The following is a 68,365-nucleotide window of genomic DNA, read 5'->3' on the forward strand; positions in this document are numbered from 1 at the left end:
AGCCAAGCATATGCATCTGTAGCCCAGAGCTGGGCAGGAGAGACTCGGAGGTGGGTCTCTGGGGCTCATTGGCCACCCAGCATAGCTGAGTCAGTGAGCTCCGGGTTCACTAGCTCAAAAAAAAAAGGTGTGGGGGCTGGAGAGTTGGCTCAGCAGTTAAGAGTACTTGCTGCTCTTCCAGTGACCTAGGTTCAATTTCCAGCACCAATACTGCATGTAGCTCACAACTGTCCAGTCTCAGGAGATCCAACACCCTCTTCTGGACTCAGCAGATACCAGGCATGCATATGACATGGTGTACAAACACATACATGTAGACAAAAACACACTCACACATAAATACAAATTTCAAAGAAGTAAGGTGGTTCACACCTTTAATCCCAGCACTTAAAAGGCAAAGGCAGGCAGATCTCTGTAACTTTGAAGACAGCCTGCTAATAGAGTGAGTTTCAGTCCAGCCGGGGCTATCTACATCTACATAGTTTCAAAAATAAATAAATAAAAGGAAAAAGCATTAGGTAATGAACATTTAAGGAAGATGCCTGCTGTCAGCATCTGTCCTCCACACACATATGCACATACCACACAAACAGCAGGTATGTGCATGTATACCAATATACATGCAAGTCTTTGTTTTATGTTTTGCTAAGGGAGACATGGGAGCATATACCTGGTCCCACTTCCCAGGAGTCGTAGTTTGGGAGAAATGACAAACCACACCTGGTCCTAATTACCAAAGGTTACAGCGTACGTGTGGGCATAGTGGTGTATACCTTGAATCACAGCACTCAAAGACTGGTGAATCTCCAAGTTTTAGGCCAGTCACAGCTACCTAGGAAAACTCGTATTCAAAAACAAAACAAATGTGACGCTCACAGTCTGCTCAGAGAGTGAGAGAGAGCCCAAGCCTGCTGGAGGTAAGGGTTAGATATTTTAGGCCTAGCAGCAGTAGTCCATTCACCCTCCACCTTCTCCCTCACTCCTTGCTCCCACCTTAGGTAGAAGGCCTAGATCCTGACAATGTACGGGCCATGGTTCGGCTGGCAGTAGGCAACCGCATTGTGACTGTTAGTGAGTATTGCCTGCGACCTGTTTCCCAGCAGGAGTATGATAGCCACACCTCGAAGCCAGGTGAGTCTCTTAGGACTGGAGACTTAGAGAAGCATAGGGACAGGCAGACTCTCCAGATCTGTAAGGAGAAAGGGCACTGTGTGACTTCCAGTCAGAGGTCAGGGATGAGAAGGGACAAGAGTAGTTTATTTACTTTTTGTTTGGTGGTGCTAGGATTAGAACCCAGAGCCTTGACAGTGCTAATTGGGCTCTACCAAGGAGCCATACCCTCAGCCTAGTTTGTTCAGTTTAACACCATGCATCTTCATCCTCTCTGAGCAGTAAGAAATGGATATGGAGTCCAGTTTCTACCCCAAGAGGTCCTCATGGATTTAGAGTGGCGGTCCCCTCTTTTGCTAAATATGAGACTAGGGTTAGGGTGTGAGCAAGGAGAGGCAAACAGAACAGTGATGGATGTGGGAGGGACAGCTCAGCTTGGAGGTGCCTGGGACACTTCCTCTACTCTTGTAAACACTAGGCAGTTGACTCTGCTGTCTTTGTTGTGTGCCAGGTGGTTGAGAGGGGCTTATTGAAGGAGGTGGATAGGGAATGGGGCCTTTGCCAGGAGGACAATGACCCTTGGATGGACATGTCAGTGAGACAGTGAGGTTTTCTTCTTGCTTGTCCCTACACCCCCTTGAACAGGCCATGTGAGCAAAAGTTCCACAGAGCAGCAGAACAGAGCAACTGGAACAGCCTCCTCAGTGAAGGCCCCACAGAATCAGGAAGACTCAAAGAGGAGGCAGAAGGATTCAGAGAAGAAGCGGAAACACTCTCCCCAACGGTAGGATGTGGTCCACTGAGCTCGCATGGTATGGGTTGGCTCAAGCAGTCAGGGAAAATTTGAAGGCAAAGCAGGGCATGGAAGGAACTGGGAATAGCAGTAGGGACAGGTTTTATAGCATGGCTTTTAAAGATAGGCTAGCTGCAACATGAGTGTGACCAAAAGCTAATCTAGGTTCTGGCTTTCTCCACAGACAGGATGGACCTGTGCCCAAGACAGAGAAAGCAGACCCTAGAAACAAGCACTGGTTGCACAGGGACCTACGTGTGCGGTTCATTGACAAACTGCACAAAGGTGGCCGCTATTATAACACCAAGGTATGACTCCCATAGCCAGAGGCCCCTTCCTCACCCAGGACTGGACCCTTTAACTTTCTAACATCTTCTTTTCATCTCTCTAGATGACAATTGAAGATGTCCTGAGCCCAGACACATGTGTGTGTCGGACGGATGAAGGCCGAGTTCTGGAAGGTAAGTCTGAGCTACTATACCTAGGATGTTCCCATCTTAGAGGATGATAAAGAAAGGGTCTATTTGAGGAGCTGGAGCAGTGGCTCAGTGGTTAAGAGTACTGGCTGCTTTTCCAGACAACTCAAGTTCAATTCCAAGCATCCACATTGCAATTCATAACGGTCTGTAACTCCAGTTTCAGAGGATCTGACGCCCTCTTCTGATATCTCTGAACAATAGGCATACACATGATGCTACAGACATAACATGCAAGCAAGACACTCGTGTACATAAAAGAAAGAAATCTAAAAAAAAAAAAAACTTTAAAGAAGAAAGAAAGGATCCATTCCAGTTCCTGAGGCAGAATTCCCACAAGTCCAAGGTCAACCTGGGCTACAATGTAAGATCCTATTTTACAAAGAAAAGAAATGGGGGCTGGAGAGATGGCTCAGCCATTAAGAGCACTGACTGGTCTTCCAGAGGTCCTGAGTTCAAATCCCAGCAACCACACGGTGGCTCACAACCATCTGTAATAGGATCTGGAACTGATGCCCTCTTCTGGTGTGTCTGGATTGCTACAGTAGCGTACTCATATAAATAAACAAATCTTTTTTTTTTTTTTTGGTTTGGTTTTTCGAGACAGGGTTTCTCTGTGTAGCTCTGGCTGTCCTGGAACTCACTCTGTAGACCAGGCTGGCCTCGAACTCAGAAATCTACCTGCCTCTGCCTCCCAAGTGCTGGGATTAAAGGCGTGCGCCACCACCGCCCGGCAAATAAACAAATCTTTAAAAAGAAAAGAAATGGAGAAAGAGAAGGGAGAGGGAAAAGTACAAAAAAGGGAAAAAAAAAGAATCTTGGGCCAAGAGCTGAGAAGTTGGTCAGGATTAAGGTTCTTTGCAAGCCCCAGCATCCTCTTCCAGAGCAGATACTTCCTTGAGAGGGATAACTAAATCCTATGTATTTTCCATGTTAGATTAGCGTGAAAATGAGTTTGTCCCTGTCAGAACTATTGCCTTTACAGGAAGAAGTATTCTGAGCTTGCACTGCAGGGCAGGCTGAGACCGTACTCAGTACATAGTTTCTGTAGGAAAATGCTCCTGTATGGTGGTTCTTTCTGTGAACTACTCCTTGGTTTTCTCACCTGTGAAATGGGTAGAGTGGGACTCCATCTATCAACATAGTGTAAGAGTAGCTCTACTAAATATTAGCAAAGGCCCTCCCAATAGGATCTGGCCAGGCTGGCCCTTGCTGTGGACTTCATTCTCCTCTCCCTCATCTGTAGGTGTGAGAGAAGACATGCTGGAGACCCTGATTCCCAAGGGAGAAGGCCACCGCGTGATGGTGGTGCTGGGACCACATGCTGGAAAGGTAAGTCCCATGTCTGGAAATGAGAGTCTGCAGATCACATCACTGAGGATCTGGGCTGATGTTCCTCACTCTGTCCTGTCTCACCTCAGGTGGGACTTCTTCTGAGTCGGGACAGAGCACAGAGTCACGCTTTGGTCCAGCTTGAGAGAGAGAATCGGGTGGTGGAGCTCCACTATGATGCCATCTGCCAGTACATGGGCCCCGGTGACTCAGATGAAGACTGATATATGGACCTGTCACTCAGGCTGTCACTATCTTTGTTGCAGTCTATAACAGATGCTAGGGAGAAGATGGGAGATAATTGTTCTGTCCTCCTTTGAGATGCAAGGATGGGGGTGTGACTAGATAGACTATTTACCAAAATGTGGAGTGTAATAAAACCCATTTTAAATAGCGGAAGGATGAAGTCAAAGCCAGGGTGTAAACTGTAAGTTTGGGTAGAGGAACTGAGATAACTCAAATGGAAATACTTCATTTCTTAACCTCATTTCCCTGCTGAGGCTTCAGGACAAGTTAAATTACCCATTCAATACATAGCTCACCCTTGGAACATAAAAGCTATGAAGTCTCTCCCCAGACAAACACTATAGAATCTGCAATGCTGCATCTCAAAACAACTTCCTGAGTTTGGATCTTGAATGGCCTTCAAAGGCCTATATTTTTTTTAAAGATTTATTGTATTTTGTTGTTGTTGTTGTTTTATGTGTGTGTGTGTGTGTGAGAGAGAGAAAGAGTATGTGATTGTGAATACAAATGCTTTCAGAGACCATGAGTGTTGAGTTCCCCTGGAGTAAGTTACAGGCAATTTCAAGCTGCCCTGCATGGGTGCTAGGAACCAGACTTGAGTCCTTTGGAAGCACAGTAAGCACTCTTTACCACTGAGCCACCTCTCCAGCTCATATGCCCATATGGTAAAGGATTCTTGCTCAGGATTGTACTACTAGCATATACTTTTGACCTTTGAAAGATAAAGGCCTGGCAGAGATTACTTAGGTCATGACTGAGGGCCTCCAAAAATGAGACCTTTCCTCCTTATAATTTAATTATGACTGGTAGTTTGTCAGAGGAAGGGGAAACTAACTGCTGTTCCCATTGACAACTCTAGTATGGACATCTGTTTCATCCTTGATCCAGGGAATCCCTCCAGGAATGTCCCTGAGCTGATGATGCACTGAAGAGAAAGGAGGACTTCTGCCCATGAATAGGATGGCTTAATCCCAGTTTCCAAAGGAGCTAGTCACTTTTAGTCCCAGAACATTGCTTAGGTTAAAAGGTATTTCTGACTCTGCAGTTTCTCGGCTTGCCCTAGGTGATTATATTCTTTAAAAAAAATAAAAGGGTTATTGTTGAGAATCCTGAACCTTTTTCCTGTATAATGGTTGGAGAAGAAAAGTCAGAGTCTTAGACACAATTGTTTCTAAATCATCCCCAATATATATGGTATTTGACTTAGATCTGATCTGAGCCACAGGTAAAAATACCTAACTTGTCAGCCCGTGGCACACACTAAAAATAATCAAAACACCCAGAACAGAATGATCCTGCCAAATGTGTCTGGAGTGGGGCTCAGAGTTGCTGTATTTGCCTGGCATATATAAAACCCTGGGTTCCACATACCATCGGGAAAAACAGAACCTGCTGTCTCTGTTGAACAAGAGAAACTGAACTCTCTGGTCAAAATGAACAGACAGAAAGACATGAGTCACGCCAAGTGTGGTGCCCATATCTGTAATCTAGCACTTGAGAAGCTGAGACAGGAAAATTCCTATGAGTTCCAGGACAGTCTGAGTTTCACTGAAATACCCTTTCTTCAGAACCTAACAGGAAATGTACTAGGTGTGGTAGTAAGAACCTGTCTCAAAAAGAAGGATAGTGTGGCTTTTTTCCTTCCTATTGTCTCCTTTATGTCTCTCTCTTATCTAAGACATTGATTCTGTGTTGAATAAGATAGGGGAGAATGGACATCTACTTCCTGATTTCAGAGGACATGCTCAGTGTGTCTAATCTTATGTTGGCTATAGATTTATTGTATATAGCCATTATTATTTTGACATATTTCCATGTATTTCTACAGTCTCCAGAGCTTTTATCACAAAAAATATGTTGAACTTTGTCAAATGGGTTTCCAACATTTACTGAAAGAATTTCATGTTTTTCTGTACTTGAGTTTGTTTATATGCTGTATTCCATTTACTGATTTCTGTTATGTTGGAACACCTTTGCCTTTTGGGAGTGAAGCCTCCTTGGTCGTAATATGTAATCTTCTCAATGTGTTCCTAAGATTCAGTTTGTAAGCATTTTGTTAGGAATTTTTTAAAAACAATTTTATTGACTCTCGGAGAATTTCACATCATATACTGTCATAACACTTCCCAGTCCTTCCATGTCTGTCCCCCACCCTACTTTGTGACCCCCCTGCTAAAACAAGTTAAAATAATAATAAATAAAAATTAGAAAACTAAGTCCCATCTGTGTTATCTCTATACTCAGTGGAGCATGGTCAAACTCTCAGTGGTCTGCCTCCTAAATAGAACTGAGTCCTTCCTATCTAGGTTATTACTTTTGGGAGAGTTGGGATAGGGTTTGTCACAGAAGCCTTCCATGGCCTTCTGTCTTAGCTGTGCATCTGCACTCATCAATATCACAGCAAAAGTAACCTCTGCTCTTCACAGCAGAAGCATAGGTCATGGGCATTCACAAACTTTCTGATGACAGGACAGACCATGAACATGGCCCCAAGCTGCAGTAGGACCACAGGCCCAGACAAGGCCCATCCAGCAACAAGAACACCAACATGACCTCAAGTGGCAGGACAGACCACAAATACCCCGTGGTCTTCAGTGGTAACATGGGTCACAAACATCAATACAGACCTTGACTGTAGTAGGACCACAGACATGGCTGTCATTGGCAGTACATGCCAAATGTCACCATAGCCTCAGATGGCAGTACAGGCCACTTCGATCGGTATGATTCCCAGGCTGCAGCACAGACCATGGATATCCTCATGGTCCTCGGTAGTAAAATCGGCCACAGACATCAACGTGGCTAGCCTGCCTAGGAGTTTTTGCATCTATGTTCATCAAAGAAATTGGTCTATAGTTTTCTGTTCTTTATTTTCCCTTTTTTTTTTTGGAGTTTCTTTACCTGGTTTTGGTATCAAGATGATTATGTCCTCTTGATATGATTCTTTACTTAAAAGACCTTATTGAGCCTACTAGAAAATTTGTGGACCTGATGTGCACTAAGAATAAGTTGTAGGATACAAAATAAGCATTGACAATGGTACTTTAGCACTCAGAAGTCAAAGGCAGGCAGGTCCCTGTGAGTTCAAGGCCAGCATAGTCTATATAGAGAGTTCCAGGGCAGTCAGGGCTACATACTGAAACTGTCTCCAAAACAATCCCAAAAAAACCCAAATAGCCTTCATTTATACTAACAGTCTACTTATCCAAGAAAGAAAAAATATTTCATTGAAAGTAACTCTCCCAAAATAAATGTGAATATGTTTAACCAAAGAAGTGAAAGACCAGGAGCTGGAGAGATGGCTCAGTGGTTAAGAGCACTGACTGCTCTTCCAGAGGTCCTGAGTTCAATTCCCAGCACCCACATGGTGGCTCACAACCATCTGTAAAGGGATCTGAGGCCCTCTTCTGGTGTGTCTGAAGAAAGCCACAGTGGACTCATAAATAAAATAAATAAATCTTTTTTTTAAAAAAAGTGAAAGACCTCTACAAAGAAAATTTCAAGATATTTAACAAAGAAATCACAAAAGATACTAGTCAATGGAAAATTATTCCGTACTTCTGGATAGAATTAATATTGTAAAAATATACAATCAAAATTAATTTTCAGAATTAATGTAGAATCACCATGTCATAGTTTACAGGTTTAGAAGAAAAACAATTCATATCAAACAACAAAAGACCATGTATAGTCAAAGCAATTATACTGGATCTCAAATTCTATTATAGACCTGTGGTGATCAGAGAGTGGTATTTGAAAAAAAAAATAGGCAAATGGACCAATAAAATAGAGAACCCAGAAATGAAGTGGCTAAACTATACCCACTTTATTTTTGACAAAGGAAACAAAAACATTCTTTGCAAAAAGAATCTAGGAGCTAGAGAGATGGTTCAGTGGTTAAGAGTATTTGCTGCACCGGGCAGTGGTGGCACACGCCTTTAATCCCATCACTTGGGAGGCAGAGGCAGGAGGATTTCTGAGTTCGAGGCTAGCCTGGTCTACAGAGTGAGTTCCAGGACAGCCAGAGCTACACAGAGAAACCTTGTCTCGAAAAGCCAAAAAAAGGAAAAGAAAAACCAAGTCGCTCCAGCAAGTCTCCCCCCACAAATGCTTGTGGTTTCAGGACTGAATCCACTCTGAGAATTTGGGTTCAGGGAAGTATGCACTCCAAAGCCTGTGAGACTAGCATGGCCCAAACCACTGCGTGTGACCCGGGGGGCGCCGGTCTCCGCCCCTGCAGCCCGGCACATGCGCAGTCATCCGGACTGAACCATAAGGGTGCAGGGCGTGGGGGGGAAATCGGGAGCGGAGCCGCCGCCGGGGCGGCCATCTTAGAACGTTCCACTTGCTGAAGGGGGGAAGTGAGGAAGCGGCGCCTGGCCCCAAACGGCCACCGGTCCGCTAGCCCCAGGACCCCGCCCTGGCCTGCCGTCTGCCTTTTGACTCTGGCGGACGGCAGGATCGAGTCAGCGGAAGGCCTCTGTCCCACACGACATGTTCACCCGCTTTCCCCTGACCCCCTAATCCTTCCGTTTGGAACCTGCTACCAAGGCACTCGCGCAGGCCATTGGTTCGGAAGCTGCCCGGTGAGCTCTGATTGGTCGATGGCCGGGTGGAGGCGGGTCTTTTCCTTTCTGAGGCCCTAGGAATAACTTGGCTCCGCCTCCTCCTTTGCACCAGGTTACTGCGTCTGGTTTGGTGCATGCGCAGTGGTTGTAACCAGTGACTGGGCATCGGCCATGGGTCATGGGTTCAAATATAGCATCAGTCTGTAAAATTGGTTGTGTGTAAAAGGTCAGCGGAGGGTACTTGTTTACTGTCGCAGCTGTCATCATAACTATTTTTTGAGGTAACAGATTAAAAGTTATCAATTCTTTTGTGTGCATGGTTAGGCACATCTTTAATTCCAGCACTACAGTGACAGGCTGATTTTTTAATTCGGGGTCATCCTACTCTACATAGCTCCAAGCCAAACGGGTGCACGGTGTTGGAAACAAGCAATAAATAATCTCGGCCTTGCATAAAGAGCCACTCAAATGGAAAGAAAAGTAGCTAGGCAAAGTAATTCTTGGGAGCTCGCCTGGAGGGAGAGGGGGAGGGCAGCTGTAAAAGACTGCTAGAACTCAAACCTGGGACAAAATGGCTACTTTCATTTGTCCCTGGTTTAAGTGTTGACTGCATTTTTATGCCATTGGTGAGAACTTGACTTCACAGTCTGACACAATTGGCTAACCAAAGCTAAGGGGAATGGGAAAAATCCCGAAATACAAGTCCTTGCCAGACTGACTACTTTTGATTAAAAACAAAACAATTCTCACTATTCCCCCTGTTTCTTATGCTTCTTTTTAAAACTTAGCAAGCATATGTTGACCATTTGATGTCTCTAGTAGGAGTACATTACTGTTCTAAGTGATGACTTAAACGCGCCTTAAAGCAGTGAGTGGTTCTCCACTTTCGTCTTGCTGTGACCCTTTAATGCAACTGCTCATGTGCTGACTCGCAAACATAAAATTATGTCGTTGTTACTTCATACCTGTAATTTTACTACTGTTATGAACTGAACTGTAATGTATATATCTGTTTTCCAGTTGTCTTAGTTGGGGTCCAGTTGTGGGTTGTGACCCGCATGTTCAGAAGTGCCGGCTTAAGGTCAGTACCCAGTACCCAGAGGGTAGTCCTCTGATCAAGCAACTGAGCTGACCCAACCGGAATGTGAGGTTTATACCCTGTCCAGAAATTCTATTACTTGACTAGAAAGAAGTTTATTTTACAAGCCTTTACTGCTATTTACTGTTCTCCCCTCTGGAAGGGTCACTGTAGAACTGTTTAGGAGCCAGATTACAAGTCGGGTTTCCCAAAATACATTGGCATGTCTGACCTTGGGCAAGGAAGAAGCTGCCAAGAGGCACAGATATTTTTGTCTTTTAGCAAAATAAAGGAGGGGGGAAAGAGACAATAAGAGGGGGCACTGTTTACTTTTCCTTGGCCTTTTTACTTTAAAATGTCTAGCCAATTTCTACCTCCCATTCATATCATCCCCCTGCCTCTGAAGAGATACCTCTAATTGCCATTATGGGATTGGAGTGTGGACTATCTAGCTTGGTTTTTCCAACTGAATTTTTAGTGTTGGGTGTGACATTTTGGGGGTATCCTGTCAGAGGGCCTATCCAAAAGACCCCAACTGTCAGAAGCAGATAGGAAAGGAAGTCCTTAACTGGGGTCTGGGAGAAGTAAAGGCAAGAAGTAGGGTAGACAGGGAATCAGGAGAAGCCAGAACATGGGAATATTGCAAATCAAACAAAGTCCATTAGAATTTCTTGATGGGCTCACAAGAACACCCATCTACTGGACTCCTCGTTTGTTACCCAAGGCAGGACTCAACAGTGATATACTCAGGATCTGTGGGTTCTGGAAATCCAATCCAGGTCTGTTGGAAGAAAAGCTAATGTTCTAATGACTGAGCTGTCTCTCCACCACAAAACATATATAGGTTTAAAAATATATATTATTATTTTGTGTATATGGATGTTTTGCCTACATATATGTCATGTACCACATGCATGCAGAGCCCCAACGACCAGCAGAGGACATCAGATGTCCTGAGACTGAAATTACAGTTGTAAGTCACCACATAGGTACTGGGAATAGAACCTGGGTCCTCTGGAGGAGCAGCCAATGCTATTAACCATTAAACCATCTCCCCAGGCCCCAATAAATACTTTTTGTTTGTTTGAGGTTAGGTCCTATGTAGCCTTGGATGCCTCAAAACTCAGAGGCCTGTTTGCCTCTTTTTCCAGAGTGTAAGGCCAGTACCAGCATGCCTGGATCTCCTTTGTTTGAGACAAGGTCTGACATTTGACCTGGAGTTTGCCACTTCCACTAGATGGTGGCCCTCAGAACCCCTGGGATCATCCTATCACTCTCCTGGGAGTATGCATATGACCCTGCCTAGGTTTTACCTGAGTGCTGGGAATCTGAACTCGGGTCCTCATGCCTACTCACCAAACACTTTATCCACAGATGATTCTCTGCAGAGTTTGAGTTTATTATTTAATGTGTATGTCCATCTGTGCACAATTTAGCATGCCTGGTGCCAGAAGTCAGAAGAGATCATTGGATCCCCTGGAACTGGAGTCACAGTCAATTGGGAGATACCTTGGTACTGGGACTGAAACTCAAGCTCTCTAGTAGAGTGGCCAGTGCTCTTAATTGCTGAGCCATTTCTCCAGCCCAACAATACCTTTTTTTTTTTTTGAAACAAGGTCTTATTAAATCCAACTTACCTCGGCCTTGTTATATAACTGAGGTTGGCCTTGAACTCTCAAATCTTTCTGACTCCACCTCTCAGATGCTGAGATTGCAGTTTGAGCCACCATGCTGATACCCTGATAATTTTATTTTTCTGTTGAGCCTGGAACTTGTGACAGTGTACTTTAGCCTCTCTGTCTCCTATGCTGGCAGGATAAAACATCCTAGGCTCAGCCATTCCTGCTATCGTGAGGAGTGTCTCTAGGTCTTTTGACTGTGGAATCACTATTCTCCCTGGGTTGGGGACCACTGTCCTCTTCTTCACAGGTTTAAACTCCCAGAGCTCCAGCCTCTACTGGATGCACGCCCTCTGCTGGCAGGAGGGGAGGCCAACATGTTGGTTTTGGTACATTGTGCCACATTAAAATAAAAACTGTGCCTTACCCTCTTCTGTGCGTCTGAGTTGGCCAAGAACAGGGTTCTCGGGGGATGAGGGCCCAAGACTGTTAGATAGGTTCCTAACTAGGGGCAAGTGTGTGGACTTCAGAACAGAAGGCTTAGGAGGAGGTGGGACTTTAGTTTAGACTAATGTATTCCACATACGCAGTGTTCCCAAGTTTCCTAATGCTGTGACCCTTTTATAGAGTTCCTCACCTATGGTGACCCACACACACAGACCATAAAATTATTTCATTGCTACTTCATACTGTAATTTTTCTACTGCTATGAATCATAATGGAAATATTTTTGGAGATAAGAGTTTCGCCAAGGGCCAGGCAGTGGTGGCGCACGCCTTTAATCCCAGCACTTGGGAGGCAGAGACAGGCGGATTTCTGAGTTTGAGGCTAGCCTGGTCTACAGAGTGAGTTCCAGGACAGCCAGGGGTACACAGAGAAACGCTGTCTCAAAAAACCAAAAAAAAAGAGTTTCGCCAAAGAGTTGTGACCTACAAGTTGAGAACCACTGTTTTATGGTTTCTGGGTTAGAACATTTCTGGGTTCAGGCACTCGAGCCTGTGATTCTAACACTTAGGGAACCGAGGTAGGATGATTGGAGGATTGTCATGATTTTGGGCCAAAAGAAAACTCCACGATTTCTCAATGTTAACAACTACGTAAATTATAGATGAATAAGTACATAGATGATCATAAAAGAAGTGGCACTGGGTAGGAGCCAGACGATGTAGGAGAGCCTTGGATAGTGTTTAAGGCTATAAAATATGTTTTGAGCTGAGGTCTCATTCTGTATGTCTGAGTATTCATGTAGACCAGGCTTGCCTGGAACTCAGAGATTCACCCTCCCCGGTCCCTGGAATGCTGAAGTTAAAGGCATGGGTCATCATGCCCAGGTATCTGTTTTGCCTTAAAAGATTCTTACAAAAAGATGCGACACTCCAATTTAAGTGAAGTTCCTACGATCAGACTTTCTGTACAGTAAGCCATGAATTCATAGGGAACGAGCTCCACCAGCTCCCACTCCTTCTCAGCTTAATTACTTAACAGATGTTAGTTGGTTTTGGTTGTTTGAAACCAGGTGTCATTATGTATCCCTGGCTGGCTCACTGTTAGGCGAAGTGGCCTGGAACTCCCAGAGTTCTGACACCCTCCTCAAATGTCACCTGCATGTGGTGCACAGACATCCATGCAAACAAAACAGATATGCCTAAAATAAATAGATGTCAAAATGTATTCTGAGGATCTGTACCACACATGGTTATAAAAGCAGGAAGGTACTGGCACTGGGGTGGACCAAGGACACAGAGGGAAGTCAGCACAAGACCCCTGCAAGGACAGTCACCAGGTACAGGAGAGGGCATGAAAACAAAACCTAGTTTCCTATATACTCCGTGCCAAGGCCCACTTCACATAAAATGAAGACTTAAGGATCTATGGATGGAAGGAAACCGCATGATAACTCATACCAGTAATCCTAGCACTCAGGAGGCTGAGGCAGGAGGAATGTTAGAAAATCAAGCCCACCCTGGACTAAATAGTGAATATCAGACTATCCAAGATTACACAGTACAATCGTATCCACCCCCCTCCTCAAAAAAAACCTAAAATTTTACACTTATTTTCTGTGTGTTTGAGGAGGGCGTATGTGTTCCCTGGTGTGCATGACAAGGTCAGAGGACAACTTTCTAGAGTAAGTTCTCTCCTTCTGGCAACAAACTCAAGTAGTCAGCCTTGGTGGCAAGTACCCACAGATGCTGATCTGTCTCACTGGCCCCAAAGAAATCATTCCCAGAAGAGATGATGCCACCTTTTTTTTTCATATTTATTTTATGTGTATGCATGAATGTTTTGTGTGTGTGTGTGTGTGTGTGTGTGTATATATATATATATATATATATATATATATATATATATATTCACCCTATGCATGTCTGGTGCAGTCAGAGGTAAGAAGGGGTGGGATCTCCTTGAACTGGGGTCACAGATGGCCACCATGTGGGTACTGGGAGGAGAACCCAGGTCCTATGAAAGAATAAGTGCTCTTCACTGCTGAGCCACCTCTCAGCCCCAAATTGTGTTTAAGACTTCCTTTTTTTTTTCTTTTCTTTTAATTTTTTTCCCCAAGGCCAGGATTCTCTGTGTGGCCCTGGCTGTCCTGGAACTCTCTTTGTAGACCAGGCTGGCCTTAAACTCAGCGAGATCCACCTGCCTCTGCCTCCTGAGTGCTGGGATTAAAGGTGTGTGCTCTCACCACACTGCTTGAGAATATTTATTTCTTTTTCTTTTTTTTTTTTGGTTTGGTTTGGTTTTTCGAGACAGGGTTTCTCTGTGTAGCCCTGGCTGTCCTGGAACTCACTCTGTAGACCAGGCTGGCCTCAAACTCAGAAATTCGCCAGTCTCTGCCTCCCAAGTGCTGGGATTAAAGGCATGCGCCACCACCGCCTGGCTTGAGAATATTTCTATTTAAAAGAAGCACTGTGTCTGTGGTGACCAACTTTATCACACACTTGGGCCTCTGCTAGAATCCTTGATTTTCAGCTGGCAAGCAGCTTCAACCACTCTCCATAAGGATAGCTAATTATTTAGATTGATTTGCTTCTTATCTATGTGTATATATTAAGTATATGCCCTGTTAGTGCGGATGCCCTCCGAGGCCAGAAAAGGGGACAAGAAACCCTGGAGCTGAGTTACAGGTGGTTATAAGCCACCTGATGCGTATGTTGGGAGCCCAACTCAGGTCCTCTGGAGAAGCAGCAAGTGCTCTTAACCACTGAGCAATCTCTCCGACCCCTAAAAGGGCTCTTTTTCTTTCCCAAGTCCTCATACTTTTTCCTCCTGCTTCAGTGCCATGAGGATCAGGAGTTTAAGGTCTCAAAGGAAAACTAAACCTGCCCGTACTGCAGCCATCTGAGGTTAGTACTGTTCCCAGCTCTCATCAGATCGGCTTCTGACTACAGACGACAGTGGTTAATGCAGAAATCTGTAACTGGTCCAAAGTAAGGGAGGGCTTGGACCAAAACAGCACCACTATATTGCCCCCTCCAAGACTCATGGGACATCAGACATCTAGGAAAAGGGAGGAGAGAGCATGTGAGAGCCAGAGAACGGGGAGATGTGTATCAAAAAGAAGTCTCCTGAAGCTGATATCCTGAAGCTGTGGTTATCTGCACAGGACTGACACAAGATTAAGCTCATTGTCACCACTTCTTCATGAGTGGGAGAAGTGGGTCCCGTCCCTCCTTTCAGGCAATTAACTGGAGAGGATGTAGTTTTCTTCCGTGGTACAGGCACTGATAAGTTAGCCTCGATAGAGCGAATCGTCTCCTGCCCATGGAAATCTCCTGCGGCACCCACCAACAGAAGCCTAAGTGTAGAATGGGCACTAGTTGGGAGAAAAGGGTTCCAGCAGGAGAGGGAGGGGCATAAGAGAAGGAGGCTGAGGAGATTAAGCAACTAAACTCCATTATATAAATGAAACTGCCAACGATGTCAAAGGGATTTTAGAAGAGGAAGACTGATGACTTCAAAGTAAGTTTCATTATAAGGAAAGTGTTGCCCTCAAGCCCATCTCTCCCCTCAAAAGTGAGAGAAACAGACACAGAGTTGATCACACAGGACCATAAAGAACTTACTGGCCAGCCACGTGGTGGTGGCACACGCCTTTAATCCCAGCACTTGGGAGGCAGAGACAGGAGGATTTCTGAGTTCGAGGCCAGCCTGGTCTACAGAGTGAGTTCCAGGACAGCCAGGGCTACACAGAGAAACCCTGTCTTAAAAAAACAAAAACAAAACAAAAAACAAAAAAATAACTTACTGGCCATTGATAACTGAATGGCTGAACAATGCTATGTTTACATTACAAGGTATCACGAGTAGGTTTAAAAGAATGAGGTAAAACAGAAGACTTTATATGTCAATTGGAGGGAGTCTGATCAGCTTGAGCATGGTGAACATGGCTCTGGCAGGCGTTGCTCTTCTTCTTGATTCCTTCTGCCTTCCTAAAAACCATTAGATCACATTCCAGAAGCTGGCCCCCAAGGTCAGTTCCCTTATTCATCCACTTCCTCCTCCTAAAGCTGACTAATAAGGTCCAGTTACCAAAGTGTTGAAATCCAGCAATCAAAAGAGGCCCTTTGGCTCACCTAATTAACATGCCCAGTTACAATTAAACACCTTATCCTAACATGGGGTTTCCCCCTTCACCTTTATAGACCTCTATTTTCCAATGTGCCACATCTGTCTGGTTTTATCCAGAGGCAGTCCTTTGTCCATTTCCCCTGCTCCCTCCTCCTCTATCTCCTGTCATCTTTGTCTCTTATGCCCTGCCTTCTGTCCGTCTGGGGCAAATAAATCTCCTTTGTGCTGAGAACTTGCTCTTGGGGTCCTGAGCTGGTACTTCTCCTTTTATTAATAAAGCCTTAGGCTTATCTTGGTAGCCTTCAACAAAATGAACAAAATACACGAGTGACGCCGGGCGGTGGTGGCGCACGCCTTTAATCCCAGCACTTGGGAGGCAGAGGCAGGCGGATTTCTGAGTTCGAGAGTTCGAGGCTAGCCTGGTCTACAGAGTGAGTTCCAGGACAGCCAGGACTACACAGAGAAACCCTGTCTCGAAAAACCAAACCAAAAAAAAAAAAAAAAAATACACGAGTGACTGAGAATGGTTCCCAATGTCAACATCAGGCCCCCGTATATATACATACTCATGCATGTGTGCCTACACACACATGCAAAATGATACATACACACAAGTGCACCACATGTATACACACACACACACACACACACACACAGAGTGGAAAATGGAAAAGGTCAAAAAAAGGGAGTGTTGGCTTCGATTGTTGTTCAACACATTTGATAGATAAGGAAGCCAGGGCTCAGAGGGATTCAGCACCTTGCCTGTGGATGCACAGCTAAAGAATGGTACAGCTGCCGGGCGGTGGTGGCGCACGCCTTTAATCCCAGCACTTGGGAGGCAGAGGCAGGCGGATTTCTGAGTTCGAGGCCAGCCTGGTCTACAGAGTGAGTTCCAGGACAGCCAGGGCTACACAGAGAAGCCCTGTCTCGAAAAATAAATAAATAAAAAATAAAAATAAACAGACAAAACCAGAGTCTTAACTATATAACCCTGTGGTAATGCAAGGTAGTCCTCATGCTTCTCCCTTTATTGACTTTTTTTTTGTAACTCAGGATGGCACAAACCCTCCGTTCCTGTTTCAGCAACCAGTACCAACTCGTTTATTATTTCTCACAACTGTCGTGCATATTGCACTTACCTCAAAACTCTAAATTCCCAGTGTGTAAATTGGGGGCTCTCGTGTTTCCATGTAATATTCTCCGTTTGCACCATTTCTTTTTTTGTTTTGTTTTGTTTTGTTTTTGTTTTTCGAGACAGGGTTTCTCTGTGTAGTCCTCGCTGTCCTGGAACTCACTCTGTAGACCAGGCTGGCCTCGAACTCAGAAATCCGCCTGTCTCTGCCTCCCAAGTGCTGGGATTAAAGGCGTGCGCCACCACCGCCCGGCGTTTGTACCATTTCTTAAAAGACAGGATCTCACATAGCCCAAGATAACCCTGATAACTATTCCTCTTATCTCTTCTTAGTCAAGTATTATGACTACAGGTGTGTGAGTAATCACACCTGGAGTACTCATACATTTTACCATAAAAAAAATATCATTTTGTAAAGAGCTAGGAATAGGGTGGGGGAAAGAAAGTAAAATTCCACTCCCATCTCTGCCCCGGCCAAGACGATCTCAACTTTTAAGATCTTTTCTCTTCCAGCCTAGAGTTTCCAGAGCCACAAGGTAAACAAACATTGGAGAGCCACTCTAGCCCACCTCAGAGGACTCGCTAGCCTGGGAGGTTTACCCTTCTATCTCTCTGTGGGTTAACGAGTTCAATGTTTGGCCCGCTTCCGTTTAGGGAGGGGCAAGCCCTTTCCCAGATTCCTTCAGCTAGTCCTGCCTTTGGGCCGTCTCTTGTGCCTCCAGTTCCCTAATCTGCCCCCATTCTCGTTCCATAACTTCCCTCGGAAGACTACTACTGTTCGGATGCTTCACAGGTCCGCCAAATGGGTGAGAAGAGTCGTGGCTGGATTTTCTGCCCAGAATGAGTCACTTCCGGTTACAGACTCCCTCCTCCGGAAGTAAGACCTGATGTAAACAGCAAAGCCGGGCACCAAAGCCCGGGAGGTCAGAAATTTGTGCCGCAGGCGGCACCAACGGCTGGGGCAGGGGTCGGGGAGGGGTGATCAAGTCGGCAGAGGCGACGTGCATCTGGAGCAAGATCCAAGGGTTGGTCACGGTCGTGGGTTGGGTGTTTCTACTAGGGGTCTTGACAGGTGATGGATGGCTGGGGATATGGGGTCTTGAGTCGGTGCTGTCATGGAAAGGAACAAGACTTTTGGGAGAGGGTGAGGCGTATCAATTAGAGTTCTTGGATAGTGTGGGCATTTGGAGCAGAAATTTTAAAAGGGCTCTTGAAAGTCAGTGCTATCCAAAGTGTGGCTCATGTAGAATCAAGACCTAGGTTTTACACCAGAAAAAGTAGATTTGAGATCTTAGATGATAGGTAGGAGGTGTGCCTGAAAAGATGTCTTGGAAGTGATGGGGTTTGAAAAAAGGCTGAGGTTTCTAGGGTAGGAATATTTAGGGCAGGAGACAGAGCACCGGCATTGGTAGGTTGAGATTTTCCTAGGCAGGATTTTTTTGGGGAGGGGCTGTTTACTGGGTGAAGGTCTTCAAAGGGTTGCTGTGCCCTAGGGCAGAACCTTCAGGATATAACATGGAGATAAAAGGGACAAATTTTAGGGGCAGGGGGTTCATGAGTAACTTTGGTTTAGCTGGGGGGGGGGCATGGGTAGAGAGTATAAGGAATGGAAGTGTGTCAAATGTGAAGAATTTAGAATATCAAGGGAATGCCTCGGGGTTAGGGTGGGTGGGGATTGGTCTTTAGCACTTGAGTTGAGGGAATGGAGAGGGTTTTCAGGCTTGCTTTACTGATCAGTTAGCAAAGTGAGAAAAGGGTTTGGGGAAAGTAAGTTGCACGGGAGGATTAAATGAGATGCCCTGGAGGCAAATAAACCTCCAGCTGAAGTTAGTTAGAATGGCTTGAGGAACGGAGTTGTGTGGGTGATGGGCCATTCACAGCTGTCTCCTGAAGATGCAGGAAACCTTAGCTCTTGTTCCACTATTTACTGACAGGTGGAGTTGGGTGCCGGTGTGAAGATGAAAAGCTTGTAGAAAGAGGTTTGAGGTCCTATCAGACGTTAGAGCCAAGAATGGCTGGGAGGGAGGAGGTATCATGGGCTATCCCCTACCCCGTTACTTCCTCATGGGTTCAGTACGGGTTGGTGTTTGTGGCCGTTGTAAGTCTATGTCAATGTAGGCCGGGATACATTCTGCCTGTGGTCTTGGTTTAAACAGATACTCTGAGGTATCCTCCACTTGTTTTTGTTTTTTACAGTCTGGCAAAGAAAAGTATCAAAATGGGGAGGAAGCCAGGCGTGGTGGGACACGCCTATACTCCCATCACTCAGGAAGTGGAGGCTGGAGGACTGCTGGGAATTGAAGGCCAGCCTGTGCTACATAGGGAGTACCAGGACAGCCAGGGCTACATAGCAAGACCCTATCTCAAAACAAACTAGACCAAGTGGTGAGGAAGAAGAAATCATTTGGGGGACAGAAGTTGTAGGACTTAAGAGAGGACGCTGGAGAACTCTTCCCAATGCTGTCTTTTTTGTGCCTAGGAAGGCAGGCCTGAACCATGACTCAGCAGCCACTTCGAGGTGTGACCAGCCTACATTTCAACCAAGACCAAAGTAAGCTTATGATCTCTGTGGAAAAGAGAGAAAAGAAGGGTCAGGGATGACTGGGAGCCCCAGCATATGGAGTCAGACTGGTTCCTTCTATCCCCAGGCTGCTTTTGCTGTGCCATGGAAACAGGCGTACGGATCTACAATGTGGAGCCACTGATGGAGAAGGGGCATCTTGGTGAGTGGCTATAGCACTGGGGCAGTGGGCAGAAGGGCTGATGGTGGGCATTGGGATCTATGTGTGCTGACACCCTGCTCCCTGTCCAGACCACGAGCAGGTAGGCAGCGTGGGCCTGGTAGAGATGCTGCACCGATCCAACCTGCTGGCCCTGGTGGGCGGTGGTAGCAGCCCCAAGTTCTCCGAGATCTCAGGTAAGCCCTTTCATCCTGTGCTTGACCCAGATTCCTCAGATTCCTCACTTCCCACGTCCACCCTGAGGCACTGGCAGACAGAGTCACCCAGCACCTCAGAGTCCCACAGTAAGGCACAGTTTGGAAGTCATGGATATTACAGCTTAAAAAGTTTGGTCTTGGCCGGGCTGTGGTGGCGCACTTGGGAGGCAGAGGCCGGTGGATTTCTGAGTTCAAGGCCAGCCTGGTCTACAGAGTGAGTTCCAGGACAGCCAGGGCTACACAGAGAAACCCTGTCTCGGAAAACCAAAAAAAAAAAAAAAAAAAAAAAATTGGTCTCTTAGTATTTTTTCAGACAGGGTCTCACTATCTAGTTCCTTTTAGACCAGGCTGGTCTCAAACTCACGAAGTGTATTGGGGCTGGAAGTGTAGCTCAGTGGTAGAATGCTTGCTTGGTACTATCAAAACAGCAAAACCACTTATTGCCTGTCTCCTAATTGCCATGTTCTCAACAATGGGGCACTACTGGGAGCCTACTATTCTAAGTCCTTTGCACACAAATACACATTAATTTGAGAGAAGACCTTGTGTACCCAGGTATGACCTTGAATCAGTCTATCTCCCAAGTGCCAGGATTACAGGCTAGTACCTTCACACCAGACCTTATATTTAGTTTTGTAGTGTTTTCCTTTTTTCTTCCTTTCTCTTTCTTTTTGTGTTTCTTTTTTTTTACTTATTTATTTTTGTGGAGCAGGGCTTTTTGAGACAGGGTCTTTCTACATAGTCTTGACTGTCCTGGAACTCACTACATAGATGAGGCTGAACACAAACTCAGAGGTCTTCCTGCCTCTGCCTGCTAGGATTAAAGATGTGGGCTACCACCCCTGGCTCATTCTGTGTGCTATGGATAGAACCCAGGGCTTTGCACATGTTCTGTCACTGAGCCATACTCCTGGCCTCCTCCTCATTTTTATTGAGGCTCAGCTAATGGACTTATCCAGGAGCACACAACTGATAGGGGTGCAAACATTGGAGCGTCTCTCTTACGCCCTCTTGGCTTGAGTCTCAAGTGCCATCTTGTTTTAAGGTCTTTTTTTTTTCCTTATTGATCCCACCAAGACATGGCAAGAGTTGTCATAGGTGAGTCACAGAACCCTAGAATTCATCACCAACGTGCCTGAGGGTATAGACTGGCTTCTGAAGGCTGAAGTAGTTGCACAGGGGAAGTTGCAGGCCTGAGTAGGAATCCTTTAACTGTTTGTTCTTGTGCTGTAAGGTTCTTAACCATGTTCAGCTCATTCGAGTCTTGATTTTCTTATCTCCAAATGATATAGCTGTTCTAGAATGTGCTTTATCAGAGATCTGGTCCACAAGTGTTCATGCTGTGTGAGGGGAACATTGAATATTTGGTGAAAGCTGAAGCAAATGGTTTGAGGCCCCATGAGGACTAGGAATGGGCCCTATGTCACCCAGTCTGCCTTTCACCCTAAACCTTCGTCTTGCCAACCCACCCATCTGCCTAGCAGTGCTGATCTGGGACGATGCCCGAGAAGGCAAGGACTCCAAGGACAAACTGGTGCTGGAGTTCACCTTCACCAAGCCAGTACTAGCTGTGCGCATGCGCCATGACAAGTGAGCTTGATGTAGACTGGGGACAGGGGCGGGGGCAGGAAGTTCCCACAGCAAGTAAGGTAACCTCTCCACCCCACCCCCACCCCCCCACCCCACCCCCGCTCCCTGCTGCTGCCACTGCCTCCTCACTGCCCTGGCAGTTGCCCTGTCCTCACAGCCCTCTGTCATGTGTGATGTCTACAGGATTGTCATTGTGCTGAGGAACCGCATCTATGTGTACTCCTTCCCTGACAGTCCTCGAAAGCTGTTTGAGTTTGACACTCGGGACAACCCCAAGGGTGAGAAGACCCAGATATGTGGGTGTAAGAGTGTGAGGCTGTGGAAGAGGCAAGAGAGGAGGAGATTAGAGAAGGGACGCATCCTGACATGCTGGGGGAGAGGCTCTGTGCAAGAGATGCAGTCCTCTGAATCCCACGGTTCCCCTTCCCTACCCCCAGTCCTGCCCCACATGACAGCAGAAAGCACTCATTGAGAACATGGCTAGGTGTGTCCATGAGCCCTGGGCCTCCAAGGATCACTTAGCAGCTTAGAATCTGTTGAGGCCATGGAGAGTAGAACGTAATGCAAAACCTACCCCTGTGAGGTTGCTATGGGTACCATGCCACGGAGGGTTAAAGTCTGGCCCTCCCTCATCCAGCTCTGTCCATTCTGAGACTCGGCCTTGCCCTGGCCTCTCCTTCACCTGCCCATCCCCACTTCATCCTCACAACTTAGGACTGTGTGACCTCTGTCCAAGCCTGGAGAAGCAGCTGCTTGTGTTTCCTGGACACAAGTGTGGAAGTCTGCAACTTGTGGTGAGCCATCCAGTGGGCAAGGGTGGAGAGCCGGGTGAACTGGCTCTCTTTGTGAACATGTGGTCCCTCCTGTGTTACGACCCCCAAGCCCAAACCGCTCCCTCCTATCCCAGGATCTGGCGAGCACAAAGCCTGGTACTTCATCTGCTCCGTTCACTATCAATGCACATCAAAGTGATGTGGCCTGTGTGTCCCTGAACCAGCCAGGCACTGTAGTGGCGTCGGCATCCCAGAAGGGTACCCTTATTCGTCTTTTTGATACCCAGTCCAAGGAGAAGCTGGTAGAGCTTCGAAGAGGCACTGACCCTGCAACCCTATACTGGTGAGCACAGGGCGTGTGTGGTGGGATGACTATCGTACAGCACGAGTTATCACGTTGGACGTCATTGCGGGTCTGTCTTGCAGCATTAACTTCAGCCACGACTCCTCCTTCCTCTGTGCTTCCAGTGACAAGGGCACTGTCCATATCTTTGCTCTTAAAGACACCCGCCTTAACCGCCGCTCTGCGTGAGTATCTTCACCCTGTCTTACCCCAATCCCTCTGGCACCGTGCCATCCCTGGACTTATCAAATGCTGCCTACAGGCTGGCTCGTGTGGGCAAAGTGGGACCTATGATTGGGCAATACGTGGACTCTCAGTGGAGCCTGGCCAGCTTTACTGTGCCTGCTGAGTCAGCATGCATCTGCGCCTTTGGTCGAAATACTTCCAAGAATGTCAATTCTGTAATTGGTGAGTGACAGCAGCCCTTTGCTTTGGGGTACTAAGTGAGTAAAGGGCTACAGGTCCCCTAAAAGAATGTAAGGGTGATCAGAGCTGGAGGAAACTGGACCGTGTGGCTCAACCTCATTAGTAAGGGGTGTGGCGCTTGGGCAAGGGCCTGGAGTTAGACTGTGAGTCACAGTGGGACACCTGAGAGGATTGGGGTATGTGGCTGGGCCTCTAACCTTTCCCAACACCTCAATCCTCCCCAGCCATCTGCGTAGATGGGACCTTCCACAAATATGTCTTCACTCCTGACGGAAACTGCAACAGAGAGGCCTTTGACGTGTACCTTGACATCTGTGATGACGAGGACTTTTAAGAGTCCTGGACAAGGAACCTACAGTAACCGATAGCCGAACTGAGCCTTGAGGGTGTTGAACCAGCCAGCAAACATAAACAAGCCGACACTCTGCATTCAAACACTTCCCTCAAGCACTTTTGTGACTGAGTGCTAAAGGCTGGGACAGCCTTGTCTGTCCCTGGGCCACCTACTCTGCAAAACACCAGGGACCCAAAGGGATTATACTAATCCAACCTAAGGATTTAAAAAATAATGGTTACCAAGAGATGTCTCTGATGTATATGAATAAAAGGCCTTTGAATGGCATTTATGACTTGACCTCAAGGGTGGGGCATACTTTCCCAGGAGCAATGCGACCTTCTAGGATCCTGTCAGGAAGTAGAATCCAGCTTCGGATCTGACTTCCTATTTTTAGCATGTTCGTTGTTGAGTCAATGCATGGCGTGGTGCCCCGCCCAGGGGTAAAGAGAAGTTCGAGTTTTGAGCCGCTCCGCCGCCGCGTGGCGAGGCTTACTTTCCCAGCAGTCTCTCCTACCGGAGTTGGTAGGAGGTGGTACTTTGTGGTCACGTTCATGTTTGCGGCTGCGCAGTATGCTTACGTTGCTAGTCGTAGCCTCCCTAAACTTCATTTCCCAATGTGCCTCACGGCGCTGTGAGTGATAACTGGGTGTTGTAGTCTCGCCGCCCTTCGGGCTGGTCCAGCAACCCGCAGGATGTCGGAGGTGCGGCTGCCACCGCTGCGCACCCTAGACGACTTTGTCCTGGGGTCTGCGCGTCTGGCGGCTCCTGATCCAGGCGATCCACAGCGATGGTGTCACCGCGTCATCAACAACCTCCTCTACTACCAAACCAATTACCTTCTCTGCTTTGGCATCAGTCTCGCTCTGGCCGGGTGAGGGAGGGAGGCAGCGATTGGCTGAAGATACTAGCGGGACGCAGGGTGGACTTACGGGTCTTTGAGGATAAGGGGGATCTAAGGGAAATGTTAGACCGAGTAATGTGAACTTAGTAGAATATGAAGGTCTGGGGGGCATGGGTGGAAAAATTTGATGGAGGCAGATCTTTGTTATAAGGAGGGTCATGGAGGTGGGATGGGGGAGGTGTCTGGAGGAAAGACACAAAACCTGGGTTAGAAAGGAGAGGAGGGCTGAAGAGGAATGTGGGCTAGGATGTGGACTCTGGACTTAAGAACTGATAAGAGGATGTGAGAGCCTAAGGTCCAGCGATCTGACTGCTAGAGCAGATCATGGGAGCCCTGGAAGGGTTAAGACGGAGGTGGAGGTGTAGTAAAGACAGGTTGGAAAGGGAGCTGGTGGGGAACCTGCTCATATTGGGCCCAGAGGGAAGACCTAGAGTTGAGAAGCTTGAGGCCAAAGACAGCCGATCTAGAAGAGGGACTTGGGCAGGGTTATAAGGGTGGGACTGAAACCAAGAACAGATCCATTCAAGCAACTGGGGGAGGGTGGTTCTATACGGAAATAGGGTAGTGGGGGGGGCGTTTGAAGGAGATGACACCTGAAAGGTGCCTACGTCGGACTGAAGGTCCGGATGGGGGATCTGCCAGGGTTAAAGTCAAAGTAGAGGAATGTGGGGCAGATGTAGGGATACTAGAAAACTCCTGCAGGTCTAAAGTCAAAGGCCAGAGAAGTGTTGGGAGCCTAGGAGCTCTAGCAGGATGGGAGAGTCTGGTCGAATGCAGGGCCGAGGAATTAGGAGTCTACAGGAATTGCTGGGGGATGTACTTGTTGGAGACAGGCCTGGTGAGACTATGCAGGGATGCTAATTCTGGAGACAGAGAACAAAACTCTTGGGGTCCAGGATTGGGTGCACATTGAGGCTAGCTGAGTGCTCTTGTTCCTGCAGGTACATTCGTCCACTGCACACCCTCCTGGGCGCACTGGTAGTGGTGGTGGCCCTCGGGGTGCTGGTGTGGGCTGCTGAAACCCATGCAGCTGTGCGCCGCTGCCGTCGCAGCCACCCTGCTGCCTGCCTGGCTTCAGTACTTGCCATTAGCCTCTTCATTCTCTGGGCCGTGGGCGGCGCTCTCACCTTCCTGCTCAGCATCACAGCGCCTGTGCTTTGTGAGTCTCTATTCCCCCTGTATAGCTGGGAAAATGGCCAGCTCATGCTTTGAACATCAGGCCTGCCCGGTCCTGGTTTCTTAGCTAAGAGGAGGACTAGAAACCCTGGAGGACAGGCATGTTTCCATTAAATGTGTCTTCCTTGACTCCGCTCCTCTGGCAACATCCCTCAAGTACCTTTGTGGGTCTCCCAGGGTTAAGTGCCTGTCCAAGTTCCAATGTACTGGGATGTCCTTTCTGGCTACACCCCTCCACAGCAGGCTTTGAGAACTCACCACTCAATTAGCCTGCCTCTGGGTCAATTCCCCATTTCTTGGTATCGCCTACAGTGATCCTGCTGCATGCTTCACTGCGCCTGAGAAACCTTAAAAACAAGATTGAGAACAAGATTGAGAGCATCGGTCTAAAGCGGACGCCAATGGGACTGCTTCTAGAGGCACTGGGACAGGAGCAGGAAGCTGGATCCTAGGACCCTGGCATCTACACCCTGGATCTAGAGGACCCCCCACCCCATACCCAAGACCAAACCTTTAACTAGCCATTAAAATAGGTGCCAAGAGCCCTCTGGCCTGTCCAAAAAGAGATACCTGTGACTGCTCGCTCACTGCAGCCCTAAACTAGTCATCTCTTAGCCTCCAGCCTATTACCGAGGGACCAAAGTCTTTCTCAGTCCTGAATTTGAGACTCAGTCACCTACATCCAACCTTGAAACTGGGTTTTTAAGCTAGAGCACCTGTGGCTAATCTCAAAACTGGACCCCAAGATACTCCTGACCCAAATGTGGGACTCACTGGTCTTCCATACTTCAAAGCTAGGCCCTAAGGCAAGACATTCTCAAATCTTGAGCCCTAAAGATTTTTCAGACCCCACACAACTTGGAACATAGGTTAAGACCCTTGCCAAATCTTGAGCCTAAGTTCAAGTGTCCTCAGCCCTGACCACACTGAACTCTTAAACTCAGATGACCCGAACCCTCAGTAGTCCCAATAGGCTCCCTCCAACTGTTTAGAGGTTCTCTCCCTCCCTCACAATGTTCTCAGTATCAAGGACCAATGTGTGGGGCTGGCTGGGGATAGCCCCGATTGGGAATGGGGCACATATAATAGTATTGCTGCAACAATAAAGCCTTTGAATCTCAAGCTAGTTTGGCCTCCTGTGTGAAGTCTTTGTACCTTTCAATGAACAACCCAGTGGCTGTCTTCAGGTCTGCTGGACACTACCTGGCCCGCTTTATGTATAGGCTCTGAAATGGTGACTACTATGGTCCTCAAACCTGCTACTTCTGAATTAGTTACAACAGAGGCATACACAAATGTATACTATCATTCTGGATGGTCTCTTGTTGTAAGTAGGCTAGGGCTATAAGTGCAGGAAGGCAAAGAAGCTGCCCCATCTCACAAAGTGAAGGAAGTCAAAACATGACAGTTCAACATGGTAACACATGTAATCCCAGCTCTGGGGAGGATGAAGCAGAAGGACTGAGTTGTGGCCAGCCCTGGCTACATAAAATCTATTTCAAGGAAACTTAACACTATTATAAACTATCTCCAGTTGGTTTTCTTCCCATAAACATACATATATGTATATATATACATATATATTCTGGCTTGGCATGGTTGTACATGCCCTTTATTCCAATACAGGTGGATCTCTGAGTACAAGTACATAGTAAGTTCCAGGCAAGCTAGGGCTGAACACTGAGTCCCTGGTCTCACTACATACATATATGTATATATATATATATATATATATATATATATATATATATATTAATATAATATATATATGTATATATATATATATGTATGTACACACACACATTGAGTTAACTAACAGACACAGATTCAAGTTCAGTTTATACATTTATTATAGAAATCCCCTTCCAGTGTGAGTAGTGTCTTGGGCCCAGATCCATTGGTACAAAAAGAAAAATTTAAACACCAGGTAATGGGGGTAGGGGAACCCCCAGCTCCAGAAAGTCACAGACAATATAGAAAACACAGCTCATGTGGATTCGTTTAAAAAGTGGTAAATAGAAGGAATGCCAAGGACATGATGTGGCCTGTGGCCCATGGCCAGATGTCACCTGAGGGTTTTACTGGCATGTACTACTTGCCAGGTTTAACCACTGCAGCATCCCAGGATGTGACATACTCAAATGGCTCTGTTTCTTGACAACCTCTTGTATGGCCTTCTGGCAGGGGAAGGTCATCACAGAGGCTATGGGCAGAGACAGAGACATAGCTCCTTCAGGTACCCCACTTACACGTCTATCCTTCCAAATGTGGACAGAAGCCCATCTGCTCGAGGACTCTAGCGGGAGGAGGCAGGGAGTTCTGTTCACAGCGGTCTCCCAGCCCCGAGACTCTATATGGTCCATTTGGTTGAGGCAGGGTGGTGGCTCTGGAATGGAACAGGCTGGGCATGGGGACAGGAATGAACCCAACCAGGAATGAGCTCACAGTTTCTCTTTTATAAAACACCTAGTGCTGGGCAAAGACAGTGAATACTAAATCACAACTGTAAACAGAAATGGAGGAAGGGGCAGAGTCCCCATACCATTATCCCCCCTCTTTGAAGCTAGCTGGGGCCCTCCAGTCCCCCAGCACAGGATGAGAAGAGAAGCAGGGGTATCAGACATCTTCCTGGGCCAAAAAGAAGCCAGGGGTCCTGTGAGATCAGGCAGTTGTCCTTCAGGACCAAGAGCAACCCTATCTCAGGGCTCAGCGAGGTTGACTGTGTGCTCCTCAGACTGGAGTCTGTCCAGACCGACACAGGGCTTAGGGTCAGACCAATGTCCCTGGGGTCTGGGTATCAGAACTGGAAGACTGCTCCCCCTCTATCGTCAGGTCACTTAAACGAGCGCTCAGCTCCGGGGGATACAGGAAATCCGTGTAGTATCTTTAGAAAGGACAGCAGGAATCCGGAAGACAGGTAGGGAAGACAAGGTAAGAGAGGAAAAGACAGATAGGACACACACACAGAGAGGAAAAGAGCTTGTTAAAGAGGTGGAGACAGGTACAGGACAGCACTTTCAGGTTCTCAAGCATGGAGTAAGCTTAGAAGAGAAGCCAGGGAGAGAGTACAAGCCCCTTCCTCCCAGCGCCCTGACTTCGAGGCTCACTGTCAGCTGCCATACACTAGGGAGAATAGAAAAGCCCTTCTAAAGCTTGGGAAAGAACTCCTGCTACCAACACCCAAGATCCTCCTCACCAGGACCCCAAGGACTAATATATGTATGATAGTGACTCCATGCCAAGACTACAGCTCATTGCCTTGCAGTCCCTGCTCCCCTGTCAGGATACCTTCAGTATCTGAATCAATACCCCTACCCATCAGTAAAAGCACCTCCATACCTGCCAGAGACAGGGGGCGCTGTAAAACTCCTGGAGTGCGGGAGCGGTGCCTGGCTGGGAGGGCCATACAGTGCCTGGCCCACCTCATAGCAGCGAGCATGGAGGAAGGGTGTGTGTGTTGGCCCCACGTGCGGGAGCATTGGCCGGCGCTGGGGACCAACAGCCAGTCCCGAGTTCCGGATGTACCAGTCCCGCAGCCCCTCCAGGGCAAGATTCTTGTGGCCACCTCGTTCACCAGCTGGAGGTATCCGAGTGGGTGGGGGCATCCAGAGTAATGGGTTTGGATGCACTTCCAGACCCTCCACAGCTTCTGGGGGCAAGCCACAGGGCTTGGTACGGATGGCACGGGTGTTGGGGTCCTTGCTGCGGAGGAGGGGGCTGCTGCCATCAGCTGCATATATGGGTGGAGGACCTGGGAGCATGGCAAGGAGCCCATCTCTGCGGGAAAGGGGTCCTGGGACTTCAGGAGGAGGCAACAGCTCCCCCCAACCTGCCCCGCCACTACCGCGGGGCAAGCCTCGGTCCAATGAATAGTCCAAGAGGAAGTCTCCACACACAGGTGGGAGCCGGGGGGGCCCACGGGATGCAGGGGCAGCTGAGCTAGGCCTGGCAGCCCGAGGAGGGTCTGGGGGGCCAGTAGTACGGGAAGAGAAGGAAGGGACTGGCTGGGGGCGCTCATACAGCACCTCACTGCTCTTGCAAACTGGGGGACCAGCAGCAGGGGGAGCCAGCGGAGCAGGTGGAGATCCAGCTCCCCCAGCAGCTGCGCGGTCCACCAGCAGGGCCTCAGAGCTATTGCTGCGGCGGGTACGAGCTGCGAAGAGGGAGGCCCGATCCGAAGCAGGGTCAGGCCGAGGAAAGCCCATCTGGGAGTCCTGACTACCGGACCACTGGCGAGAATGGAGGCCTTCGGGTCTGGAGAGCAGAGGTGAGGTAACAAGGGCAGGGTCAGACAAAGAAGGCAGATGATGAGTGCCCTGACTGCCCCATCTCTTTCTGAGCCTCCACTATCTGTAGATGGGGCCAAAATTCCAATTGTGTTCCTGTAGCTGCTAAGGAGTGCCTGTAATGTGATGGGCCAGTGAGCTTCGCTCCCGCACAGGGAAGCTGGGGCATAGGGTGCGGAAACATACACTGGGATGGGGTACACACTCTTAGGGTTATGTTAATGTGTCTGGGAAGGAAGCACTAACTAAGGAAGGGCACACACAGGCACTGTTCTGTCTCCTGGAGGACTCCTAGTCTCCCGCTAAAGTTATCATTAAGGCTCCTTGGTACTTCCTGAAGGAAGTCCTAGGCCTAATGCCTGGAACTAAAGGCCTTGCTGAATTCTAACCCACCATGTCTATGAACCATCCATCCCCAAACAATTGTCCCACCATGCACAGAATGTAGCCCCCCTCCCCCCCAAAACACAAGGCTTCTGTTCACATCATGGGAAAAATAGACATTTAAGCATTTAGGGAACGTCACAGTATAGTGCTTCCAGGCTGACACTAGATTCAAAATATTTCCTTGGTTTCAAACATCAGAACGTCGGTTTGCTCACAGGTTACCTAATTAACCTTTCTGTGCTTCAGTTTCTACATTTATAAAATGCAAATAGTAGCATCTCCTCCGAGGGATCTTAGGAAGACTGAAGGAGCTACTATCCACCACGAATGCTACCGATTATTAGCAGACAGTAGGCATTTGGTACATGCTACCCAACATGCACTGTACCTGTGTCTTTCAAAGGCAGATGTTACACTCCACAAATGAGGAGAGATTCAGAGAAAGAAAATGACTTGTCCCAGACAACATGGGAAAGCACACACTTTCACACCTCTGCCTGCAATTCCCACTCGGACTTCTCTCCACCTTTCAAAGGCCAGCTGCCCATGTCCCACATCTCTGGGTATTCAACATCTACAGTTAGAACTAAAGTTTTCCTCCTCTGATATTCAGACCCACCCTCAAGAGTCCCCTTACTTGCAGAGCCGGGGGCCACTGCCCCTGGTGAGGACAGGGGTGGCAGGCACACTTCGCCCCTCAAAACTGGAGGCACTCCTGGGCAGCGAGCGTGTGGGGCTAGACAGAGATGGCAGGCCCACATCGGGACCCGGGTTAGAAACTGGACCCACCAGTAGGCCCTCCTGCCAACCCAGGCTCAGAATCCCACTCCTGGTCCCGGGAAAGGGGAAAACAGGTTCCTCTTTACCTGGTGGGGCTGGCCACAGAGTTGCGCCGGCTCTTCAGGTCCCCATAAATATCTGATGGTGGAGGTTTCCATGGGGCGCGTCGCTCGGGACTCCCCCCAGATACTGCCCGAAACTGGTCCCAGGCTTTTGGTGGTGAGGGGCGCTCCGTTAGAGGGAAGCAGCTATGAGGCTCTTCTGGGTAGAAGGGAAAATAGGGTAAAATTCAACAAGAGAGGGCCCAGAAGGGGCAGGGCAGGCTTAAAGGGGAGGGGCATGTGCTGGGACAGGGCTCAGCAAGCTAAGGGCTGAGGCACAGCAAAAAGGTAGTGTAGACGCTGACCTATAGGGACTGGGGCAAAGGAGGTAGTGACCGGAGAAACTAAGGACACATAGGGACATGGGGCATGGCTAAAGAGGAGCTATAGTAGGAGGGGCCGGACCAAACAGGATATTTTGAGAGGTCACAGGAGGGGGCTGAGGATCAGTTTAACGGGGATACTTCTCACCGTTATCATGGCTGGCCCCTGACTCCGAGAGGGAGCTGCTCTCCGAGTGCAGAACGACATCCTCTACAGGTGAGAAGTGGAGAAGCAACGTATCAGTCAAGGTCTGGGTTCTCTCCCCTTACACCACTGGATAGGCACCTTGGTGTAGCCTGCCTAATGACTACTGACTCTGACCCCTCCCCAAGAACCCATCTTTGCCAGGCACAGGCATATAATCCCAGCTACCTAGGAGGCTTCTTGAAGTGGTGTGTGTGTTTGTGTGTATGTGTGCACACACGTGTCTGCGTGTGTGCGTGTGTGTGTGTGTGTGTGTGTGTCACGAGTTCAAGGCCAGCCTGAGCAACTTACCAAAATAAAAAGTAAAACCAAAACAAGGTGCTAGAGAGGTGGCTAAGTGCCTAAGGGCGCTTGCTACCCCTGCAGAGGACCTGGCTTTAGTTCCCACACTACCCCTCCCAACAGTCTACAACCCCAGCCACAAGGGCTCTAAAGCCCCCGGCCTCCATGAGCACCTGCATGCATGCAGTAAACATAAACACACATGGGAGCACATGCATGTAAATAACCATGCATAAATCTTCTTAAAAATTAAGAAGAGAACTAGGGCCGCAGCTCCGTGGTAGAATGCTCACCTAGAGTACTACCGAGAGCTGGGTTTGACCCTACCGCACCTTTCCCTCAATTCAAGACCACCACGGGCTTGAGGGTTCACCTTCCCGTAGTCTACTGTTCAAACCTTCTCTTAACCTCACATCAGGTGATTGCAACTCTCCTTGATGGCTGAGCCCATTAAGTCTGCTGGCCTCTCTGCCTTCAACGGCCGCTCAGGCACTCCACCACGCCCAGTCCATTAGCCACAGTCCATTCTCAGACCCATTTTTCACTAGGGAGATGCTGGGACTTAGCTTACCTTGGCTGAGCTGAGCAAGGCGTGTACCCAGGCAGACGCCCTGGGCATTGACTAGTGCTCCAGCAGACAGTGGCAGTGGCTGGAGCACGGGGAGGCCAAGGCGGGCCCGGAAGTCCCTGAGCTGCTCCTCCAGTTCATGCAGCCTTCGCAGTGCATCGACCTGTACCTGGCGCCTGCGCCGCCTCTGTTCTCCGTTGAGGTCAGGGGCCAGGGCCAGGCGGCGGGCAGCAGCTGCAATCTGCTGCTGCACGGACACCTCACGTTCCAGGGCCTCAAGAGCCAGTTCCTGCACAACCCAAAATGGGAGGAACAGAACTAATAACAGAAATACTAGGCATAGTAATGGGAAGTGGGCAGAGCCCATGTACACAGGAAGTGGAGCCTGTTCTTGTCAGGGGCAGACCTGTTTGCCTAAGAAAGGAGCTTATTCATCCTCAGGGACAGGATGAGGGGCTGGGCCTGTGTATCTTCCTAAAGATGGGAAACTTTCTTGATAGAGTTCTGTTCTGGGATTGTATGGGAAACTGACCTATTCAAACCCTTTCCCTCCTCAGCTTCTTCCTCTCCGGGCCATAACCATCACTGTGCCCTTGTCTCTGCCCCTCGCCAGCATCATCTTGCTCACCTCAGCAGGACACAAGGAGTGGTGTGGTGGGTTTGAGTGTGGTGGAGGGTAGGCACGTGCTGCAGGGGGCCTCCGGCGTACCAACTGAGGTCGTTCACCAGGTTCCAGTGGGCACTCAGGGGGCAGCTGACCAGTTAGCTCCTGGAAGAAATGGGGACAGAGACTCCAATACTTAGTTAGAGGGATGTAACTCGTAGTAACTAGTAGAACGAGTCAGAAACTAGCCCTCCCAAGGAGCTTGGCCCTGCTTAATACTCCACATGTATTAGGTCTCCGCCTCTCAAGATCTCAACCACCCAGGGTAGGCCATTTGGACTCAGTGAGTCCTTCAGTGGCCCAACTTTCTGGGCCACTGAGCATAGGAATCTTGGAAATCTGCAGGCCTGTGTTCTTAGTTTTTATAATTATAAAAGCCCAGACCCTATGATGCAATATGGGGGCTGCATTTTCTGAATCCAATCAAAGAGTGTATGTGTGTGTGTGTGTGTGTGCGCCAGAAGCCAGTCCTGGATGTTGTTCCTCAGGATGCCACCTCCCCACACACACACACCCTGTCCTCTGTCACTGGCTTGGAACTTATTGATTGGTTAGTCAGCAGCTCGGCAAGCCCCAGCAAGCCCACGTGACCTTCACTTCCTCAGCACTAGGATCACAAGTCAGCCACCACACCTGGCTTTGCCGTCTTACATGGGTTCTATGGATTGAACTCAAATCCTTATGCTACTTCCCCAGCCCCCTGAATGCCACTATGAGCTTAGGCAAACTATGTGGACACTCACACTACAGTTGGGTGTGGTGGGTCGTGCCGAAAATTCCAGTTCTTGGGAGGCTGAGGCATGAGTGAGAACTATCTGAGACTACAGTGTGAGGTCTAAGCTAGCCTGGGCTACAGAGAATGGATGGATAGAGGGACTAGTGGAGGGAAGCCAAAAATTCCCCGTGTCAGCCCATGATGGATTCTGTTGCCCATTTTTTTTAAATAGTTGTTCCTTTTGGGGAGGTGGGAGGTTTTAAATTATTCGCAAGTAACTATGGGTCTGTTATCACCATATTTCACTGACTCTGAGACCTCTAAGCCAAACTCTGAGGACACATGGTGTACCAAAAACTACTAAATGCCAAGACAAGAGGTTAGGCATCTGGCACTGCAGTATGCCTGTCTAGGTCCCCTGGCTCCTCACCCCCTCCTCCATGACAGCCCTGGGGCCAGGCCCTCACCGCCTCCTGCAGGCACACTTTCCTGAGCTCTTGAAGTTTCAGGCTCAGGGCCTCTTGCAAGGCCCGCTGGCGGTCAAGCAGCCCTCGAAGACGGTCTGATTTCACCTGTGGGGTAGCCTCTCCAAACAGGGCAGCTGCACAGAAGGAGCAAAGGTAAGGACAGCTAGGACATCCTGGAGCAACTGCAGGTCCAGGGACCAACCCCTCCCAAGCAGGCACAGGCAGACTCTGGGGCAGGAAGGGGGCATTAGGAAGTGGAAGCGGCCACTGACCTGGGGCACTGAAGGTAGGAGAGCTAATCAGCTGACCTTTGACTTCCATCCTTGCACTGTTTGAACCTTGTGGCTGATGGCTGGATAAAGCCTGGCAGTGATACAGCACAGGACGCATTGAGGAAGCAGACTCCATGGAACCCCCTAGCCCGGCCCCGCTGCCCACTCCAGCTACCAATATAAAGTACCCAGGGCCCCACCTGCCTACCTGGCCTTCTCGCTCAGATTCTGTGTCAATGTCTGGACCTGCTTGGCCTGGTACCTTAGTTCCTTTCCCATTGAGTGCTAACACAGTACGTGAGAAAGCTGGGCAGACTTACAACGCCTCCTCAGAGGCCCATAGGCCACAGCCAGGAGTCTCACCTAGGGAGAGAATTAACAGTAGAGAGTCAACTAGGTATACCAACAGTGAGCACTTATACAGCCTTGGGTGCCTGGAACAGCTACCTGCATGTCACATTGAATCTCTGAAAGCCCTCAGGCAGGAGGTCCATCCTTATTAACTCTCCCTTTGAGATGAGGGGTAGAAAGCACACAGAGGTGAAACAATTCCCCAGTAAAGGGCAGAGCCTAGGACCACCCCTCTTACCAGAACAGCTCCAACTCCAACAATTGCCTCATGAGTGCTCGGCCCTAAAGCTTGATGGCTCACTCTGGGGCTGAAATGTCCCTTTCAGAAGTGGCCCAAGTGATGGCTTCTCACAACTACTGTTGAACAAGAAACCACATCTCCCTGTATTGTCATTTTGACAGGAAGCATGTCTGCCCCAGTGTATCAGTAACTCCAGAACCCCAAGCACTGCTGCACACAGCAAGTAGTCCACAAACAGATGCCAGCTGGGTGAATAAATGCAAGATAGCTAAGCCAGGCATCCACGATGGATCTGCATCTGTACTCCTGATTCCATCCTGCTGCCCCGTGACCTCAGGCTTGGTCCAGCCCTCTCCCCTTCCACCCTGTTCTGAGACTAGCTAGCATACAGAAGTTACCCTGCTGGGATGGGCGAGAAGCACCAGCCTCAGCCATAGAAAACACATTTACCTGCCCTTTTTTTCTGTCCCGAGGAGCCCAGGCTGATCATGGAGCATGCTTTGGCTAGCTGCCAGCCCTCCTTCTGCTTTTCTGGAGTTTGCTCCCTCCCTCCCACATCCTGCTCAGTCCCCAGCTGGGCAAGCAGGTGACATCACCTCCCACCACCTGTCCTAGCCTCCGAGGCAGGTGACTGGGAAGGCCTCATGGAGACAGCAGAGTTCTCATTTGAACCTACTTTGAAATCCACAGCTTGTCGTGACGTGATAGAGCAGACCCAGACAATCAAGAAAGCCTAGCGAGAAGCCCCTTCCCCATTTTCCCACACGGGATGTGGTCGAACTGCCTACAAGGTATCCCTAGTTTTCTCTGCAGTCTTCCTGCTTGTCCCACAGAGTCGGTACCCTTCCCTCAAAGGACTCATGGACTATCCTCAACAGCAATGGGGAGGCAATTTCATAAACCTTTTTTACAGACAGTATGTATGCTGCAGAGGCTCTCACAAGCCCACCCATCCGAGGGCCAGCACTTCCAGCATGGTAGGACGTCTTTAATGTCCCATCTCAGCTTCCTCGGTCCCCTGGCTCCCAAAACTCCTACTTTCCCAGGACCCGTTTTAATTCGGAAAACTTTCACAAGGCTTACCTGAACCTCCTCCACCCCAACAGAAAGCTAACTCCTCCCACCTTGGGTCCTTTTACCCCGTTCACCAACATTAGTCTCATGTTCCACTTCAGAGGGCTTCGGTCCTTCCTTCTTTAGAAAATTAGAGTATCCTGGAGTTGACACAGGGTCCAGTCAGGAACCCCGACTCCACCCCATCAGCCTGACCTCAGGGACATAGTTAGGACATGAGTCATTGGGTCACTAGGCAGGCTAGACATGGGTCAACGCCCCACACCTCCAGACCTGACTCAGGAACCTTTGCTTCTAGTCTTCCATGTTCTCGACACTTACCTTGGGACTTCAGACTGCCTGACACCAGGCAGAGATAGTAAGAAGGCAATCTACCACATTCCAGCATCACTACCACACCCTCACACAAACCTCCGAGACCCTCGGTCAACACCAGAGCCTTGCCTTACCATTTTAAGGGGTTAGGTTGCACCAAGGCACATGCGGGGACACACACACACACACACACACACACACACACACACACACGCAGGCAGGCGCAGCAGGTTTTTCAGGTCTGCCCTTCTGACACCACGGCTGAGAAAAATTCCTGGCTGTAATGACTGTTTACAACCAAGATACTTCACCTGGGTGGCACTCCAGCACTGTCAGTGAGAGCCCCATTTCCACATCCTGCCTCCACTTGAGCAAATGCACCTCCGTCTGGACCGTGCTCCCCCAAATATATAGCACACCCCCTTCTATCGCTCTGGGTGAACAAACGGAGGGATGAGCAGATACAAATGCCTGAACAATGGTTTCTAAATGGTTCGGTTTGTCTTTTCTGAGGCATTTGTCCTGATAAGAAGGCTACTCTGTGAAGGGGAAGGAACCAAGAACAGAGGGCCGAGTCTCTGCCCTGTCCCTCCTCCTCCATTTTCCAACCAAGAATTACTTTGTATCAAGAAAGGAAAAGGGACATGTGAGGATTTGTCCTGCTCCCCCGATCCTCCGGTACTGAACACCACCCCCCTTATATTGTCCTATATTATCGCTACCTATACTGTCAGGGCCCTTCCTCCTCGGATCCCGATCTCTGGAAGGGGACTTCCTTGGTCCATCGCTTCCCGGTACGGTACTCACCAATGCCAGAGTGCTGGATGGCAGTCTTGGATATCTCAAAAAGAATAGTTGTCTCATCCAGGCCCTAGCTTTCCTGGCAGTAGAAGTGAACAGCACTGACTGCCGTCTTGGCTACCTCCCACTAGGTAAAGGCCCAACCTACCTGGACAAGAATGGGGTTGGCCCACACCTTTTAACCCTTACCTGCCCGCTTCCAGGGCTAGGGCCACCCCTGGGAAGGTAGTCTCGGGGGCCAGGTGCCTCAGGGTGCCCAACATGGTCAAGGAGAAAGCATAGAACGTTCTCCTCACTGCGGATATCTAAGAGAAAACTGGGGAAGGCGCTCTAACAATTGTGGGAGGAGCCACTGCCCAGATCCCCAGGTCACGGGAGCCTGCCTACACAAGGTAGCACCTCAGGGCATGGGGGCTAGGAAACTGAAACAGTCACACAGACAGACAGACAGAGACAGTCAGGGGGACGGACGGACGGACACGGACACACACACACACACACACACACACACACACGTCTTGGGACAATTTCTCCCATATAATTAAGATAATGATTTTCTAAGTTGCAGAGAGAAGTTAACCTTTCTAAGGAGAGAGCAGATCTAAGGACACTCCCACCTTTCATACTTCAGGATCAAATAATCCTAGTAGACACCATAATCTATACCCTACAAACCTGAGGGACGGCCCAGAAACAGCCTCCTCTGAACCATGTCACAAATGGGAAGCCAAGGCTTGGCCAAAGGAAAGGGGCGTCACCGAGAGCATACTAATGTAGAGGCCTAAGAAGGAGCCAGGCTGGGGAGGTGACATAGTTCTTTAATCCCAGCACTCAGGAGGCAGAGGTAGGCAGATCTGAGTTTGAGGCTAGCCTGGTCTACAGAGCTAGTTCCAGGACAGCCAGGGCTACACAGAGAAAAAAAGAACAAAAACAAGATAAAACAAGCACAAGAAGGAGTGGAATCAGAACAGTAGCACTGGACCCTGGGCTAGAAGTAGCCACTGGCTACTCCTGAAAGGAGAAAGAATAAGAAAACTTGACTTCTTTATCTGTGTTCTCCCCCTTAACATTTCTAGCTTGGAGCAAAGCTTTCTACCAGACAAGGGCATTGAAAACTTTGAGTCCCTACAATGCCCCTCAACACAACCTTACCTGGTCTCTGAACCTGTCCCGGGCACATATCAAACGTTCTGTACTCCAGGTAAGACAATCTATTCTGTGACCTCAGAACCCAAACCTAACCCCTAAAACAGCCCTGGCCATATGTGACCAGGGAGGGTTATTAGGGATGTTGCAGAGTGTGGAGGAGAGCCTAGAGAAGAGTCCCCTCAGGCACATGCTATTAAGGCCTGCTGCCCCGGGCACCCACCTTTCTTCCTGGTTGTGAAATTTATGTGTGGAACACAAAGGACCCTTTCATCTCTCTCCTCCCCTTTCCCTCCTTTGGTATGCATACTTCAGGCTGATGATCAGCTAGTTGCTTACTGGTGGGAATATCCTCTTAGCAGCCATGGACTCCTCCCACACACACACCCCCCTTGCAGGAGGCCACCAAGTATGTTGGGAAATGGATTTTTTTTTTTTTTGGTTTTTCGATTTTTTTTGGTTTTTCGAGACAGGGTTTCTCTGTGTAACAGAGCCCTGGTTGTCCTGGACTTGCTTTGTAGACCAGTCTGGCCTCAAACTCACAGAAATCTGCCTGCCTCTGCCTCCTGAGTACTGGGATTAAAGGTGTATACCACTGCAGCTATCTGGGAAAATGAATGTTTATAACCAGGGACAAGAAAGATGAAAAATTAGACAAATAATTCAGAAAGAGCCTCAGAGTTTAGGTTACCTCATCTGTAAAATGGACAAAATAGAAAACAGGGACCGAAAGAACATGGAACTCACACCAAATCACTAATGGTCGCTCATAAGAACAATAAATTTGGAGTTAGAGAGATGGTTCAATAGTTAAAGGGCATATACTGTTCTTCCAGAGGACCCGAGTTCGATTCCAAGCATCCTCCTATAAATTCAATTCAAGGGGAATCTAACATCTCTCAGGGTACCTGTGCACATGAACTCCCCAAACAGATGCATGGTTAAAAGTTCCTCATTTAAAAAATTTTAAGATTTTACTCATTTTTCTTTTTTTTAGACAGTGTTTCATTATGTAGCCTTCGGTGTCCTGGAACTTACTGTGTAGACCAGGCTGACCTCAAACTTATTGAAATCCGCTTGCCTCTGCCTCCCTAATTCTGGGATTAAAGAAGCATGTGCCACCATGCCCAGTTTCTTTTTACGTGTATGAGTGTTAGCCTGATTGTATGTCTGGGTACCATGTATCTGCAGTGCCTGTGGAGGCCAGAAGAGGGCAGCAGACTCCAAGACTGGGGCAACAACCCAGCGTGGGGCTGTTGGAAATTGAATCTGGTTCCTCTGGAAGAGCAGCCAGTGTTTTTAATTGCTGAGCCTTCTCTCCAGCCACAACAATCTGAACAATTTTGTTTGTTTTTTTAAAGACTTGTTTATTTTATCTGTGTGAGTACATTGACGTTCTCCTCAGACACACCAGAGGAAGGCATTGGATCCCATTACAGATGGTTGTGAGCCACCATGTGGTTGCTGGGAATTGAACTCAGGACCTCTGGAAGAGCAGTCAGTGCTGTTAGCCACTGAGCCATCTCTCCAGCCTGTCTGTTTTTAAAGAACAATAAATCTAAGGCTTGGGAGATCTGGCTTAGTGATTAAGAGTACTTGCTCTTTTAGAAGACTGAGGTTTGCTTCCCAGCATCTGTATCAGGTGGTTCACAACGGTCAACTCTAGCTCTAAGGGATCCAACACCCTCTTTCTGCCCCCTGTGGGTATCAGTATACAGGTGACACACTGACACAGATACATACACAAAAATAAAAACAAACCTTAACGCCTGGCAGTGGTGGCGGCACAAGCCTTCCTTTGAACCCCAGCACTCAGGAGGCAGAGGCAAGGGGATCTCTTGAGTTCAAGGCTAGCCTGGTCTATAGAGTGAATTATGCAGAGAAACCCTGTCTTGAAAATCCAAAAAGAAAACCCTTTAATAGTAACAACAACAATAAATCCACAGAGATATACTAGTTTAGAAGGAAGGAGGAAAGCTATAGTAAGTGGACAACTGGGGCTGAGTCACCCCATACATCATTACCCCCTTCGTGATTTTTTTTCTCAGTGCTGGAAATTGAACCTAGGGCCTAGAGCACACTAAGCAAGCATTCTCCCCCTGGCTATAGACCTACTGCACAATCTCAGCAGGCTAGAAGATGGTCTAACCTCTAAACATACACGAACCCTGCACAAATAGTAAATGCCGAGTCAAGGATTTAACTCTATTGTCACTCACAGTGACAGTATGTGACTGCTCACTTTTCTGTGCCTCTATGTCCCCATCTGTTAAAGAGGGAAACCGGGGTTGTGAAGGAAACATTATACGAATTCAGAATCCTCAATGTTAAATTACAAAACAGTTAGTTGCCAGGCAAGGAGACCTTTAATCCCAGCACTCTATAGGCAAACGCAGGCAGATCTCTGTGAGTTTGAGGCCAGCCTGGTCTACAAAGCAAGTTCCAGGCCAGCTTCATAGTGAACCTCTGTCTGGAACCAAAATTATAAAATGGTAACAGATGCTCATAGAGTGGATCCAAGCAACTGAATTAATCCATTGACAGCTTGCTAGGACACAGCGACTGGCTGGGTATTAGTACTCGAAGGGTGTAGCTGTTAATAATGACGAGTGTTCCTCCCCACTGAATCAAGCGGATGTTTGGATGCTTCTTTTGAGACAAAGCTGGATCATTCAGCCTCACCCAATAAATCTGAAACAGATGTTTGTTTGTTTGTTTGTTTGTTTCTTTTCTTGGGTAACCTTGTCTGAATTCTCACTATCCAAAATCAAGAACTGAAAGTATTCATGGAGGCACCCAAAGAGATGCCTTAGCAGGGAAAAAACCCTTGTGAAGCCAGCCTGACAATGTACATTTAGATCCTCAGAACTCACATAAAAGCCAGACACAATGTCGCAGGTCTTTAATCATAGCACTCCCACAGCAAGATAGCAGGCAGTGACGGGATTCCCCTGAAACATGTGGGCCGACCAGCCTGGAATACACAGCAAATGAGAAACCCTACCTCAAATGAGTTAGAGGCCTAGGACCAACATCTAAAGTTTTCCTTTGACTTCCACACATGAGCCCTCACATACAAGGACACACATATACAAAATAAACAGAGCCATCAGGATAGGTAAAAAGGTGCTTGCCACCATGCCTGAAGATTGAGTTCAACCCTTCAAACTCAACATGGTGCCAGAAGCCAGCTGACTCCTGAAGGTTGTCCACATCCACAGGCTTGTTTGTCTGTGTGCCTGTGTGCTCTCTCTCTCTCTCTCTCTCTCTCTCTCTCTCTCTCTCTCTCACACACACACACACACACACAAGCATTACACACACACACAAGCATTCCTTACTTCCACATATGAAATAAACATAAAACATTTCATATAAAAATTTAGAACTAAACATATTCGGATGCACTTGAGATAGATGGTATCTCAACCTCTATATTCTCCCTCCTTGCCCAAAGCAGACATATTTGAAAGAGGTGTCTCCCCAAACACACACACACACACACACACACACACACACACACACACACCACTGTCTGTCTGTCTGTCTCTCTCTCTCTTATGATTTAAAATGTAGGAACTGGGATAGGTGTGATACATACCTGTAATCCCAGCACCAGGGAAGATAAAACAGGACGATCTGGAATCGGTGCCTGCTGGCGATGAAACTTGGGGTCTTGGGAATCTACTTCTGAGAAAGATCCCTAGCTCCTGAACTGTATTTTCTAGTCAGCCATCACCTGAACTCATTTTCCTATATAAAAACAAAATACCTTCAGATAACTTAAGTGTTTTTCACTAGTGAACTCCTGAACGTCTTCCTCTCTCGAAACTTATCTACCAAAAAGATTGGGACGGCGAGTAAGCTCCAAGCTGGTAGTAGGTCTATATAAATGTTCTGGATAAATAAAATGGGTCTCACGTTCCTTACTCATCTTCAACAGTCAATGAAACTAATACATTAGCCTCTTGTTCTCCCTATTTATCCTCAAAATCAAGGATTTGGACAGCACAGGAATCTCATTCTCTTGTCATCACTAGATGAGCCTGAAATTTTATTCATTTTCTCCACAACACTAAGGATGAAACTTATCCAGCTTATCCCTGATCCACTGTGTTTGTTTGTTTTTGGATTCTCTGAACACAGTCTCACTACATAAGCCTGGCTGTCCTGGAACTCACTCTGTAGACCAGGCTGGTCTCAAACTCATAGATTTGCCTGCCTCTGCCTCCCAATCACTGAGACTAAAGGTGACATCTACCACCACCTGGTCTGTCTTCCCACTTGTTAAAAGATATGTCTTGCCATGTCCTCTGCATCTATGTAGGATAGCTTTCAGTTTAGTTTTTAGGTTTTTATTTGTTTACTTGCTTGGTTTTTGGAGATGGGGTCTCTCTGTGTAGCTCTGGTTGTCCTGGAACTCATTTTGTAGACCAGGCTGGTCTTGAACTCAAGAGATTCGCCTGCCTGTGCCTCCTGAGTGCTGGGATCAAAGGTGTGTACCACCACCCAGCTTCAGTTTAGTATTTGTATAGGACTCCTGAGTGTGTAAATGAGTGGGCCTCTGATTCTTGTGCCTTTTCTTAGGGTATTTTCCTTCTATTGGTTTACTTTGTCCAAGTTCAATGTGATTTTTTTATCTTATTATAGTTTATTTTATTAAAAAATATCAAAGGGGCCCAGTGTGGTGACACACCTTTTTAATCCCAGCACTCCAGAAACCAAGGCAGACAGATCACTGTGAGTTTGAGGCTAGCCTTGTCTACAAATCAAGTTAACAGTACAGCTAGGGCTGTTATACAGAGAAACTCTGTTTCAAAAAAATTAAGAATAAATAAAAGTATTCTGGAGAGGGGGGTGTGTCTTGCCAGGCATTGTAGCACACTCCTTTAATCCTGGCACTCAAGAGGCAGAGGCAGGTGTATCCCTGTGAGTTCAAGGCCAACCTGGTATATACAGGGAGTTCAAGACCAACAACAATTGCGTAGTGAGACCCTGTCTGAGAAACAAACAAACAAATCAATGGTGGGTCTTGCTATTTGCTGGGCTGAACAAGTACTTCTGGGACCAAGTGACCCTCCTAACATCTGCTTCTTGAGTACCTGGCGATACAGGTGCATAGCACTACCAGGCTGAATAAGCCTGATTCCAGTATCCAGCAACAGTCACTGCCTATGCCCTACACACTCACACACATGGAGGAGATGGGCTTAGCACCAAAATGTTTCTTGATAATTTCATGAGAGAAAGGGAGAAACCCCTTCTCTCATCCCACCCCTACCAAGTCCTGAAGTCTGTGACCTAGAAAAGGGTTCTATTTTGTTTTTGCCAGTTTCCAAAGAGCAGAGAGCACCCCCTAAGATCAAAGTCAGGTGAAGCAGATACCATGACTTCAAAGATTCATACTCACCCTCTGTCTGTCTCTTAACCTAGTACGCTTTCAACCTCCATACCTCCCATACCCAACATGGGACGGTCCCCAATATAGAAAGGCTGGAAACACGATCCAGACCTCTCAGACTCCCAGAGAGGCAATGAATAATTTAGGCTGTTCTTTCACATTTGGGGAGAGCAGGGAGGTGTAGGAACATTTCCATGCACTCCTGGGGCAGGAAGAGAAATGCAAGCGCCATATGAGATCACTAGGATGGAGATGGGGGAGGGGGGAAGACCCATACAAAAACTCCACCTGCCAACTCGGAGCATACAAGCCTGTCTGTTCCTGTTCAAAGCAGTATAAGGAACACACTTTAGGAGCCCTGGGGACAACAGAGCCTTCAAGTTCTGAGGCAAGATATATTGCAAAGGAGAGTGCAAAGGAGATGGGAAATGGGTGTTAGGAAGGAGGAAAGGCTGAGTACGGGATGTAAAACAGAAAAGGTCCCTATTTGATGGAGATCAAAGGCAGAGCAGGCGCCAGCTATGGTGGGATACACCTGTAACCCTAGCACTCTGGAGATGCAGACAGAATGATTCCAAGTTCCCGACCAGCCTGGGCTACATAGTAAGATCCTATATAAAAACAAAGGTACATGCCTATACTCCCAGCACTCAGTAGGCAGAGGCAAAAGGATCCCAATCACCAGTTTGAGGCCATCCTGAACTACACAGCAAGTTCCAAGACAGTCAAGGCTACATAGGCAAATCCTATCTATTAAGCAGACGAATACAGGCAAGACAAGATGCTGGAAAGAAGACCGGGCTTCAGAAGAGGACAGGAAGTACAAGGAGACAACCAACGGTCTAGAACAATAGCTAGAATGTATGACTGAGATAAGCCAAACCAGTGAGCAGCAGGTTCAAGACGAGGTCAGAACAAGAAAAGACCAGGGCACAATGAAGACAGGGAAGCGGTGGTGCTGCTGGAACAGAAAAAGGGGAAACGGCAGGAGACAGAAGAGGTTGTCTAAAGGTAGTGAGTGAGCCATGATGGAGATGAGCAGTGGGGGGGGGGCGCCGTAGTGGGGAGCATTACAGAAGTCAGAGGTCAGCAATCTGGATAGAACTGGAACAAATTAGGGTTACAGAGTGTTAGAACATTTGGTTGGAAGGGATTCAGAGACTGGATAAGCATTTTAAGAACAGTGTGGTCAAGCATCAGATCAGAATCAGAGTTAGTGCTGGGCATCGAAACAAGGGCTTCAGAGATAGAATAGGGTCAAGCAAGGAAGGATCTGGCCAAAGGCAAACCCGGTTGGGGTCGGGAATCAGAACTGGGCGGACAAAGAAGGGGTTCAAGATCACACCACGCCAAAATATAGTTAGGTCAGGGGTAGAACTGAAGGTTCTGGGCCAAGGTTGCCAGGACTAGGACTTTGGGGTTTAAAAGAGATGTCGCCAGGTCAGACAGGGGTCAGGGGTGAGGGCATAGGGTCAGAGGGTGTAGGTGCGCGCGCAGGTCCATCCCTGTGGGCGTTTCCAGGACTCGTCCCGCCCTGTCCCCACCCTTCTTCTCCTGGCAGGAACGGTTGGTTACTCACCGACGGTCCTCGTACTGCCGCGCAGGTGGGGTCCGTAGAGGCCCAAAGGGATCTAGTGGGCGCGCCTTCCCTCGCAGCGCCCCGCTCGCCCTGGGCGTGCGCCTCCTCGCCTGCTCCCTACCTCTGGGCCGCGTTTGACCGCACGCACAAGCGTTAGCTTTCAGGGGCAGATGGGGGACCCCCGGATGATGGGGGAGGTGCGGTGGCCCCGCCGTGGGCGGCGGCCCCGCGCCCCTCACCTTTAACTCAGGACGTCCGTCTCTGGCTGCACAGCCACCTCCTCCGCTGAGCGCGAACCTAGGGGCTGGAGGACGAGGGGGGCGGGGCGCGGGACCACAGCAGCGGCAGAGACAAAGTGCGCAGGCGCCAGTTTGGGTCTTAGGTTTTCCTGCTTTGGGAGCACCAGGAATGAAGAAGAAGCGGGGAGTTTGTGCGCACGCGCTTTTTTGGGCGGCAGAGCTTTAAGCCACACCCCCTAGGTGAGCCGCCCGGATCCTCTCAAGTCTCTCTTCCCCAAGACAATATCCCAAATTCTATCTATAAGCCTTTATCATGCTTCTGAAGTACTCCCAAAAGCTCCTATTGCCATCTCCTAGATGCTCCCCCAAACGACCTTCCATCATCCTCCAAATTTTATCTCCAAAGTATTGTCTGATCGCAAGCAGCACCTTTATTAAAGGCTAGGCCATTCTATGCTTCATTAGCCTGCACCAACATACAATTCTATTCATCAAGCATGCAGAAATCATTTGTTGACCCTAGGTTAGACCTGCAAGTTAACCTCCATAGAAGTCAAAATTGCAAGCACAATTTTTTTTCCATAGCACACCTCTAGGGTATGTGCTTCAAGCTACACTCCAGTAGCCTTCAAATCACTCTTTACATCTGAGTTGCACCCCCAAATCACTTCCCACAGTTCACTCTGTTGGTATCGGGCTCCGAACCCAGTGATATCACATCTAGGCGACTCCCACATAACACCCTCAACTGTTAATCTCAAACGGTACCTCCAGTCCACCCTTCATCAATACTCAGTCTGCACCAATAAACTGCCATCCGTAGCCTCCAAACTATCCCTTCTTCACTATCGGCAATCGACCCTCACAGCCAATAACTTTCAAACAGCATTTGCATTAATCATTCATTCAATTGCAGTACCAAGAATTTCAGGAATCCAGGGCCTCATATGTAATAGGTCAGTGCTCTATCAGTGAAAAAATGCTGCTGCTGACCCCGCTCTCTGTAATCTCCACATCACCTTCTGTTGAGTGGGTTATCCAAGAACCTGCAAAGTCACCCCAAAGATCTCCAGTTATGTTCAATATAGACTCCACCTGCACCTCTAATTGCTTCCAACTGTCATTGGTTTAACTGTAGACCATGCTCCATGGACACCCCACCAAACCGAACCACCTTCCACTAACAGACCATCTCTACAAAGCTTCCTTCGTTGTTTTTTTGTCTGTTTGGGGAATGAGGTCCCGTGAGGTACAAGCTGATTCCCAAGTCTTAGTAGTCAAAGATAGTCTTAACTACCTACCTCCTACCTCCACCTCCTGAGCCATAACCCTAGACTTTTCCCCACTTTTCTTTTAAATGTTTATTTATTTTATGCATATGAGTATTTGTTGCTGTCTTTAGACACACCAGAAGAGGGCAGCATCATATGGGTGCTGGGAATTGAACTCAGGACCTCTGGAAGAGCAGTCAGTACTCTTAACCATTGAGCCATCTCTCCATCTTCCAACTTTTCCCCACTTTTAAAGACAATTTCATGTGGCCTAAGATGGCCTGGACCTTGCTGTGTGACTGAGGATGATATTCAACTCCTGATCCATGAAGCTGGAGAGATGGCACAGACGGTTACAAACAGTGGCTGCTATTCCAGAGGACCTGAGTTTGGTTTCCAGCATTCATAGGGTAGTCCATACAAATGGTGCCCACACATACATGCAGGCAATACACTCATACATGTAAAAACAAAAGAGATAAATTAATTAAAATCAACTCCTTAGCCTTTCACCCCCACCATTCCAATAAGGTCCCAATTCCACTCCTAGACAACCACAAATCACTGTCTATAGAGCTCCTTTATCCTAGACCTTTTATATAAGTGTAATATGTAGACTTTTTAAATATTCATTTTTATTTTATGTATATGAGTGTTTTGCTTGCATGTATGTGTATGAGTGTACCGCGTGCATTCAGTGCCTGTGGGGACCAGAAGAGGGCACCAGCTTCCCTAGAATTGGAGATACAAATGGCTCTAGTCTCCATGTGCATCCTCTACAAGGGCAGCAAGTGCTCTTAACTGTGGGCTCATCTCTCTGGCTCCAACATGTAGATTTTTGGGGGGAGGGTTGTTTGTTTGTTTGCTTGTTTGTTTTATTTTGTTTTTTGAGACAAGATTTCTTTGAGTAGCATGGCTCTCCTGGAACTTGCTCTTTAGACCAGGGTGGCCTCAAACTCAGAGATCCACCTGTCTCTGCCTCCCCAAGTGCTGGGATTAAAGGTGTGCACTGCCACTCCATTCCACCACTCCCACCCAGGGCTCTCGCTATTTTAATGTCTAGCTTAGCATAAGGTTTAGGGGTGCCTGTGATCATTTTTTTTTTTTGAGACATGGTCTCACACTGTGTGTCCCAGGCTAACCTGAACTCTTTGTGATGCTTCTGCCTCAGCCTCTCTCTCTTTTTTTTGGGGGGGAGGGGTTCGAGACAGGGTTTCTCTGTGTAGCCCTGGCTGTCCTGGAACTCACTCTGTAGACCAGGCTAGCCTTGAACTCTCAAACTCAGAAATCTGCCTGCCTCTGCCTCCCTGCCTCAGTCTCTCAAAAGAGCTTTACCATAGCTCAGGTTTTGAAGATTTACACATATTATAGCATGTAACAAGTAGTCTCTTCTTTCTTCTTTTCATTACTGAGTATTAGCCTAGTCAATGATCTATTAATTGTGCCCCAAATCACTCACCATCAGCTTTCAGCTATAAAGCAGAATGGCTCCCTGAAATTCACACACACACACACACACACACACACACACAAACATTCAGAGGGGTTTTTCTTAATGTTAAAAACAAACCTAAAAGTAAATAAAACAAACAAACAAACAAACAAAACTTCCAAAGATATCCCAAAATGCTTTTTAACAATACATAACATCATTGACTCCAAACTACTTTTCAATAATTATGTCACCTCTAAAATTGCCCAAGAGCCCCGACTCTGCCTATAAATACTCCTTAACTAACTCCCTTCCCCAAATCTCACAACTATACCCACAAACTGTAAAACTGTCATCTCAAACTATATTGTTTAATGATTTTCATGCCTAACTTGTCTGGCGCTGAGTGTGTGTATGTGTGTCCTTTGTCTCTCGATGCTTTATTTCTGACATTCCCGCCTTTCTTTTCCTCCTTTCCCTTCTTTGTATTGTTCCTTCTTTCCTTCTTTTCTATTCTTTTCTTTGTTGTTTTGGAGATAAGGTCTCTCTACAAAGCACTGGCCATCCTAGAACTCTGTACACCAGTCTGGCTTCTGCCTTTGAGTGCTGGAATTAAAGGTGTGCCCCCATGATACCTCTCCTCTTCTCCTCCTTCTCTGTCTCTGTCTCTGTCTCTCTCTCCCCTCTCCCGTCTCTCCTCTCTCTCTCTCTCTCTCTCTCCTGTCCCCCCCCCCTCTCGATAGAGTCTCATGTAGCTCAGGCTTGTCTCAAACTTGCTAAAGATCCTGCTGCCTCTCTATCCACCTTCTAAGGGGTGAGATTACAGACATTCACCATCATACCAGGCTGGAAACTTCCAGGCCACCCACCCAGGAAAACAGCGCATAGCCACAGGAAGAAAAGACCCTACCTCAAGAGTGGATGAAAAGTACTGACTCCTGAAAGCTGTTCTCCAACTTCTGTATGTTTACTTCTTTCTGAACACACACACACACACATTTAAAACCTAAAACCAGTTTTTCTCAACTGTGCCATCTATATCGTTCCCCAAGAATTCCCAACTACACCCTAAAATTGCCTCTTAGTATATCCCCTAGTGGTACTAGCAGCTGTTCCCCATTTACAGTCCCAAACTCCTAACTATACACAAACCAGTTTCCAGTGACCCCACATCCCTTTGATGGTTCTCACAGCACCCATGTACTTTCCAGTAGTCCCCAAATTTCCACCAGTGATTCGCAGGCATATCTAAGAGCCTCCCAATAACTTCCAACTTCACCCCCCCAAAGCTTCAGGGTGAGGTTTTCTGTGACTGCTGTAACCCATCATCATTAACCTGATGGCTTAGGACAACAGAAATTTGGAAATCTGTTCTTTCACAGTTCTGGGAACTAGAAATGTAAAACGAATTTCACTGAGCCAAAATCAAGGTGTCATCAAAGCTGTTCTGGACTCTCAAAGAGAAAATGTAGTCTCTGTCTCTTCTAGCTCCTTGTGCCCTGCTGTCATTCCTTGGCTTGGAGCCATGTCACCATAATCTCTATCCCCACTCTATCACTTCCTCTTTGTCAGTCAGACTTGCTTCACTTACCTTCCATAAGAACACCTGTGGTTACAATTAGGGTCTACTTGGATAATCCAGAATAAATTTCCCCATTTCAAAATCCTTCATTTAGAAGCTAAGACTGCTGATGTATGACTTCAATCCTAGCAACTCAGGAGACTGATTTTATAGATCACTTAAACACAGGAGTGTGAAGCCACCCTCAGTAACATAGCAAGATCCTGATTTGTCTAAACCAGGGTTAATAGTGCACACACCTTCAATCTCAGCACTGGAGAAGCAGAAAGAGGTGGATCGCTTTGAGTTTGAGGCCAGCCTGGTCTGCAAAGTGAGTTCTAGCCAGAGCTATGCAGTGAGACCCTATCTCTAACAAACACACAAGTTAAATAAGTGTTTAAAGCGACCCTCTGTGCCGGGCGGTGGTGGAGCACACCTTTAATCCCAGAACTTGGGAGGCAGAGGCAGGTGGATTTTTGAGTTCAAGGCTAGCCTGGTCTACAGAGTGAGTTCCAGGACACCAGGGCTACACAGAGAAACCCTATCTCGAAAAACAAAACAAAAAAAACCAAAAAACAAAAAACAAAAAGCAAAAAAGCGACCAGCTGATTTAGTCACATCTGCAAAATCCTTCTCAAGCTCTCCCTCCCACTCTCGGTCTTGCTTTTGGGTCTCCTCTCACTTTTGCTCTCTCAGTTGTGATATAACACACACGAGGGCCAGTGGGCTGGCTCAGTGAATAATAGCCAACGCCACAAAGTCTGAAGACCTGAGTTCAATCCCCTGAACCCACGTAAAGGTAGAAGGAGAGAACTGACTTCTTCAAGCTGTCCTCTGACCTCTATACAATGCACACACAAACATACTCAATGCACACCCACTCACACTATATAGAAATAAACAAATACATCATTTTTTCCCAAAAGCTGCAGAGTGTGGTGGCACGCCAACAGTAATCCTGGCCACTCAGAAGGCAGAAGCAGGTGGATCTCTTATGAGTTTGTGACCAACCTGGTAGTCTACTTCTCAAATTCTAGTCCAGCCAGCTATGCATAGTGAGACCCTATCTCAATAAAAGAGATAAAGGAAGGAAGGACAGTAAAGAGAAAAGTCATGGGTCAGAACAAAGGTAACTCTAGGAGGGCAGTTGCTACACTCCCTAATGATCTTAAAACTCTACCATAAATACCTACTGCCATTCTGCCATGCCCTGGTCTCTCAACTATATTTCCAATTTTACCCCCGTAGGGTCCCACCTCATCCTGAAACTCTGCCAGGCCCCTTTCTTTCCTTGCAATATCATCTAGCTAAAAGATGGCTGGTCAGAGACCTCAGCCACTCTTGATCATCACAAGGTTTATGTGCCCCTAAACATCTTCAATCTTATCTTCCAAGTCCCTCTGCGTTCCACATCTCCCTTCCACTGGACCCAAGTTGTCTCACAGTGAAACCTGTTATGTCAGATGGGAAAGGGGATGGAGCCTGCTGAGGAGGTTGACAGATTAAGAGATTGAGGCCTATTGTACATGATATGCCTCAGGTAAGCACTTGTCATGGACACACTTGGGACAGGTATACGAAGCTGGCACTTGTAACACTGGGAGAGTATGAAAGAATAATTTATCTGTAAATAGTTGGTTTCAATCTGTTGCAAGGTTTTTGTTTTTTTTTTAAAACTGTCATGCGTACTTACCACTTTTATTTATAACAAATTATTCCTGATTTCTTCTGTGCAAAATTTCTTTGAGACAATTCCATCAGCCTTAACAAATTGGAGAATAGAATCATCTGATTGCCCATCCTGCGAATGGCCCCGCAGATGCCATAGAGTTTCAACTGGTCCTTAAACCGGCCTGTGCCCCTGTCAACCTCGGCCACATTCATCTGGATGGACGCCTGGTCCTTGGCAGCAATGTTGCAGTTGCTCGTGGGGCATTTCCACGACATGTACAGCTCCACAAACTCGCTGGCGTGGTTCTACATACTGAGGCCGTCCCTGCTCACTGGTCCAGAGAGAGTGCAGAAAGCTGGGGTTTTTGTTTGTTTTGTTTTTCGTTTTGTATGTTTCTTTTTAAACGGCATTGTGTCTTTTCAACAGACCATGCTTTGTTTTTTTGTTTGCTCTTTTGTTTTTGTTTTGTTTTGTTTGAGACAGAGTCTCTCTGCATAGCCCTGTCTGTTCTGGAACTCACTATGTAGACCAGGCTAGCTTAGAACTCACAGAGTATCCACATGCCCCTGAGGGTTGGGATGAGTGTGCACCACCACGTCTAGCTTTCTTATTTATTTTTGAGACGATATCTTGACTATGTTGCCCAGGCTAGACCCATATTCTTGACCTCACGAAATCCTTCCACCTCAGCCTCCTGAACAGTTGGAGCTACACCAGTGGATCACCTCTCTGGGTCGGACTGTCACTTTTGATCTGGGCATGCTATCGAGAAACCTGTGGAAAGACTGGAAAACAGGGCAGGAGAACCATATTCAAATCATGGGTTTGATAAACTGAATAGCCTCAGAACAAGTGACCCCACCTTACTGTACCTTGGCTTTCTTATCTATAGGCTAAGATAATAAACCCTCCTCAGAATTCTAGTGTAAGGATAAAAATGAATTAATACAGGGAAAGTTTGAGAGAAGGGCCAATCAGAGTGAATTCTTACTGCTTTTCTTTATATCTTTTCCTTCTGATGCTACTTCATTTTTCTTTTTTTTGGGGGGGGGTGTTTGTTTGTTTGAGACAGGGTTTCTCTCTGCAGCCTTGGCTGTCCTGGAACTCACTCTGTAGATGAGGCTGGCCTCGACTCGAACTCACAGAGATCTGCTTGCTTCTGCCTCCCCGTGTGTTGGAATTAAAGGTGTACACTGCTGCCAACCAACTTTTCTTTTTTGTTTTAAAGATTTTTTTAATGTGTATTGATGTTTCTTTTTCCTTTTCTTTTTCTTTCTTTTTTTTTTTTTTTGGTTTTTCGAGACAGGGTTTCTCTGTGTAGTCCTGAACTATCCTGGAACTCACTCTGTAGACCAGGCTGGCCTCGAACTCAGAAATCCGCCTGCCTCTGCCTCCCAAGTGCTGGGATTACAGGCATGCACCACCACTGCCCGGCTTATTTTCTTTTTTCAAACTGGATGTGAGATGTGATTTATCCCCGAACATGATCCCATGAGTTGTGGGAGAGCACAGTAGAAGCCCTCAGGAGTGCAAACCCTCCATTTGTTCAGGGGACCATGATTGAGGGTATACTTGACTGCATAGCCATTGGGGACAAGCCAATTCTCAGCTACCATGTCTTCAAATTCAGCTGGATTCAATTTAGAGGCCCCACTGATTTGAGGTGTGGATCTTCCGGCAACAAAGGAACTTGACCTTGGCTCTGTTCAGGGGCTCGATCTCATATTCCTTATTCTGTAGCTTGGTGTAGCTGGACATGATGACCTGGTCAATGTCAGCCCCGGCTTCTGTGTCCTGGGGCTACCCAAAGGCACCCTGGGAACATGAATATCTGCTGGAAAATTGTCTCCAAGGTCCCTTTGGGTAATCCATATAGGCAACAGGCTACATGCACTCCCAAGGGCGCTGCAGTTTGCAGCCTTTGCACACAAGACCCCAGTTTCTTTTTCTACTGGAAGCTTTAAACATACTCCTCAACAACTGTTCTAGAGAAGTAGGGTGGTGCACGCCTTTGATCTCAGCACTGAAGAGGCAGAGGACAGGTAGATCTCTAGGAGTTCAAGGCCAGCCTAATTTAAATACAAGTTCTAGGAAAGCCAGAGTTATGTAGTTAGATCTTGTCTCAACTCCTTCTCCCCACCAGCACCGCATTGTATTCTAATATTTTCAAGGAGTAGAGATGTTCTCTTTAACTTTTATTATTCATTTTATTTTATGTGTAAGAGTGTTTTAATAAAATCTCTGCCTTTCCTGTCCCTGAATATATGTATGTGTGCCACCTGTGCCTGGTGTCCACTGAGGCCACAAGGCAGAGCTCTTGGAACTGGAGTTACAAATGGTAGTGAACCACTACGTGGGTTCTGGAAACTGAATCGAGGACCTTTACAAGAGCAACAACTGATCTTACCTGCCAAGGCAGCCCTCCAGCCCCTTCTATTTTATTGTTAAGACAGAATACTGCTGGGAACCTAGGCTGACCTCAAACTTGTATTCCTCTTGCCTTATTCTCCTGAGCTGGGATTATAGACATGCACCACTACGCCTGGCTTAAGGATTTTACCCGTAGAACATTCAGTTATAATGCTTCAAAGCATAAATGTAAAAAGCAAAATTGGCAAACTATATAAAATTCTCAAGAAAAAAATGTCTAAGAAGGAATTTTTTTAAAAAATCTTACAATATGGGGGGGGTAGGTGGGGGCACATCCTCATAGAAACAGGAGGAGGGGAGATGGGATAGGGAGTTCCTGGGTGCATATGGGGGGGGAGAAATGGGGTAAGGGGAGAACATCTGAAATGTAAATAAAATATCCAATAAAAAAATCTTACAATAGTGCTGGGCAGTGGTGGCGAATGTCTTTAATCCCAGAATTTGGGAGGCAGAGGCAGGCAGATCTCTGAGTTTGAGGCCAGCCTGGTCTACAGAGTGAGTTTAAGGACAGCCAGGGCTATACAAAGAAACCCTGTCTCAAAAACAAGTTTTTAACAGTGTTTCTTCTTGGGGCTAGAGAAGATGGCTCAGTGGTTAAGAACATTGTTACAGCTCTTCCAGAGGACCTAGGTTCTAGCACTAGGCATGGACATGGCACTCATACCTATGTACAAGGGAAACACTCATACACATAAAATGTATCTAACAGAATAAGAATGATAAAGTATTGAGAAACCAATCAGAGGATAGAAGCATTTGTTCTCGCAAAGGACCCAGGTTCTGATCCCCAGTATCCACACAAAGGCTTACAGTCATCTGCAACTCCAGTTTCAGGGCATCCAGTGCCCTCTTCTGACCACCACAGGCTCTTGCATGCATGTGGTGCACATACATACAGCCATGCACAGACACATACCCTAGACAAATAGATGGATAAATAACTATTAAAAAAATAGTAGCCTGGAGTAGTGTTGTGTTGGTGATGGACAGCCTTCAATCCCCTCTCTGTAGTGTGTGTGTGGGGGGGTGGTAGAAGCGGAAGATTTCTGTGAATTCAAGACCAATGTGGTTTTATGTAGTGAGTTCCAGGCTAGGACTACAAAAGTAGCTCCTGTCTGGGCAGTGGTGGCACATGCCTTTAATCCCAGCACTTGGGAGGCAGAGGCAGGCAGATTTCTGAGTTTGAGGCCAGGCTGGTCTACAGAGTGAGTTCCAGGGCAGCCAGGGCTACACAGAGAAACCTTGTCTCGAAAGACCAAAACAACAACAACAAAAGTAGCTCCTGTCTCAAAAACAAAAACAAAGCCTTCAAAAATACCTTAAGACTGGACCTTCTGTGGAGGGTCCCCATTGTGAGATGGTTATGTGTTTGCAGAAATGTGCATATTTACAAAACTCAGGGAGGTACCTGGGTCCTGAGATTAACAACAGCACTGAGTGCAAGCCCAGTGAGCATCCTTGCCTTTTTCTTCCAGGAAGGTTTGTATCTTAGACTATTCTACTGTGTAGCTAAGGATGGCCTCGACCAACAAATCCTCTGCCTCTCCTGTCCCTCCTACTGTGATAAATTTTCATAAATTTTCTCTTGCTCCAGCTGATGGTGTCGGGATGCTGGGAAGTAGGGAGACATGGTGGGCTCAGGCGTTTTATGAGCTATGTGTACCTGTTGGTATCAATGGAACGTCAGTGTCCACGTCACCCTGCATTTATCTGCCACACACAGGCTCCTCCTAAATGACTGATCAAGCGAATAAGTGAGCAAATCGATTAAGGTTGGGAAATTTCTTGTATGCAAACCAGCTGGCCTGCTTTTTTCATTATTTATATATCTCTTATCCTCGTAACTTTGCCAATACAGTTTATGGCCCCATTTGACAGGGCAGGAAAGTGGAGGCTCAAAGGGGAGCAGGTCTTCTGCATTATTCAAATAGTTCATTATGATTACAGAAGTCATTCTCTGGAAACCAGATCTAATTACCATCTGTCCACTCATTCATCCATCTGTCAAAAGCTTCATTAAGCATCTATTGCGCAGTACAGTGATCATAGTACAATAAATACTTTAGATAACAAGAAAACAGGCTGAGCTCTTTCTGGAAGACCAGCTCCGTGGCTGGACTGTGTGCACCGAAAGGGCAGGGTTTCAGCACCACCTTCAAGGAATGTTGCCTCACTCAGAGTGGCTTGAGGAGACACCGGTACCGAGGAGTTGGAGTGCGGGCAGGGATGACCCTGGACTAAGAGCCGGCATGGTTCCACTAAAAATGCTTGGCGTGGAGACTTTCCACGCAGGCGTGGAAAACCCAAGATTCAGCTTAATATCTTGCCGGGGCTGGGAATTGGGGCTGGGGGGGGGAGGTATGAAGATGGTGTGGATAATTTGTGGGAGGGGGTGTGGCTCAGGAAGCTACGTAAAAAATAAGGGCGTGGCACAACCAAATCACTCCTCGCCTATTTGCTTCCGCCTCCCGGGGCGTGGCCTAAAGGCCCCCCTTCTTCAAAGGGCGGGCCAAAGCCGGTGTTCCCTACGGCTCCAAGTCGTGGCTTAGGGCGGGATCTCCAATCTCCCGGCTGCAACTGGCTGCCTTGCTCAGGAGGTATGGCCCAACCAGACTTCCATCCCCAGTGTGGTCACTTCCTGTGGAGTTTCCCCAGCCCAAGGAGGAGGGGGAAGAGGACGAGAGGGAGGCGAGCGGTCGTTCGGGGTTAGGTTGGGGGGTGTCGGTCCGTTCAGGGCGGGTGATGACTCACGGCCCATCCCATCTTCCCGACGCCGCCCGCCCACGCAGAGGTAGCTCCATGGCTTAACGGAGGAGGCAGCGGCAAGCGGGGGGAGGGGACTCTTATTTTGTTAGGGGGACCGGGCCAAGGCCCGACCGGCCTGGCAGGGCTTGCCCGGAGCCGGGCGTCATGTCTCATGCAGCCGAGCCAGCTCGGGACGGCGTAGAGGCCAGCGCGGAGGGCCCTCGAGCCGTGTTCCTGCTGTTGGAAGAGCGCAGGCCAGCTGACTCGGCCCAGCTGCTAAGGTGCGGGGCCACCTCTGGGGCCCGGGAGTGACAAGTGAGGTTCCTCGGGGATTCATCTCAGGACACTGAGGGGTCCAGGGGTTGGAAACTCTTGGCCTAGGCTTGAAGGACGTCAGAGTGCCCATCTTGGGTGGGCATCTCAGAAATCTGGTACTGACCTGCTTAGACAGAAGCTTTCAGGAGTAGTGGTAGTGCGCTGAGGAGGGCACAGTCATATTTGGGGGCTCTTGGCTGGGTCTAGCGGGGCAGATTGTGGAGTATACAGAAACGGTCTGCTGTAGTTGAACTTGGGAAACTGATTAGAAGCTGAATTGGAGATTGTTGAGTTGGTCGCGGAGGGATGAATTTGAGGGCACACTGTCAGGTGAGACACTGATTTGAAGGAAATCCTGGGATTTCCCCCCCCCCTTTTCAGCGTGGGGGAAAAAATCCTGGGAGGCAGACGTGTTATTTGGGGCACCTAGTGATTTCCCAGTAGCCGGTGCTGTGTTTGGGAATAGAGGAGTTAGGGGGAGGTCTCTGATATGCCGGGAGTGTGTGTGTGTGAATAATCGAGCGAAGCAACTTGACGGGCCCAACCGTTTCACTGTTGCTACTCCGCTCACCCGGCATCTGGACAGAAAGGCTGAGATAGTGGCAACCGCTCTTGTCTTATCCAGTGGGTGCTTACATGTGAGGCGGCAGGGCAGACTGGAAAGATACAGTTCACTTTTTAGGCGCGCGGGGGGGGGGGGTGTTTGGGGGAGGCCTCGAGCCTTATATGGGAACCCAGAGGAGGGTCTTGTTTCTGTTGCCACTCGCCCTAGCCTTGCAGCCGGCCCTGCCCACTGCCTACCCACACACCCCCCTCTTCCTTTTATTTCATCCTCCCAGCCCGTCTCTCAGTTCCCGGGTGTAATCTTGAATCAGTCTCTAGAGCTGGAGTGAGTACCGATTGCACCATTCCCGTCTGGGTGGGTCTTCGGTCTCTCCCTTTCGGCACCTCTCTCCTCCATCAGCCTTGCTTTGAAGCTCCGGCCCTTCCTTGTCCACATCCCTGCCCTCGCCAGCACCCATCTTTTCCAACTTAGGTGCCCTGGTGTGTGAGTATGGAGGGGCTGCCTCCTGTCTGCCTGGGATTGTTGCTGAACTCAGCGACTGTCGGAGCTTCCTCTTCCCAACTTCCTGGGTGGCTTTAGAGCCCCATCTGTGGGCAAGGAGAGGAAGGAAGACCATCGTCGGGGAGGGGAGAGACTAAGTGGAGTCACAAGCTTAGTGGGTTCTAAACTTGACTGAATTCAAGGGTGCATGTTATTTGGGGATGTGGTGGGTGGAACCCAGGGCTTCACACTTGCTAGACAAGTGCTGTTCCACGGAGCTCTACACCTCCAGCAAGGATGTGTATTCACCCTCGTTCGTGTTTTGCCGGGACACTAGGGTCCTTTATCCCCAACCGGGAGGACTGAGCAGAACTATCTTGGATTGCTTATAACAGTCTACATCATCACACTACTGGGCACAGTTGAAAGGAGAAGGAGGGATGGGTATTGCTTTGTTGATGTAGTGTGGGTCCGAGATCCTGTGGTGTTTTTTGTTTGTTTCATAATTTGAGATACAGGCTCCGCATATAGTCTAGGTTGACCTCAGCCTTCTTCATATGAGGTATGGCTTGTTTTGTGTGCAGGTGGATGTTGTTACTGAAAACGAGTGTGTGTTTTGATCTATCTACAAAGTAGTAGTAGGATAGTAGGACGAGGTTGGGCAGTTTCTCCTAGCTAAGAAAGATGCTCCTCCTGCAAGGCAGATCGCGCGCTCGATCCTCTTGAAGATGCTCACTGAAGGAGGGAGGGGACCCTTTCCTAGTTCCGTTCTTATATTTGAGTGGGCATCCTTGGCGGTTGAACTGTGGCTGGGCCTGGGAGAACTTATTTGCAAAGTGGTGACTCTTGATGCAAAGTAAACCCGGGGAGCCCAGGTCTTTTTGTGATTCATTCAGTTGATGTTACAATAGAGTGCTGGGCTGATGGGTGTCCTTCCTGCCTCTTTGTGCATGTCTGCGGACATGGGTTCGCTTTCAGCTGGGAGCAAAACAGTAGGGGGTGTGGGGGCTGGGAGTACTGAATGCAAAACTGCCTGGAATCCTATTCAAAATGAATTGTCATTCCCAAAGTCGCCCCCCCTTAATCCCAGGTTGTTGTGATGGTTCAAGCCAGGGAGTTGGGGTCCAGGCCTTTCTATTGTTCTGACCCTTCAAGCAAGCAGTATGGGGTAGGAAGAGGGAAAGGATATGGGACTTGGTCGTGGCAGTGCCCTTCTGGATACGAGCCCGCCTTGGTGTCTGGGGAAGGGAGGGTATTAGAGCTCCCGGCAGTCACTGATCACCACCCCTTCCTCCCTGCCCCCCTCAGCCTGAATTCTTTGCTTCCGGAATCTGGGATTGTTGCTGACATTGAGTTAGAAAATATCCTTGATGCTGACAGCTTCTACGAGCTCAAAAGCCAACCCCTACCCCTCCGCTCCAGGTAGGACTGGCCTAACGGACCCTGTTCCCAGGCTTTCTCCCTATTCCATGGCCAAGGACCCTCCGAGCCCACCCAAACCCACGCTCCCCTTCTCAGCCTATATTTTTCCCCTGCTGAAATTATAGGCACGGGAGGAGAGGGGGGACAGCAGGTGGACAAGTCAGTGCGTCTCTGGCCTGCCTTATCTCCCTACTAGAATTCGTGTACAGATCTCGAAAACCTGACTGCTCAGATAGGCGTGGCCTTCCTAAACTCCCGCCCTCCTGTGGGTGGGGCCATGCAGCCCCTGCTCGGCCCTCCTCACACCTGGCAAACCCACCCTCCCTTGGCTCTAGAGCGTCCAGGCTGGTGGGTGGAAGCCTAAATGTGCTGAGTCATCGGCCTGGGCTCTGAGAGAGGGGAGGGGACCTGGAAGAGGGGCAGGAAGCGAGGATTGTGAAACCTCTGAGATTTTCTAGACTAACTAGCTCCTGGCAGCAGAGCCCTGGGCAGGGAGGAAATGGAGTCTGGTTCCTCCTCTGGAGCCTGATGCCTACGTCCAGGAGCTCCAGATTTGGCTTAGCAATCTTCTGTGTTCACGTTTCACCGTGCAGCCTCAGTTCCACTTGAGCTCAGGTTTTTAGTAAGAAAACCTCTTCTTCTTAGAAGCCAGCATCTAGTCACTAAGAACTTGCTCAAATGGAGGCTTCACCGTCAAGGCCAAAGGCTACAATCTTATTTCCCCTGGAGGAGTTGGCCAGACTGTGACCTTTGAGTGATGGAGGCCCACATCCAGACCTGGTACCTCTGTCTCCTACCCACACTTTGTGGTCTCGGGACACCAAGAACAAGACTGCTTCTGGATGTAGTCCAGGACACTGTGACCCTTAGGCTTGGAAAGAGACTTGTAGCTTACCTGTGGCCCCATATTTCTCATTCTACAGCCTCCCAATATCACTGCGGGCCACACCAACCACCTCAGCTACACTGTCTGCTTCGTCGTCTTCTGCAGGGGGCTCCCGGACCCCTGCCATGTCATCATCCTCATCACGGGTCTTGCTGCGTCAGCAGCTTATGAGGGCCCAGGCACAGGAACAGGAGAGGCGTGAGCGGAGGGAACAGGCAGCGGCTGCTCCCTTCCCCAGTCCTGCGCCTGCCTCACCAGCCATCTCTGTGATTGGCGTGTCTGCTGGTGGCCACACATTGAGTCGTCCACCCCCTGCCCAGGTGCCCAGGGAGGTACTCAAGGTAAGGACAGATCCAGAAGCTCTGGGAGCTAAGGGGGTCCCCCAGGGGCCTCGTAGCTTTTGGACAGGATCCATGTGGTTCTAAAGACAGTTCATGATAGTGTTTAAATCGTCTGCTGTTGTGCCCTGGGTGTTTCTGGTTTCTTAGGCTTTCTTCTGTACCTGCGAGGAATATTTTGGCCATTGGGATGTCTAGGGAAGGCATATGTGGTTATAGTTCCTGGTTCTACTGGGTGGTGTCAGAGATGTAGCAGGGAACCCTGAGGACTCTGACAAGGTGATCTAGAAACTGATGGAACTTATAAGCCCTGAGGAGATTTTTGGAGGGGAAAAGAAGTTTGGGGTCTTGGGGAGATCTAATATTTTTGAGATGGTCTCAAATTCCAGGCCCCATTGGTTCACATGAGCCTAAAAACAGTTGAGTTACAGGCTGGGGCTCAGAGTTCCTTCTCTGAGCTCTTTCATACCTTCTCTCCTTCCACATGGTCTTTTATGTCACAGGTTCAGACCCACCTAGAGAACCCTACACGCTACCACCTGCAGCAAGCTCGCCGGCAGCAGGTGAAACAGTACTTGTCTACCACACTTGGGCCCAAGCTGGCTTCCCAGGCGCTCACACCACCACCAGGGCCTTCCAGTGCCCAGCCGCTTCCTGCCCCTGACACCGCACATGCCACCGGCCCTTCTGGCAGTGCTCCTAACAGCCCTATGGCGCTGCTCACCATTGGGTCCAGCTCAGAGAAGGAGGTAAGAGGCTGTAGAGAACCTTCCCTTAATGCCCTCCGTCCAGTTGTTTTATTATTGTTTTGTTTGCGTGTGTGTGAATGCCTGAGATGCTGGGAATAGAACCTAGGGCCTTGCCCATGCCAGGCTGGCACTCTACCATTAAGCTACTCCTACCCCCAGCCTCCCGTTCCAGTTCTTCTAACCCTGTACAGTATTTACTTCTTCCCCCAGATTGATGATGTCATTGATGAGATCATCAGCCTGGAGTCCAGTTACAACGATGAGATGCTCAGCTATCTTCCGGGAGGCACTGCAGGGCTGCAGCTCCCCAGCACGGTGAGGTCCTAAGAAGGGAGGTGGTCTGAAAAGTACAGCATTCTTCTGTCACTAAGACCACATCCGCATTGGCTGTGTGTATATGAGTGATCCTTGCCATGCATTGTGCTAAGAGAGTGAGAAAGGCCTTACTTACATTGAGGATGTGGCTTAGGCCACCACTGCTCTCAGGCCTCTGTTAAACTTCATGGCGAGGTGGCCCTGGTAGACTTAGGTATATATAACATGGGGAGTTTATAGATATACTACTACCTGGGCACTTGAGCTGTGCTCTGCTAACTACCAAGAAGAGGAAATCATGTAACAGTTCCAACATCCCAAGAGAGTCAGGCTCTACCATGTAGTGATTGGAACCAAAGAGCTTGAGTTAGCTCTACCATGTGGTTGGATCGTCTACTATTTGGAATGTACCACGTCCCTCACAGTGAATTGGGCTAAGAGGCTCAGTCCTTGCAAAGAAAAAAAAAATGTCTCTTCAGAGCAAGAGCTCTGCTGTTAGCACAGTTTGATTCTGGAACATTCAGAGAACCCTCATCACTTACGTTGGCAAGTTATCTCCTAGCTTTTCCCAACACATCCCAAGAGGATGGAACGTTGTATAAAGATGTGGGTGTAGGTGAGCAGAGTGCCTGCCTTGCATGGGTGAGGTCCTAGGTTCTGTCCTCAGTGCCACACACACACAAAAAGGTCCACTTCCTTCATAGATTTTCATATGGTTTCTGAGGGATTTCAGTATATGACAGCTTGTCAAGGGCTAGGACCGGGTGCACTTCTATATGAGTGTATTACACCAGATTGTGTCTAGGATAGGGAGAGAGCGAGACAAAAACTAGGCTGGTAGATAAGCAACACTAGCTGGCAAAGACTTACACTAGAGATTCTAAGATACTGGAATGTGTGGGTAGACCTAGAGTCAAGACCTTGGGAAATGACCAGTGGAGAGCTCATGGTTTTAAAGTAGGGATCACACTTAAGGCTGGAAGTCTCCAGAAAGCCAGCTTTTGGATGGCGTGTTACCATGGTAATTTACCAAGGTCTGAGAAGATTGAGTTGGAGTGTTCAAGAATGCTGGTTCGGAATTCTGGGCTAGAAGCAGCTAGTGGCCTGGAATGTCAGATCCGAACTGACAGAGAACCTGACGATTGGGATTTTTCCAACATATTTCTTCTCAGAGCCAGCCTTGGAGTTTTGGAGGAGGGCTTCAGAGGCCACTGAGATATTTGAGGGGCTGAGTGGGCACCCCCCCCCTCAGGTCCCACAAACCAGGGAAAGTTCACTTGGTTCTGTTCCTGTTGTAAAGTACCATGTGAGACTTCCCTGAAGGAGAAGAGATGCCCTGGAATTTCCCGGACCTTGCATTAGAGGATGCTAGCTTTTAATATGTGAGGGTCAGGAGCCTGAATTTGAAGAGGCTGTTCTGTGCCCTTGCTGTCTACAGCTGCCTGTGTCGGGAAATCTACTGGATGTGTACAGCGGTCAGGGAGTGGCCACCCCAGCCATCACTGTCAGCAATTCCTGTCCAGCTGAGCTGCCTAACATCAAACGGGAGATCTCTGGTAAGTGCCAGGCTCTTGGCCCTTTATCCCACCCTGTCCTGCCGTGTCACAACCAGATCTGGAGCTAGATCTAGTTCTACGGAAAGGGTTTGAACTTTCCAGAAACAGGTTGAGGCTGTGGCTGGGAGGGTAGCTTAGCATCTGTGAGACAGTCAGTTCCATCCCAAGCACCACAGAGAAGAGAAACCAAGGCAACAGCTTTCCTTTTTTGTTTCTGGTTTTGTTTTGTTGTTACGGACTTTCACCTTGTTTTTTTCCCGGACTTCTCTTATCTTGGGTGTAACAGAAGGCCTGTGCCACCCCAGTTTCATTTTTAAAAGTAGCAAAGAGAGCCATTTTATTTACCTTTTTGAGACACAGTTTCACTCTGTAGCCTAGGCTAACCTCAGGTTCCCAGCAGCCCTCTGGCCTGGGCCTCCGAGTGCTGAAACTACAGAGCTATGTACAAATGCCTAGCTCTGGAACTCCCTATATAGCCCAGGCTGGCATTGAACTTGGAGCAATCTTCCTGCCTCTCCTTACAGTGCTGGGATTACAGGCATGAACTACCATGCCTGGCTCAAGACATCTTTTAAAGCAGTCAACAAAAGTATGGTGGTGCGTGATTGTGGTCCCAGCACTTGGAAGACACTATGGGCTACGTATTGAGGCCCTGTCTTTAAAAAACAAAACAAAACAAACAACAAACAAAAAAAACAGAAGAAAGAAGAGGAGAAGAAGAAAGAGGAGAAACAGCAGCATCAAAAGAAGATGAAGAAGAAAAAGAAGATGATGATAACAGGGCTGGAGAGATGGCTCAGCAGTTAAGAGCACTAACTGCTCTTCCAGAGGTCCTGAGTTCAATTCCCAGCAACCACATGGTGGCTCACAACCATCTGTAACTCAAGTTCCAGGGGATCCAATGCCCTCTTCTGAGTTCCTTGGGTGCCAGACATGCACATGGTGATTCACACACAAAGGCAAAACATCCATAAACAGAAAACAAACATCTAGTTTTAAAAAAGAAATCACTCCCAAGTCTGGTTCTGTGGCCAAACTTTGTAGTTGGAACTAATTTGGAGACTGTCAAGGAGGATGGCTTAAGTTCAAGGCCAGCCTGGACAAGAAAGCAACACCCCATCTGTAAAGTCTCAGCTTCTGTCCCTCTCCCACTAGCCCCTACCTCTGCGTCTGCAGGGACTCTGCTTTCTGTACCCAGAAGCCCTGATATCCACCCTCACTCTCTTCCAGAAACCGAGGCAAAGGCCCTTTTGAAGGAGCGACAGAAGAAAGACAATCACAACCTAAGTAAGCCCCAGAGCAGGTGCACCTGCCCGTGTGCCACACAGCCCTGCCGTGCTCCTTGCTTCAAGGGCCGCCTTCCATGGGAAGCCTCCCAGAACCCTATTCCTCTCTCTTCCTTCACCCATTGATGACTCTTTCCTACTCTTTCTTTTTCTCCCCCTCTCTTGAAAGTTGAACGACGCAGGCGATTCAACATTAACGATAGGATCAAAGAACTGGGCACCCTCATCCCCAAGTCCAATGATCCGTGAGTCTGGGCTGGGGACCCCAGGCCAATGGGAGGTGGAACAAGCACCCTGGACCGGGACAGTTGTTCCTTGGTGTGTCTGCCATGTAGTCTTGCCCAGACAAAAGTTCTGTGAGCCAGATGCTGAGGCTCATACTTGTACTCCCAGCATTGGGGAGGCTGGGGCAAGAGGATTGCCATGAGTTCAAGACCAGCCTGGCCTATATAGTAAGCTCTAGGCTATCCTGAGCTATAGAGTGAGACTCTGCATAAAAAAAAAAAATCCCTCCCCCCAAAAAAAGAGGTCTCTGTCTTTCTTAGCTGAGGGACGGTAGACCCTCTGATTGTGAAGCCACAGTGTTCGTTTGTCTGTCCTATCTGTACCCCGTGGAACACAGACACAAGTTCTGTTCATTTCATACTTCTTTTGCGTAGTCAGGGTTCAGTTATTGGGCCTTTGCTTTGTACCAGGTACTCTGCTAGGCTCTGAGGATACCAGAGGGAACACAAAAGAAAAGTCCCATTGTCTTTTTGGATCTGATGCTTTTAATTGGGGCAACACAGTTAAGACAAAGAAAATCCATGACATTCGTTTCTCATGAGGGTTGTGGAACATAATGAACAGAATGGAACTGGCCATGGTGGTGTTGGCCTATCAGCCCAGCACTCAGCAGTGTGAGGCAGGAGGATCTAGATAGAATTTGAGAATGGGCTCAAAACAACAAAAAGGACATGAACTGAAGAGCGTGCTGAGCACTTAAGAAGACCTGAGTTTGGTTCCAGTTCCAAGGCATCTGGCCTCCATGGGCATCAGGCAGGTGTTGTTGGTGCATAGACATTCATGCAAGCAAAACACCCATACACAGAAGGAAGCTGAGTGGATGCTGGGATGGTAAAGGTGGCTGCGAGCAGAGGAGGGCTGAGCAGGCCTCAGATGACAAGAGAGACTACAGGCCAAAAAGATGGCGCTCTGTATGTAGCTAAGCATAGTGCTTGCCTACCGTGTGCAAGGCCCAGCACAGAACAGGAATGGGCAAGATTGAGGAGGCCACGTGGTAGAGGGAACACCCACATGGTGGGTGCACTCTAGGTACAGGGTTATTATCCAAGAACAGGGCCTGAGATGGAAAATAGTTTCCTGTATTAACACTTGAGAGGCCAGCCTTGGCTATCCTGGGGAAAAGGAGCCAGAAAGGGTGAAGAGGGCTTCCGGGTTTGGGGCTATAATGAACACCACTGGAAGATTGCAGGCATAGGGTTTTTTGTAAGCACTCTAACCCTTTGATTTACCTCAAATTCTGACATGCGGTCAGGTATTCCATCTACCTGGTACAGTCTCCCTGAGAGACGTCCTATGCAGCTCTCGGTTTTTCCTCCTTCTTGGGCCCCACAGGGAGATGCGCTGGAACAAGGGCACCATCCTGAAGGCATCTGTCGATTACATCCGCAAATTACAGAAAGAACAGCAACGCTCGAAAGACCTGGAGAGCCGGCAGCGGTCCCTGGAGCAAGCCAACCGAAGCCTGCAGCTCCGAATTCAGGTTTGCCGGGAGAAAATCAGAGGGTGACTGGCACTTCTGCAGGTGGAGGCAAAGATCTGACCAGTTCCCCCTTTAGGCAATCCAGTTCAAAGGTTGATGAGATAAGTAATTAGCACATCGTTAGCAAGAGTAGTTAGGCACGGTGGTTCTCTACTGCAACTCTAATCCTACCATTCAGGAGGCAGAGGCTGGGGGATCTGTGAGTTCAAGGGACAGGGTCTGGGCCAGAGTCTGCCTTTAAAAATTAGAAATAAGAAACAGATGGTTTAATGGCTCACTTGGTGCTCTTCTAGAGCACCGTTTGTTTGTTTGTTTGCTTGTTTTTAAAGCACCCACAGGGTTGCTCACAACACTGTAATTCCAGTCCCAGAGGATCTGACGCCCTCTTCTGGCTTTCACAGGCACTGCACATATGTGCAGGCAAAACACCTATACAGACAAAAATAAATATTAAAAAAAAAAGAGTCTCATCTGGGCATAGTAGCACATGCCTTTAATTCCAGGGAGACAGAGGAAGGCAGATCTCTTGAGTTCAAGGCCAGACAGGGACACACAGAGAAACCCTGTCTAAGGGTCAGGGAAGGAAAGAGAGATTCTCCAAATAAACAGTAGGCTAATGGGCGTGGCATATTGGCTGAAGTGCTGTAATAAGAGCTACATGCTCATTAACTCAGTTGATTCCCAGAACCAGTTCTATGAGAGAACCCACCATTATTGTACCACTTTACAGAGTGGGACTCTGGGGCTCAGAGACTACGCATGACATCGGGCGAGCAGTGAGGCCAGAGGCTGCACTGGAACCTAATAGCCTGCCGTTTCAATTAAGTCAGTTTTCTGCCAGTGAGGGCTTTGAACACCGTCTTACTTTGTACTCACCCCTTCATTTTTGCAGGAGCTAGAACTGCAGGCCCAAATCCATGGTCTGCCGGTACCTCCCAACCCAGGATTGCTCTCCCTAGCCACGAGTTCGGTGTCTGACAGCCTCAAGCCGGAACAACTGGACATTGAGGAGGACGGCAGGCCAAATACAACATTTCATGTGTCAGGAGGATCTGCCCAGAACGCTCCTCCACAGCAGCCTCCAGCACCACCTTCAGATGCCCTTCTGGACCTGCACTTTCCAAGCGACCACTTGGGGGACCTGGGGGACCCCTTCCACCTAGGGCTAGAGGACATTCTGATGGAGGAGGAGGGGATGGTGGGAGGACTGTCAGGGGGTGCCCTGTCCCCACTGCGGGCTGCTTCTGACCCCCTGCTTTCTTCAGTATCCCCGGCTGTTTCCAAGGCCAGCAGCCGCCGCAGCAGCTTCAGCATGGAAGAGGAGTCCTGATCAGGCCTCACTCCTCCCCTTGGACATCCCCACCTAGGGAAGGAGGACAAGCCTGGATGAGCCCCTGCCCTTTTCCCTACCCTCCTGTGAGACTGTCCTGTCCAGGAAATCTGGGGGAAGAGGAGTTACAATCGGGCCCCAACCCTGTAATAGGCAAGGAAGAGGAATCAGGTGAGGCCCCGCCCCTTTTCCAGAGAAACTGCCCTGTACAGGTATTTGTGAGGGAGGAGGCAGGAGAGAACTGGGAAAGCTCAGTTCATCACTTGAGCATCATAGCCTTACCCTTTGCCCCCAGTCCTCCTGCCTAGGTGATGGAGAGAGGCAGGATAAGGGTATGTTTACCCCTGGCCACTAGGGGCCCTTATAAACAACAGGTCTCCGAAGGAAAAGAGATGCCAGGATGCTACTCCATTCTGTCTCTGGGAATTGCCAGTACAGCTTTTCCTGGCATTGGAAGAAGAAAAAGAAAAATAGTGTCCCACCCCTGGAGGGTTAATCCCTAACCTTTCCTTATGACCCCTGACTTGTTCTGGCAATGAACAATAGTGAGGATGTGATCCAGCCCATCATACTCCTGGGACCCATTCCTTCTCTATAGGAAAAGCTCGGCACAGGTATTTCCGGTATGGAGGAATTA

General features: G+C 48.3%; 5 protein-coding genes and 2 pseudogenes across 16 annotated transcripts in view; 4 read left to right on the top strand and 3 right to left on the bottom strand.

Moving 5' to 3' along the window:
* Positions 1-6,173, top strand: part of Gpkow (G-patch domain and KOW motifs) — a 13,434-nt gene extending 7,261 nt beyond the window's left edge. Inside the window, exons 6-11 of one of the 2 annotated variants that reach the window (XM_028770836.1) lie at positions 999-1,131; positions 1,756-1,894; positions 2,088-2,211; positions 2,295-2,364; positions 3,626-3,711; positions 3,801-6,173. In XM_028770836.1, coding sequence (XP_028626669.1) covers positions 999-1,131; positions 1,756-1,894; positions 2,088-2,211; positions 2,295-2,364; positions 3,626-3,711; positions 3,801-3,935 — 687 coding nt within the window. In that variant the 3' untranslated portion in view covers positions 3,936-6,173. Of the gene's footprint in view, positions 1-998; positions 1,132-1,755; positions 1,895-2,087; positions 2,212-2,294; positions 2,365-2,583; positions 2,664-3,625; positions 3,712-3,800 lie in introns of those variants that run through there. The other variant, XM_028770837.1, reaches the window with a different exon arrangement.
* An 11,550-nt stretch (positions 6,174-17,723) lies between these two features.
* On the top strand, positions 17,724-23,633 carry Wdr45 (WD repeat domain 45). Of its 7 annotated transcripts, none has more exons than XM_028770804.1 (11): positions 17,724-17,806; positions 19,409-19,480; positions 19,578-19,652; positions 19,742-19,846; positions 21,349-21,457; positions 21,641-21,735; positions 22,172-22,251; positions 22,365-22,573; positions 22,657-22,758; positions 22,836-22,981; positions 23,224-23,633. In XM_028770804.1, the coding sequence occupies exons 2-11, from the start codon at positions 19,426-19,428 to the stop codon at positions 23,331-23,333; spliced, it is 1,086 nt and encodes a 361-aa protein (XP_028626637.1). In that variant the 5' UTR covers positions 17,724-17,806; positions 19,409-19,425; the 3' UTR covers positions 23,334-23,633. The 7 variants fall into 7 exon arrangements, with proteins under 7 accessions (XP_028626637.1, XP_028626638.1, XP_028626639.1 ...); XM_028770805.1 differs by having other exon boundaries at positions 17,796-17,954; positions 21,352-21,457; XM_028770806.1 differs by having other exon boundaries at positions 17,796-17,954; positions 19,413-19,480; positions 21,352-21,457.
* A 244-nt stretch (positions 23,634-23,877) lies between these two features.
* Positions 23,878-26,539, top strand: Praf2 (PRA1 domain family member 2). Its single transcript, XM_028770838.1, has 3 exons — positions 23,878-24,207; positions 25,179-25,396; positions 25,726-26,539. Exons 1-3 carry the CDS (start codon positions 24,029-24,031, stop codon positions 25,863-25,865), a joined length of 537 nt encoding a protein of 178 aa, XP_028626671.1. The 5' UTR covers positions 23,878-24,028; the 3' UTR covers positions 25,866-26,539.
* A 706-nt stretch (positions 26,540-27,245) lies between these two features.
* Ccdc120 (coiled-coil domain containing 120) lies at positions 27,246-37,364 on the bottom strand. Of its 2 annotated transcripts, none has more exons than XM_028770821.1 (10): positions 37,252-37,364; positions 34,672-34,826; positions 34,464-34,554; positions 34,192-34,325; positions 32,974-33,114; positions 32,349-32,634; positions 31,439-31,501; positions 30,953-31,127; positions 30,724-30,822; positions 27,246-29,667 (listed from the first exon to the last, which is right to left on the bottom strand). In XM_028770821.1, the coding sequence occupies exons 3-10, from the start codon at positions 34,510-34,512 to the stop codon at positions 28,725-28,727; spliced, it is 1,890 nt and encodes a 629-aa protein (XP_028626654.1). In that variant the 5' UTR covers positions 34,513-34,554; positions 34,672-34,826; positions 37,252-37,364; the 3' UTR covers positions 27,246-28,724. The 2 variants fall into 2 exon arrangements, with proteins under 2 accessions (XP_028626654.1, XP_028626655.1); XM_028770822.1 differs by lacking the exon at positions 37,252-37,364 and having other exon boundaries at positions 27,246-28,297; positions 28,753-29,667; positions 34,672-34,754.
* Positions 37,365-51,576: 14,212 nt separating this feature from the next.
* LOC114624075 lies at positions 51,577-51,857 on the bottom strand (annotated as a pseudogene).
* A 1,529-nt stretch (positions 51,858-53,386) lies between these two features.
* LOC114624093 lies at positions 53,387-53,500 on the bottom strand (annotated as a pseudogene).
* Positions 53,501-56,496: 2,996 nt separating this feature from the next.
* Positions 56,497-68,365, top strand: part of Tfe3 (transcription factor binding to IGHM enhancer 3) — a 12,597-nt gene continuing 728 nt past the window's right edge. Inside the window, exons 1-10 of one of the 4 annotated variants that reach the window (XM_028770832.1) lie at positions 56,497-56,573; positions 59,390-59,503; positions 60,427-60,730; positions 61,231-61,476; positions 61,687-61,791; positions 63,230-63,347; positions 64,578-64,634; positions 64,803-64,878; positions 66,251-66,398; positions 67,291-68,365. The exon at positions 67,291-68,365 is cut by the window's right edge and continues 728 nt beyond it. In XM_028770832.1, coding sequence (XP_028626665.1) covers positions 60,515-60,730; positions 61,231-61,476; positions 61,687-61,791; positions 63,230-63,347; positions 64,578-64,634; positions 64,803-64,878; positions 66,251-66,398; positions 67,291-67,728 — 1,404 coding nt within the window. In that variant the 5' untranslated portion in view covers positions 56,497-56,573; positions 59,390-59,503; positions 60,427-60,514 and the 3' untranslated portion in view covers positions 67,729-68,365. Of the gene's footprint in view, positions 56,574-56,609; positions 57,003-57,884; positions 57,926-59,389; positions 59,504-60,426; positions 60,731-61,230; positions 61,477-61,686; positions 61,792-63,229; positions 63,348-64,577; positions 64,635-64,802; positions 64,879-66,250; positions 66,399-67,290 lie in introns of those variants that run through there. The other 3 variants (XM_028770830.1, XM_028770833.1, XM_028770831.1) reach the window with 3 other exon arrangements.

This window comes from Grammomys surdaster, unplaced genomic scaffold (assembly GCF_004785775.1).
Source record: "Grammomys surdaster isolate TR1022 unplaced genomic scaffold, NIH_TR_1.0 204, whole genome shotgun sequence".
NCBI lineage: Eukaryota > Metazoa > Chordata > Mammalia > Rodentia > Muridae > Grammomys > Grammomys surdaster.

What these genes read in the sequence shown, in the direction of transcription:
- Wdr45 (XM_028770804.1), top strand. Translation starts at nt 19,426, where the DNA reads ATGACTCAGCAGCCACTTCGAGGTGTGACCAGCCTACATTTCAACCAA. An exon ending in GTGCGCATGCGCCATGACAA is followed by an intron (nt 21,458 to 21,640) that starts GTGAGCTTGATG and finishes TGATGTCTACAG; the next exon opens with GATTGTCATTGTGCTGAGGA. An exon ending in GACCCTGCAACCCTATACTG is followed by an intron (nt 22,574 to 22,656) that starts GTGAGCACAGGG and finishes TCTGTCTTGCAG; the next exon opens with CATTAACTTCAGCCACGACT.
- Praf2 (XM_028770838.1), top strand. Translation starts at nt 24,029, where the DNA reads ATGTCGGAGGTGCGGCTGCCACCGCTGCGCACCCTAGACGACTTTGTC. An exon ending in ATCAGTCTCGCTCTGGCCGG is followed by an intron (nt 24,208 to 25,178) that starts GTGAGGGAGGGA and finishes TTGTTCCTGCAG; the next exon opens with GTACATTCGTCCACTGCACA. An exon ending in CATCACAGCGCCTGTGCTTT is followed by an intron (nt 25,397 to 25,725) that starts GTGAGTCTCTAT and finishes TATCGCCTACAG; the next exon opens with TGATCCTGCTGCATGCTTCA.
- Ccdc120 (XM_028770822.1), bottom strand. Translation starts at nt 34,512, where the DNA reads ATGGAAGTCAAAGGTCAGCTGATTAGCTCTCCTACCTTCAGTGCCCCA. An exon ending in TCTGTGGCCAGCCCCACCAG is followed by an intron (nt 30,823 to 30,952) that starts GTAAAGAGGAAC and finishes ATCTCTGTCTAG; the next exon opens with CCCCACACGCTCGCTGCCCA. An exon ending in GCGCCCCCTGTCTCTGGCAG is followed by an intron (nt 28,298 to 28,752) that starts GTATGGAGGTGC and finishes TCCTTTCTAAAG; the next exon opens with ATACTACACGGATTTCCTGT.